General features: G+C 36.7%; 1 long non-coding RNA gene across 2 annotated transcripts; it reads left to right on the top strand.

The window, feature by feature from the left end:
- Nucleotides 1-5,253: 5,253 nt before the first annotated feature.
- On the top strand, nt 5,254-39,207 carry LOC149918325 (uncharacterized). 2 transcript variants are annotated; one of them, XR_016466547.1, is made up of 3 exons: nt 5,254-5,339; nt 35,535-35,638; nt 39,081-39,207. It is a non-coding gene; the product is annotated as an uncharacterized LOC149918325 (long non-coding RNA). The 2 variants fall into 2 exon arrangements; XR_016466546.1 differs by lacking the exon at nt 39,081-39,207 and adding an exon at nt 38,025-38,150.
- The last annotated feature ends 32,882 nt before the right edge of the window (nt 39,208-72,089 follow it).

The following is a 72,089-nucleotide window of genomic DNA, read 5'->3' on the forward strand; positions in this document are numbered from 1 at the left end:
AAAGTTCTCATTTCTATGGTACCCTTTGAACATCTCTCATTCATTCATAGTAACTTTATTTATCACTATGGAAAATATGACATGATAGTTTTAATACGACATGGTTGGATTCATTGTTCCATCCATAGCTAGCCATCACTTAATCTAACTTCATTAAGCAGACTTTCTGTTGAGTTAAACAAGGTAAGATTTGTGTAGTTGCTGCTTTACTTTGCATTAATTTGATTTTCCTCTACCTGATTCTATAAATTGGCATTCCTGTGTGTAAATCACAAATCTATTCACTACTCTACTTTATATTGTTCTTAAATCAGTATTTAAAGGCTTGCCTTCAATCCAGTAGTGTTATTTCATGCTTGGTGAACTGGACCAAGAATGTGAAGAGGTCATTGCTCCCAGAGGAGAGGTGGAAGCATAAGAAAATCTTGGAAAAAAGCATTTGAATATAGCAATATATAAGTCTATTTCTAACAGACTAACTGAGAATACAGGTCTGGAAAACAGAGACCTAGATTAAGGAACTGAAAGTGGATTAAGAGAAAATCAGTGACTGAAGGAAAAAAAAATATTTCTGGCAATGCCTCTTCCAGCTATCCTTATAATAAGGAATTTGATGAGATTCTGTTTGAGATGCCACATTCAAACTGCATTTCACGGAAGATAATGCCAAAAGCAATGAAGATATGAGACTTCTATGATTCCCATTCTGAGAACATCTCTCATTAGGACAAGATAGAATGAGAGAGAATGGTTGCATCAGGGGAGGTTCAGGTTGGATGTTAGGAAAAACTTATTCTCCCGAAGAGTGGCTGTGCGCTGGAACAGTCTGAGCAGAGAGGTAGTGAAGTCACTGTCCCTGGAGGCGTTCAAGAAACGTGTAGCTGTGGGACTTAGGGACATGTTTTTTGGGCAAATTTGGTGGTACGTGGATGGTTGGACTGGATGATCTTACAGGTGTTTTCCAGGCTCAATGATTCTGCGATTCTGGATTCTTTGAAACACAATGGAAGGGCAAATAGTTGAGGACACTGAGTTGAAGATATCAGTTTGATACCCACAGTGGAAGTTCTGTGGAGGGCACAGAATGTATTTCTCACGTGGCCACTAGAAGAATTTACTAAATTACTTTTAAAATTTACAGACACAGCTAACATTAATTTTATTAGGCATAGCTAATATTAGATTATGATGAGTCCTTCTGCATGTTAAGCCACCCTATTGCACATACAACCAAATTTCAGTCTACTGTGCCCTGTCCCCCACCTTCCCTGAAACACTGCAAATTGTAGTGATAAAATCTTAACTGGAAACACGTATACCAACTGCAAAAGCTAGGCGCCACTCAAATTAATTTTCCTTATCATTTGATAAGTGCTTTACTTGAAGAAACAGGTTTCATAGAATTTCTTTTTGAGATGCTGTTTAAAGCATTGTACCACAGAACCGCAAGAGATATATTCCAGAGTATTTTATCTTTGCATGTGATAAGGCATGTTTCAGACTATGGCATCATATCACCATGTGGGGTATATTTGATAACATATATAATTCAACTTATGCACGTCATTATTTAATCAGGTAAAAAGCACAGCTTTTTAGCAGTGGGTGAACTCTTTGGGGGAAATATTTCAGTATAAGTTTGAACACAAGTGAAAGTACAGAAATGTATTAGATCATGAATGAGGAAGGAATCTGCTAAGCCGCCTTCTTCTAAGTAAATGTATTGCAGATATTTGTCTGTGGGAAATATAAAGTACAATAAAAGCCAGAGTTCTTTACAGTGGGTATTCCATTACAAGAACTACAAAGAACAAGTGCCTTGACTACTTTTCCTGCACAGGCAAGCCATACAGGAGTATCTCTATGGGACCATTTTAGTTGCTGGCAAGCCAGGTAACTTTTAGTCATCTCCCCAGCTTCCTTTAAAAAAATAATAAATAATTGTTTTTTGGTCCCCTGGATCAGAGATTTGTTCTGCCACCAAAGCTTTATTTTCTCCTGCAAGTAGCTGTCATAAATTCCAGAAGGACAATTTGTTATGTAAAGCAGCTTCGTAGTTCCATTCCACCCATTTTCCATGTCAGAAATAATAAAGTGGCATCTGAAAACTGATGGAGAAAAAAATCACATTTTCATTTGCTGATTTTCTTGATAATCAGTGCCATTTTTACTTCTGAAATGTACTGTCTTTAGGCAATGTCTAGCAGCAGAACTGCTGAGAACTCAGCCAATAGGAATACTCAGTTTTCCAGAAGTCTGTCCTTGGCTCTCTAAGCTTCATTCCTGCACAGAGCCCAAGCCTGCAATGTAAGCAGATAAACAAATTTAAAAATCATACTGAAAATTCCTCAAGTTTAAATAGTGACCTTTCACCACAGCATTTCAACAGTTTGCTGAAGGGCTAGAACTGCCCAAATGAAAATAGATGTGTCTCTGAAATTCTGTTGAATTGTTCGATTAGCTACTGTATAGTTTAAAACTTCTGTTAATGGAAAGATAAATTAGAGCTAAAGATAGAACTAGAAATAGAAAGTAGTTAGCTTTACATATTTGCACATTTTCACTCAAAAATAAATAGTGATTATGCTGAAATGTGATCAACTGTATTTTTATGAATGCTTCAAATGAAGTGTGTTATACAGACGAGCATAATATATTTTCAAGCATAATAGTGGAGTTCCTTAGAGAAAAAAAAAAAAAAAAGCATAAAAATAACTATGAAATAGCTGATGAAGTACTCAGGAAATATCTTCTTAAGCTTTGATGAAATATTACATAAAGATTAAAGAAAATATTCCAACTCTAAGTTTAATAAAATATAAGATTAAGATCACAAAAATGGTCCCTATGAAAATAGCTTAAAATATGACATGAACTATTTCATTATATTGCATAGAATATTAATGAAATTTTATTCCTTAAACATTGTAATATTCATGAAGTTTCATAGGAATCATTCCCATATGGGCCAGTAGCTTCCCTTTTTAAATCAAACTGCCAGACCTCTCCATATTCATATTTCAGCCATTACCCACCATTCTAGAGTGGCTTTATCTGGCTTGCTTAATCACATAACATTTTGCATTCACAGGTAACTTGTGTAATAGGTCACAGAATCACACAGAATGGCCAGGGGTTGGAAGGGACCTCAAGGATTATGAATCTCCAATCCCCCTGCCACATGCAGGGCCACCAACCTCCCCATTTAATGCTAGACCAGTCTGCCCAGGGCCCCATCCAACCTGGCCTTGAACACTTCCAGGGATGGGGCATCCACAACCTCTCTGGGCAGCCTGTTCCAGTACCTCACCATTCTCTCTGTAAAGAATTTCCCCTTACGTCCAACCTAAAATTCACCCCTTGGTCACGTTCACCCCTTGATCCCAAGCCCATCTGTGTATTGCATCTCTTCCTGGCTGGCCTGAGGAGTCCACTGAGCCAGAAATAATTCACCCTGATGTCAGCCCAGATCTACTTGATCCTAGCTGCCTGATCTACTTGCTGCTTGTTTTGATGTTCTTCAGAGGCACAGTTCGGATACGTGGTCATCTATGTGTTGTACCTTTACAACCACGTTCTCTACCTGGGCAGCAATATCTTTCCTCAGTGAGACAGCCCAAATGGGTTTACCTCTGTGCTATTGGCTGTTTTGGTTCTGTTGCTGTAGACACTCTCCCAAAGGGCATTTGCCACCATCTAGGAGTCAGTATAGAGATAGAGTACCTACTACTTTTCTCATTCAGCATTGTGTAAAGCTATCTGAATGGCCTTAACTTCTTCAGACTGGCTCTATTTACCTGCTGAAGTGACATATAACATCATCCTTGAAGGGATACCTTTCCTTCACGCCTAAGAGTCACCTCCAGTGAATCATAGAATCATAGAATCACAAGGTTGGAAACTACCTATAAGATCATCTAGTCCAACCGTCTTCTCGTTACCATTGCTACCACAAACACTAAACCATATCTCACAGCTCCTCATCCAGACGCCTCTTGAACACTGCCAGGGACGGCGACTCCACCACCTCCCTGTGCAGCCATTCCAGTGCCTGACCACTCTCTGAGAGAAAACGGTTTTCCTCATATCTAACCTAAACCTCCTCTGGTACAACTTGTGACCATTTCCCTGGGTCCTGTTCGTTGCCTGGGAGGAGGCCAAACCCCTCTTCACCACAACTTCCCTTCAGGAAGTAGTAGAGTTCAATGAGCCTCCTGTTCTCCAGACTAAACAATCCCAGCTCCCTCAGCTGCTCCTCATAAGATTTGTTCTCCAGACAGAATCACAGAATCACAGAATTGCCAGGGTTGGAAGGGACCTCAAGGATCATGAATCTCCAACCCCCCTGCCACATGCAGGGCCACCACCATTCCACCTAATGCTAGACCAGACTGCCCAGGGCCCCATCCAATCTGGCCTTGAACACCTCCAGGGACGGGGCATCCACAACCTCCCTGGGCAGCCTGTTCCAGTACCTCACCACTCTCTCCGTAAAGAATTTCCCCCTGACATCCAACCTATATCTCCCTTCCCTCAGCTTAAAACCATTTCCCCTTGTCCTGCTGTCACTCACCCTTTCAAAGAGTTGATTCCCCTCCTCTTTGTAGGCTCCCTTTAGGTACTGAAAGGCTGCAATGAGGTCACCCCGCAGCCTTCTTTTCTCCAGGCTGAACAAGCCCAGCTCTTTCAGCCTGTCCTCATAGGGGAGGTGCTCCAGTCCCCTGATCATCTTCGTGGCCCTCCTCTGGACCCTCTCCAACAGCTCCCTGTCTTTCTTGTACTGGACCCCTCACTAGATCCCGCTGAAGGGGAACCTCAGGCAGATCAACACCACCTCCCAACTTGGTGGGAGGCTTAAGGAGTTGTGCTCCTTTTCCCCTTTCTTTGTCAGTTCTCCCTTTGTAGGGAAGGATCCCAACTGCCTGGCTTCTAAGCCCTCTATTTCCAGGCTGCTGAACTTATTATCCCAGCATCAGAGCATCTAGGTGACAATGCACTCAACTGGAGGATGGCTGAAATCACAGGGATAAAGGTTGTGTGGTTACTGCCTCATTTTTTGTGATAGCTCTATTTTCAAGTCTGTGATATTTTATAATATTTTATATATATACAAAACAAGTGATGGATAATGCAGTTGTTTACTACCCACTACTGATGACCAGCCAGTCCTTCAGCAGGTGCCACCCTAGCCAACATCTCACGTTTTATCACTGTGATGTCATATGGTATGGAATAACACTTTGGGTCAACTGTCCTGATTCTGCCACCTCCCAGCTCCTTGTGCACCCCCCGCTCCTTGTTGGCAGGGCAGTATGAGAAGCTGGAAAGACCATGAAAATGTAAGCACTGCTCAACAATGACTTTAATATTGGTTTATTATCAACACTGTTTTTGTTTTTTTAAAATTATTTTATTTTTCTAAGTCAAAATCATGGCTTCATAACAGGCACTATGACAAAAATTAACCCTATCTCAACCAAAGCCAGATAGAATATTAGCAAATTGTCAAACAGAGCATAAGGAAATAATCACAGCCACCAAAAGATCAGATGTGAAAGTCACATTTGTCTCCTATTAAAAATATCCTTTAAGAATATACTTCTCAAACTCCTGTATAAATAGGATACTTGGAATAGTATACTTGAAAATGCTTCTCTTCAAAGGAAATGAAGTTGTTATGGGATAAAAAGAAAAGTCCTATGGATTAACAAATGGTTAATGAGTAAGAATAAAAGGCAGGAAATAATAACCATTTTCACAATGAATGGAAGTTACTAACAGAATATTTTAAAATCTCTGCTAAAACTTGTGCCTTTACATGTGTTCACAGGTGATTTAGAAAAATTTATAGTGAGATGACAGAAGTTACTGATGATTTTGACTTAACCTTCACCAAAAAGCTACAACAGGAGAGATGTCTGTAAGAGTGAGAGAGAGAGATCATGATACTGGATAATAAAATAGAAAATGAAATTAGAAGTTGAAAATTGAAATGTAGGATTAAAAAAAAAAAAAACAACAGAGTAAATTACACAATTGATACAATTTATTAACACTCAGGCATTTTAAAGTTATTTGAGATAACTGAGAATAAATATTTTACGTTCTGTAGCTCACCTGAAAGAAATAGAAACAGAAAAGCAAGTATCAATATGTTACTGTCTAACTACTGTGTAGCTTCTTAGGAGTGTTCTTATTTTGAATACCACTTCTCTTAATCAAAAACAAACAAACAAACAAACAAACAAAACACCCATAAGGTAGAAATGAGATAGATGTAGAAAAGAAAGAATCAAGTGCAGGCATACAGCAGTTTCTATGTGAGAAGAGATAATTGGACTAGGAGTTTAGAATACAAAACGAAGCAATGTAAAGTGCTGTGGAGAAGGATCTTACAAAGGTAAGATTACAGTGTCTCAACTGTTAGCTAAATGAGGTTTAAACTTAGTTGAAAAAATGAGGAGAAACTCCTTTGCAACCAGATACTTAGGATTTTCCCTCACTTCTTTTATAAAGGAAGTGACCTTATTTTATAAAGTGACCTTCATCACTGATTCTGATGATAATGCTCTTTTTGTACTTGTTAAACTGTTATCACGAGTGGTAGTTTATACTCTACATGATTTGCTGTTGCTTTATTTTCACCTGGAGAAAATCAGATTTTAAGTATTGCAACAAAAGCTATAAATCCAACACCTGGTGTTTATGGAGTGTTTGTAGACCTGCACTGTCTCTCCTGCACAGCAATCCACATTATAATAAATAGAGCACCTTGCAAAAAATCTCTGCACACCACCATTTAGAATTCTTTGAACCTAGAGAAAGCAAAAGAAAGGGTAATTCCTTAGCTAATACAAAACCAGAATAAAGGATACAGTTATTTAAACAGTGATGCCTGCTAGCCATGCCTTCAGCTACTAAACAGAGCTGCTTTCATTCTTTATATCAAGTAATCTTGCAAAGAACTGAATATGTTAGGTATAAAAGAGTGAGGGTGTTTTTGTTTGATTTTGCGGTTTGTTCTTCATTCCAAATAAAAGTTGTAGTTACTTCACTGAAGAAAGACTGTGTTTGTTTGGAAGCAGTGCATACACTGTAGAATCATATAATCACCACATCATTATGGTTGGAAAAGACCATCTGAACACATCTGAAAACAATGAAAAAGTTTTAACAACGAAAGATTTATTGAAACCTGAAAATAATACTGTAATAGTCAAAAGTTCTTCAGACAACCATTCAGATTACTCTTATATGAACGTTTTAGGTAGATTTTCCTGAGTGGTGAGTCTTACCATCATTTCCTCATCTTTGGGACCCTTCACTGGACTCTCTCCAATATATTTATGTATTTCTTATAATGGAGAGCTCAGCATTGAAGACAGTTCTCCTGATGTGTATCTCACTGGTATTCAGTAAAAAGGAAGGACCAACTCTCCTGCTAGCAAATCTCTGCTTAAGGTGATTTTATCACTTTTTGATACGGTTTCGTACTGAATTTATAAATGGTTCTGGATCATTATCTAGAAGAACACTAGCAACTGAAATAACTTTTTTTCTTGAATGAGATTCTTGTTTGATGTCTACACTGAAAAGTTACTATTTAGCTGTCCCAGCAATTTATCATGAAATTTTTTCTTAACTTGTTACTTCTTCCTTCATTTTGTTCTGAGTGTCAGGCAAAGAGTAAAATCAGGATGCTGAATTTTAGGAAAACTAACTTCCAGCTCTTTGGGGAGGTGTCCCTGTTCATTGCAGGGACGTTGGGCTAGATGACCTTTAAGGGTCCCTTTCAACTCAAGTTTCTATGATTCCATGCTATTCTTGAAAATTGTACATTTTCAGAAACTTAAAAGTGCAATTCTCCTTTTCTAGTAATAATGAAGAAAGATAAATAGCACAATACTACACCACATGACAGGAAAGTATGAAACAAGGTTACAGAGTCAGAATCAATATGATAATGTATTTGATTTATATACCTGATTTGGAGTGCTGTCGTACAAAGATGTCAAGGGTTGAAAAATTGATTCTGTCCATATCTTATTATCTGTACTTACTATGAGTTCTGGTACCATTCAGGATTCTCACTGTGCAAGGTGCAGCACAAATGTAAGACAAAAGAGCACTCTTTGTTCACATGTAACATAGACTTGCAGTTTATTTGAAAGCTTAGATATTTTCAAAGGTATTTTGTATTGTTTTGAAGAGTTCTTGCAGTAATTGTGGAATATGTTGAATTTTAGTTGTAAGCAAAGTAACTTTGATGATAAAGCCATACATTCTCTTTACTGTGATGTTTTTTAGAATTATAATGGTCAGTGACTTAACTGCTGTTATGAGACAAAGGGCAGATGCATCTAAATCTTCTCATAAAATTTAGAGCTGAAGGAGTTATATTGACTATGTAGACTGATCTTTTTATGTAAATTGAGTTAAATGCTATCTCCAAATGTGGATTTTTAGGTCCTCATCCTCTGCATAAATTGTAAGGTAACTGATTATCCTTCCACTGACTGGTGGAAGAACCTGGTTCCTAAGACTGACTAGAAAGTTTCTCCCATCCTCCCATCCTCATCCTCATTCCTCTGAAGATCACGAGTAGAAGCTTTGTCAGAGATGGAAAGGAAACCTAGATTTTCCTTCCTTCACTCTCATATACAACTTTAAACTTTGAAAGGTGGCATACCAGCATGCAACTGTAATGGTCTCAATGTATGGCCAGACACAGAGATAGAAAAGTCAAGCTACTGCTTCGCAGTGAGACAAACTTTTGCTAACCTAACAACTACCAGCAACCAGGCAAAATCTTCTTGCTTCCTTTCTATGTGCAGACCAGGATCTGGAGCTATAGCATGAGTTCACAATTAAAACTCTCTCTCCTTCTCACATAATACCAGTCTGAATTTGCTTGAACAGCTGTGAGAGTGGAGAAGCAGGAAATGGACTCCAGCATCTTTGATGTCTGGCACAGAGTGGCTATCAGAAGGAAAAAAACAGCATTTGACAGAGAAATCTCTTGACTTATTCAGCCAAATGCTATGATTCTTTTGTAAAATGTGCTCTGCAATCTGTCAATCTTTTTAAACAAAGAGTCATGGGGTAGGGCAACATCGTACAGATTTTTTAAATTATCCTCAAAGTGTGTCTGGAAGCACTTCCTCCTTTTGTAGAACTTCAGGCTTTAGTCACTAGGATTTTCTATTTTTTTTTTTTTTTCCAAGCATGACATTTAAATAGCAGTAAAAAAAAAAAATGTTAAGGAAGTCTAAAGAGAGCACTGTTTTTGTGTTATAATCATTTCACTGAACACCTGTGAACTGTTGAGTTTAATTGGGTTACAGCTGGTGCTGACTGTGCTTAGAGGTTGGGGGAAGCATGTGTGAGGAGGTGTTTAACGACTGATTTGCCATGTATTTATGGCATGATGCTTTGATTGTTTCTAGCCATGCCCTCTCTTCCTAGCTTCCATTTTCACAGTAGCAGATTAGAGCCTGTACAACAGAGGAACAGTAACTTAACTTGCACATGTGTTTGCAAAATAAGGAGCAAATGAAGAGACTCATTTGTAGTTTGAAATTTAAAGCAGGTTGAGTAAAAAGCCTTTACAAGTGGCTCTAGTAGGGCAAGAACAGGAAATGAACTACTTTTCCCAGTCTGAGAATTGTAACCTGCAATAACAGTAATTAAGGTATAGAGTAACATCTTTCAGTTTCTGCCCTGGGACAGGACAGCAGATACATAGTTCAGGTCAGCATACAACAGAGAATGAACATAACTTCAGTATCTGTCTGGGACTGTCCTCACTCATAGCCCAGTGTTGAGTGCAATCCTGCAAAAGCTGTGAATCAAACTTGCCATCTTATCTTCAAAATCTACCCAGCTTTGTGATTTCCCCATACATCAAAAAGGTTTTTTTTTAAAATGTGTTTCTGTATGCACAACTCTCTAGATGTGTAACAGATGATGGTGGCCATGCAGACATGCAGTCGAAAACCAGGAGGATTTACTATTGTAGTTCCGAAGCAGATATCTTCTATGCTTCTCATAGTTCACTTAAATATGCAAATACTTTTACATGTTCTCTTAATGCTAAAATAATGGCGTGAAAGAACCAGTGCTACACAGAATGTCAGATTAGATAATCATCCTGGGTCTTTTTGGTGTTAAAAATCAATAGAATACTAACAAAATGTCAGCCAGAGGCTTTCAGTGCATTAGTTATATCAAAAAAGTCAAGATAATTGATACAGAAAGTCAGTAATAAAGGAATGTCCTGAGAGAATGCTGAGAGGATATGAACCATACATCATAGCCTTCAAAACCCCAATCATCATGTTTCTTGGCCAGAGATCTGAGTAATGATAGGATGAAATAAGAGGTATTGGATTCCAGCAGAGATATACAAAACACCTTTTACTCCTTATAACAATGAAAGATTTCATAATGAGCTGCTTTGCTAACTGTGCAATGACAGATAAAAGGAGTTTCTGAAATGGGCAGGCCCTGTGAGACCTTTAGGAAGAAAGCTGACACGTTATCTGCTATAGTTTCAGTTTCTAAAATGATTTGAGTTCTGATCCATTGTATGTGGAACATCCTACCTACAGTAGTCTTTCAAGTACAAGAACACTGTCACAATCAAGTTTAAAAATGAAAAATAAAATGGCCCTCCCAACCACTAGATGAACACATAACATAATTGGAACTTCAGTACAGGCAGGAGATAGCACTTATTCCTACTTTTGTACAAAAATAGATTAAATCCTCACTTTGTCTTTTATTTTCCCTCTGATTTGCTTGTATTATTTTCAGTTTTTCTCTCTAAGGTTTTAACTGTCTTCACCACATAATGAGATCAAATAGCCATAGCTCAGGTTTTGACTAAATCCTAGATCTTAATCACCATGAGTTAAATTATCCATGTATGGACTTACAGATAATCTAAATAAGGAATTCAGCACACTCAGCAGACAAATCCTAAGCAAGCCAATACAGAGGTAGTTGTCTACTTCTGAAGTCATGGATAATCCTGAAAATTCACTTATTGAAGTAAAAATCTAACACCTGTAAAGACTGTGTATCTGTGTTAACAGTCTCTTTGGACACGTTAAAAATATTTGGGTTCAGCTGCAGAATAAATTCAGTGTTGGAACACTAACGTCATTTCACTGAAAACAAAATCTGTGTCTTAATCCTGTCATGCCATAATCTCCTACTCCTTGTCCTTCACTACAGGATCATTTGATTTAGGAGGAATCTCAGGTCTGTAGTCCAATCTTCTGCTCCAGCTTCAGCCTTTCTTGTTTCACCTTGTATCTGTAGTATCCCATTGTCCCACCATATGTTCTTCAAATACTATTCACTGCAACTGGAAGGCTGATAATAAATTAGATAACAATCCCTAGACCCTTGTCTTCTCCAGGTTCACTGGGCCAAATTGCCTTGTTTTCATCAGGCTTATTTTTACCAAAGCTTTAAGACTGATATCCACCAAAGCTACCACATCCTCACACAATTATTTGTGACCCAGCCATGACTCATCCCTGGCTGGCACACTGTACTTGAAGTTATCCCTAACTTCTCCCAGAAATCTTCATAACTGCCTGTGTCCTTCGTTGTTATCCTTCCAGCAGAAGTTAGGGACATTAAAATCTCCCAGGAACAAGAATCTGTGATGTAAAACCTTCCTCATGTTGTTTAAAGAAGACTTTGGGTTTTGCTCCACCAATTCTCAGCCAAACTGTCATCTGTCCCAAAGGCAATCTTTTGGGTGCCATATAGGCATCATTCTTTTCTTTCTTGCCTGTTTTTTGTTTTGTTTTACTTTGTTTCTGAAGAGCTCACATTAATCCATCAAACATTTGCACAAGATATCCCACATTTCAGTTATATGAACAATATCAGATCTCAGAAACCACATGTAGAGCTCTGGATCTTCCTTCTTTTTACTGTATAAACACTTGTGGCAAACTCTTTGGGCTCTTTATACCCACTTTTGTCACTCTTGAGGTTTTTGTTGTTTCAACCTGTCTCAATCCTCTACTTCTCACTACATCCAGTGTACCTCACATTTGTGTCTAAACCCCTCTAGGCTGGGCAGCCTGTTGGCAAACATCACCTTGCCCTGCTGTACTGCGTGGATCCTCTCTTGTCAGCCAACCTCAGTCCTCAAAGAGGGTGCTGTGTGACATATCACCTCTGTTCCAACACAGCCACAGTTTTCTAAGAGAGATGATTTCTGCAGCACACTTGTGCTTCAATGGAGAGGAATGGATGAGCCCAAGCTTCGAAGCTCAGCCCTGCAAGGGGAAGGGAAAGGACATAACATTAGTGTCTCTCAGAACTTAAGTAGGTTTTCATAACTTTCTGTATCTAGAGATAGAGTCTAATTACTGTGCATATAAAAGTAAGCTGTGAAAAGCTGATACTTCTCCTTGACTACTTCTTTCCTTTGAGAAAGAAACAGAAAATACAAGAATATTGCATTTATTCTTAAGAGAACATGCATGGAGTTATATATGGTTGCTTCTTCTACTGCAAAAAATCTGGCAGATTTTTCTTCCATGTTACTAAAATGATAAATGAATAAAATAATACAATTAGTAATAATCATAATAATTGCAGGCTATGTATACATATATATTTCTTTGCATGTGCAAATGCATTCTCACAGTATTGGAAATAATTTTCATCCTAAAGAAATCATCCATTTCGTTTGGGTAAATGTTGCACTTAGCTATTTTAACATACTTTCCAAACATCTGTGCTGATCTCCTGGTGTTTATTCAAATGCAACCAGAAGCAGCATCAGCCCAGAGAGAATGCAGTGTTAAGACTGTAGTTGCTGTGAGACAACAAAGAAGCAGAGTGCCCTCACTCCTGCTGAGCAACAAACCTCATGAATTTTCTACACCTCTCTTCCAGGATGGAAGTGTATTTGTGTGTGTGTGTGAATGTACTTAGATAAAGACAAAAGGTTCTATAAGTATAAGTACTTCTGTAATACAAAAGCTATATTGTGGTGATAAAGCTCAGAGACTAATGAATTTTTTAAAGAGGCAACTTTTAAAATGAGAATAATGCTCAAATAAATCACCAAGGCAGAAGCCTCATAAAGTGATGAAACGACACTTAGTTAATATCTTACTGCTCATACTAAAAGTTGAAAATCAAGATTTTATTATAATGATATTACCAGAGAATCACAGATTTCCTTTTTGAAGGATGAAGAAGTCAGGAGGGAAGAAATAATGAGTAGATATGTCTAAGTATTTTTAAACTTTAAAACTGCAAACAGTCTCATTGGGTGCAGTACACCCTGCATATTAATACATGATGACTTAGCTAAGCAATGCATGCCATAAACAACTCAAAATCACATTCAAATCGTGGCACAGATAGACAATGTTTCTTTTATTTTGCCAGGCAAGGGAGAAGAAAAGCAATTTGGTTTGCTGACATATGGAGGTGCCCACTGATAGTAGGTGCAGCTTAGAGAAATAAATTAGACTACCCTTCAGACAAAAAAAAAAAGATAAGGCAGATGAATATGATCCATCAGAGCATCCCATGCCTTTTTAAAAAGGCTGTCAGCTTTGTTTACATGCATGGCTCTAGTTTTAGGCAAAGTGGTAATGGGAATTTCTTGGTGTATTTTTCTTAAAAGATGCAGGACATAAACAGAACATTTCTTAACATTAGGAAGAATTTAGTTCAACTTTCTCCCATGAAAAGGGGTCTAGATATTAATGAAACAGATTATTACAAAGCAGAAATGATTTGGAAAAAACAAACCAACACAAAACACAAAAACAAAACAACAAAACAAAGCAACCCACATCATTTACAAAGAAAATAACAGATAGTGACGTTAATTGCTAGGCTCTGTTCTGCCTATTAAAAGTTGAATGAGGCAGCTTGAAGGATGATTTTATAATGATGCACATGGGATTTTTGATGGTAGGTTTGTTACTAATATACTCAGGATCTTGTTGGCCTCATTTGGTCTGAACCTTTGGAATACATAACATGCTGACCCAGGTCTGGACCTATTATAATGAAATTTTATCAGTTGCAAATGCCAATAGTATATGAAAAACAATGTTAGCATTGATATAATAGATAAGTAGTTCATCCCTCCTTTGAATGGAGGATGAGAAATAGTTTGATGTTTTAACTATAAAGTGAAGATTGTGAGTACACCAACAGTGCACTGATATAACATCTGAATACGCTGATGAACATCCATTGTTTATTTGTGATAAATAAATAATTTCTGATTTGCATTTGTTGTTTGTTTCTCTTGTCCTGTACTTTGAATGCAAGGTCTTAGAGACATAGTTAATTGAATATGATTGGAAGGGATTGAAATTAATAACCCAGGGGGATTTTTGCAGTCCTATGCTTCTCCTTTGATGGTATACAGGGCAATTTTCAGCTTTTGCTTTATAGCCTACTGATTTAAGCCCTCTGAGAAATAGCAAGATTTAGAATTGATGTTTCCGTGATATTTTTTCTCTAAGTTATTTGCAATATGAAAAAAGCTAGAAGCCAAGGGGAAGGGAGGGGACATAAGCAAGATAATGGTCTAGTTTTAGTAGGATTATAATGACTTACTAAAGTCTAAGTGCCCTGGGTTTCTTTTAGGTCTTGACCCATAGCCTGTTGAAGTCAGTTGTAGTCAGCTTAAAACAAAACTGGAAACACTAATTTTCTCTGAAAATAGTGGTTTTCCTCCACTGTAGTAAACAGAATCCACATCTGCCAATCGTGTAGACTGTCTCACTATAAATATTATGGAGGAAAGGTTGCATTTAAAGCATTATAAAGCCTTTGAAGTAAAAAATAAAACGTAGGACAAACACATAGGAGCAGTGTATTTAAAATGGCAAACTTTTTTTTTTTTTTCCTTAATGAGATGTAATTAAATTGCATACTTAGGTAATAATAGTGTTTTGACATTGACAGTATTCCATGTGAAAATATTTTTGTCCTGTAGTATGGCAAGAGAAATGCTGATTATCAGGAAAAGTTTATAAGTAATAATATGAGGCGTTGTTGTCTACACATTTTATTTCCCATCTAAAATGCTTTTCTAGATACGTTTTTTAAATGTAACGAGTTGTGGATGAGTAAAGAAAAACAGTTGCCCTGGAATTCTTTTTTTGTAATATATTTCTTCACTTTTTCCATAGTTTTACATTAGCTCTATTTTGTCTGTCTTGCACAACTGGAACTCTTTATACTGCAGGAACTCGGAACTTAAAATGATCCCTTAGCCAAATTAATGATCCTGAGACTTACTGATTTACCAGCACTCTTCCACCCTGAATGAATATCTTTAACACTGTGTCCTTCATATTGGAATTGTTATATGTCAATAAAAGATCTTTGTATTCAGACTACAGTTCATTTCAAAAGAAGTGAAACAAACTAAAGCAGCACAGGCCTAAGCTTGGAGCAAGAGAAGCTTGTACTAATATCCTTGAAGTTTTTAGCCAAGTATCCAACACCTTATTTTCATAATCTTGGTGGTCACAGACAAAGAAGCCCTTGTTTCTAGGTTTCTTGCAGCTATGTTCTACTAACTGTACTTAAAGAAATAGATCTAAATAATAGATCTGAAAGAAATGTATCTAACACTTGAGCACAGAGGACTCATGTAGAGGAAAGTAAGTTCATCAGAGTTCCTAATATCATGAGGGTTTTCTTGCATGTGCTGTCAGTTCTAAATCAGGTGCAGTGGAATTATTCTTAAGATAAAAAAGGCACCATATCCACAATTTATACTGCTCATGCCTTCTGCCTGCAGTTTTTTATGTCTTAGTGAAATTACTTGGATACAGAATATTGTACCTGAAGGTCATTCCTAAGTGCATGATGCTACATTAAAATGAACTAATGAAAAATGCAAATTTGCCCTCGCCTTATCACACAAAAGAGATTCACTGAGAAAAAAATAATGTGAATTATGTTTTGACAGCTTATCCTCAGCAAGTTCACAAATGCAGTTCCTCAGACAAATATTGCTGTTTGCTCCCCTTAGAGCAATAAATCCCAGCAGGTAGTCCCAATGGTAGTCCCAATGAATGGGACTTCATCAGCTTCATCTCCCAATGCCAGTTCCCTACTTTTCTGCAGATTCCCTAGATGTGTCTGAGGCATACCTTGCTACAATCTCCATGCCAACACTACTGCATATGAATATGGAGGAATAAATCCAGGTATCCTGGTTCTCCCACTGATCCTGTGCTGCATGACCAGCCCCGTGTTGATTTCATGTCCACGGGGAAATCTAGAATGGCACCAGCACCACACTCTGATGTTCCTCCTTTTGCAGTCACTCATGGCAACAGTGGCAAAGAAAAGTACGTGTGTGCAGGATGACTTTAAGGATTACAAGTTTCTGTTGGCTGAATAGATATCTACAGTTAAAAGACGAAAATAATGCATTCAAGAAAATCTGATGATGAAATATTTCAGATATTCAGCAATTTGGGAGTTAACTAAACAATACATTGTTTGAAACATGGACTTTCATTTGAATTGCGGTCAGTACTTTCTAGATTTCCTCACTAACATCACTGAATATAATTAGTTCAATTACCACCTACAGTTGCTGATTTCATTTTGGTAACATCCAAGTACCTATGCACTGATAAGCATCAACTGCAACAACCTGAAGGTTTCCCTGTTGTGCGCCAAGTACAGGTGTATACATGAGTGTATTGTAAGAGATGTACTGATATATATATATAAATAACCAATAGCAGGTATTTATATATTTTAGGAGGAGCTGGCCTCAGTTCTACTCTATGAATGAGTAGAAGATGTGTAGCATGTGGCATATATAATCATAGAATCACAGAATCACTAAGGTTGGAAAAGACCCACAGGATCACCCAGTCCAACCATCCACTGGTCACCAATAGTACTCACTAAACCATGTCCCTCATCACAACGTCCAAACATTCCTTGAACACCTCCACACTTGGACGCAGTATTCCAGATGGGGCCTCACAAGAGCAGAGAAAAGAAGGCTGCGGGGTGACCTCATTGCAGCCTTTCAGTACCTAAAGGGAGCCTACAAAGAGGAGGGGATCAAGTCTTTGAAAGGGTTGATAACTGCAGGACAAGGGGCAATGGTTTTAAGCTGAGGGAAGGGAGATTTAGGTTGGATGTCAGGGGGAAGTTCTTTACAGAGAGAGTGGTGAGGTACTGGAACAGGCTGCCCAGAAAGGTTGTGGATGACCCATCCGTGGAAGTGTTCAAAGCCAGATTGGATGGGGCCCTGGGCAGCCTGGTCTAGCATTAAATGAGAAGGTTGGTGGCCCTGCATATGGCAGGGAGGTTGGAGATTCATAATCCTTGAGGTCCCTTCCAACCTTGGCCATTCTGTGATTCTGTTAATACCTCCAGGGTCGGTGACTCCAGCACCTCCCTGGGCAGCCCATTCCAGTGCCTGACCACTCCTTCAGAGAAGTAGTATTTCCTAATGTCCAGCCTAAATGTCCCCTGACGCAGCTTGAAGCCATTAGTTTCAAGAATCATAATCATAGAGTCATATAATTGTTAAGGTTGGAAAAGATCTCTAAGATCATCTACTCCAGCTGTCAACCCATCCTCAGCATATCCACCAACTGTGCCCCTTAGTGCCACATCTACCCTCTTCTTGAACATCTCCAGGGATGATGACTCCACCACCTCCCTGTGCAGCCTGTGCCAATGCCTGACCACACTTTGGGAGAGAAGAAATGCTTCCTAATATCTATCCTGAACCTCCCCTAATGCAACATAAAGCTGTTACTTCTTGTCCTATCACTAGTTACCTGGGAAAATCCTATATAAGTTTCTGTTATAGTTAATACAAACTGTTACTCAACGTGAACATTTTTTACCAAGTATAGCATACAAAACTGACTTGTTTACACAAATAAGCATTAAAGGCAGCAACAGTACAAGTCAGCTTCTTGTTTTGAACGAAAAGTGAACTGAAGTGTTCAAAAGTAAATGCTTTGAAGTCTCTCTCAACTTCTGTAAAAGATTAATTTGCAAATAAGTTCTAGAGTTTTTGCTTATTATTCCATTAGGCATTACAAAATAACAATAGCAAGATCACAATAAAAAAGGTTCTTGGTATTAATGGAAAAATGAGAGAGATGCTCTGAAATTTAATTTACATTCAGCAGCAGCCAAGATAAAAGTACAAATATGGAACAAAACTCAGAGATGGAAACTCAGAGATTAAAAATAAAGACAGCGTGCTTTTTCACTTGATAGTAAAGCCCTACTGAGTAAGAGCTTTAACTTACAGCTAGACAGCGTGAATAAAAAAAAAAAGAAAAAAATCTAAAATCACAGCTTTAAGCACAATTTCATATCAATATACACGCAATATTTGTTTATATGTGCTTCTTATGTAAATGTTTCCAACTTAAAAAACAAAACTGTAATCTTTCCCCTTTTCAGTAAAAGCTATTTAATCTTACACAATGTTTAAAGTGGTGGATTTCACACAGTACTGAATTTCTGAAAAGGCAAAAACTTCAAATGCATCAGCACTTCAGACAATCACTCTCCAATTCACTTTCATATCTTAAGAATAGAGGTATTTTTCTCATTAAAGTGAAAGAATAGTGAAAGAATCAATTTGCCTGTGGCTAGTGGCAAGCATGAAAAGAAAGAGAGATACTGGCAGACATGATCTGAGAAGCAGAGAGTGGGAAGCGAACCCATCACTCTTGGACGTGCCCATAACTTCCCAGGGAATAGAGACATGGGAGTACTAGGCAGGAATGCAAAGAACTAATCCTCGGTACAAAAAGCACCATAATTGCTTAAATGTTAAGTGAATTGTCACTTTTGATACATGCAGGCTGAGTTCTCACAGATACCTTGAGATTCGAGACTTTTAACTTTTGAATTTTGAGATCCAAGCATCCTTAACCTCCTGCAAAGCCGTACAAGCTTCAGACTAAATTTCTCAAAGCATAACATTGTTTTATGACTCAGTTTAATAGATTTAAATTAGTTACCCATGTTTTATCTGTACCAGCTTCCACCAACTTCCACTGGTGTAAATTCTGTGCCGTGAATTGTAGCTGTCCCATGCACTATCCAAACCTCCCTGGAAGCAATGATGAGTAACTATTTAACATCTCATTTCATCAGAATTTTTCCTTGTTTCTTCTTTTCAGCAAAGCTGAACACACTCTTGCCTTGACACTATTGAAATAGCTTAACACTGGAAATACTAGGTTCTGATATTTTTATGTTTTCTGAATTGAAGGGGAGATCTTTCTCTGGGTTTGTTTATTTCATTGTTTACTGAATACAGCACTCTGTACTCAGAAGAATTTGTCGTGAAATTCCAGAAGGATAAAACAATGCGTCTCTGCTTTAAAAGTTGACCCCATAATCTCCATTGAATTACAGGAAATTTCCAGACTTAGTACATTGAATTACAAACCTCTGGAATCATAGAATCATAGAATCGCTCAAATGGGAAAAGACCTTAAAGATCATCAAGTCCAACTGCAACCTAACCATACTTGAAGCTGGAAGCCCGCTTCAGCTTCATACAGGTGTTCGCAATCGTTAGGGACTCATCGGTCTGTCCATCTACCTCGGTGCACACCAATGTGGTGGGTGGTAAAATGGCGTTTATTAACTCGTGGCAACAGCTTATATAGCCTTGTACAACTTCGTCTACACCCCACTTATCGTGCGTAAGCACTTACGTCACTACTTTCTTATCTGGTTACTACTAACAACTACTCGAAGGTTCTAGGCTCGCTGTCTACATCTCCCCCTCCCTATGCACAAGCGTAATTATCCCATTCTGAGAGGACCCTAACCGCGTACAACCGAAGCCCCGCTTTGCGCCTATACATGCCATTGTCCTCTCAGTTAAGCCTTGCCCCGTTACATCCCGAATCGCAAAATAGTCCCGCGCTACCCTTATACCGCCGCGTTTCCTGACTGCCTACAAGCCTTTTTGCATTTTACTATATTCTACGCGATAGTTAACTGTGCGGTCAATCATCCTTTGAATACAACCTAGCATAACTTGTAAAAAGCACGGCACACATACTACCAAAAGTAGGATAACTACAAGCCCTAAAAGCAGTCCCTTCAATAAGTGCACACCCCATTCTCCGATGCCTCCGAACACACTTCTCAGCCAGTCCCCGATGGGGTCCGTCTCCACGCCGATCTTGTTGACATGTTCCTTCAGATACTGGAGCTTCTTGTGCATGGATTCACTGTGATCGCTGAGATTGAAGCAACACATTCCTTCTAGGTCTTCACATCCATGCCCCTGTTAGAAACGCGTTTTCTCGTTGGCAGCAACAGTTGAGTTTCCTCCACGCTTCTCCCGGCCTTCTTTCGGGGTTCCTGGGCTGTCTCCTTCTTCGGCGTTCATAGGAGCCATACCTGCAAAACTCAAGAGTCCCTCGTTACTGTTCTCTTTCATCAGATCTGGTTTGCACTGGCAAGCCAAGGACCGCAATAGCTACAGCCCAGTGGGCCTGGGCCGAGGTAGAATTAGCTTTTCCGTGTTGGGTAGCCACGATCATCGTGGAGGCTGTGTCAACAGTAACTGCCAACCACGACCGAGGTGACATTCGCGGCTCCCACGTAAAGTCCGTCTGCCATATTTGCAGCAGCCCTAAGCCGCGGGGGTTGACCCCCGCCCCAGTAGCAGGAGCTGAATTACAGTGAGGGCAGGCCTGCACCACATCCCTTGCAGCTGTAATGGAAATACCACAGGCTCGAGCGAGTGCCCGGGCGCCTATGTGAAGCGTGGAGTGGAGGTCTCTGGCCTTTCGGATCGTCAGGACACGGGACCCTGCAGCCGCATCTGCGGCTGCGTTGCCCTCTGAAAAGAATCCTGGTACATCCGAATGACTTCTTACATGTAAAATTGCTATAGGCTCTACTCGGGTGCACAAAGCATCTTCTAAGATAAGCGCTGCTTCCGTACTAGGGATGCCTTCTTGGCCTATTTTCAAAGCAAGCTTAGCTGCAAAAGCAGAATCTGTGACTATGTTACAGGGAAGGAAGGGCCAATAAACAATCGCCATCGCAACAGCCCTGACCTCGAGCATCTGAACGCTGGCGCCCAACGTGGGGCTCGAACCCATGACCCTGGGATTAAGAGTCTCATGCTCTACCGACTGAGCTAGCCGGGCCTTGGTTATTACGGACAGGAACCGTGAAGGCAAAAACCTCCCTGTCTTGCTCAGCCAGGGGTATGGAGAAAAAGCAATCCTTCAAATCGATAACAACAACCCCCCCCCAGCCTGCAGGCACGGCGGATAGTACGGGCGCACCCTGCTGAACTACACCAAAAGGCACTAACTGAGCGTTAACTGCGCACAAGTCGTGCAGCAAGCGATAGGATCCTGACCGCTTCTTTATCACAAATACAGGAGTGTTCCATTGACTAAGAGAGGGTTCTATATGACCTAAGCGAAGCTCTTGCTGTACTAATGCGTGAAGCGCTACAAGCTTTTCCGTCGGTAAGGACCACTGATCCACCCAGACAGGCCGCACTTCCTGTCTCCAGCGCAGTGGGATCGCATACTGCGCTGACAATTGACAGATCGTGGCCCCCACTATAAATTGTTATGCCTGCTGCCCCTGTTCTGCTGTAGCAGAACAGGCCTTTCCAGGGAACCATCCCCGTTGATTACGATAATCTCAACCATCTGGGCGGACCTCCGGGTGGGCGTTGTTCCTCCCACTCCCGCTATCATCTGTGCCGCCCCTGTAGGCCATGTAGAGGGCCAATCGGATTCCGCAATAACCCGATGTGATAGAGAAAGCGCCTGTGTTTGTAGGGTTAACTATAAACGCGGCTGGATTCGCTAGGCCCTTTTCTTTCGCTTTCTCTTTAACTTTAGCCCAGTCAGTAACCAGGCCCCCCCTCCCGGCGCGGGCTCCCCCGCGGCCGCGGGCTTCCCCGCCCCGCTCCGCCCCCCGCCCTATCGCGTTCTTCAAGGGGCGGTTCTGGCTGAGACGTTTTGTCCAAAGAAGGGCATAAAGACGGAGCAGGGTAAGGCGGGGGCGGAGCTGTCGGCTCACATGACTGACTCGGCGACTCCTTCTTCTCCGTCTCTCCGCCTCCGCTCTCTGCCGTCGCCGCCATCTTTGCCTCGCCGGATCTATGAGAAAGCAAAGACCCGCTCCCGGCAACCCCGTCACGCTCCGCTCCTCCCCGAACCCTCCTTCCGCCTTTGCCGCTTTGAGAGCCTCAAGTATCAAGCCCCAGGTTTTAAGCTCTCCTGTCTTCCCGAGTACCATCGCCCGCTGGGCAAGCGCCGCGGTGATGGGATCCCAGGATCCCGGGGTATACAAATCCGAGGGCGATGTAAGCAATCCCTCTTTTAGTAACAGTGATAACACTGTACCTATTTCCTTCTTAGAAGGAGAATTTTTCCCGCAATGGGTCTTACACGCGGACGAAATCACCTTTATGACGGCTTCCATCGCCGGGCGTAATCTCCCCGACGGAACAAGCGACCACTGGGCACCTCTTCCGATGGTCTCCTGGGTCCTCGGACAGGCCTTATAGGCTATCGGCCGTACCTTCCGACGCTACCCAGCTTCCACTCTCCTAAGCCGCAGCCCCCTCTTCTAGGGTCATCACCTCCTTCCCCAAGGGAGGTGGAACGAGAGCAGGAACCCGCCACGCCGCCTGTGGCCGACCACTATTCCCTAACGTCACGTCGGGGTCACCATATGAAGCCGGAAGCCCGCTTCAGCTTCATACAGGTGTTCGCAATCGTTAGGGACTCATCGGTCTGTCCATCTACCTCGGTGCACACCAATGTGGTGGGTGGTAAAATGGCGTTTATTAACTCGTGGCAACAGCTTATATAGCCTTGTACAACTTCGTCTACACCCCACTTATCGTGCGTAAGCACTTACGTCACTACTTTCTTATCTGGTTACTACTAACAACTACTCGAAGGTTCTAGGCTCGCTGTCTACACCATACTACCCTAACTCTAACAACCCTCAACTAAATCATGTCCCTGAGCACCACATCCAAACAGTTTTTAAACACATCCAGGGATGGTGACTCAACCACCTCCCTGGGGAGCCTATTGCAGTGCTTAACAACTCTTTCTGTAAAGCTTTTCCTGATACCAAACCTAACCTTATCCTGGTGCAACTTGAGGCTATTTCCCCTCATCCTATCACCTGAATACACCAAAATATTTAACTTAAGGGCTCTTTTCCTGACCTTTCAGATCCTTTCAGTACATGAAAGATGACTTGATCTCACGAAGCCTAGATGCCAAAATGAGTTTAATCAAATTAATGTGTATGTTCTAGAAGACATCACTGGATGTTCACAAGCAGTTCAGTAGATGGCTTTCAACAGGAATCAGTGTGGATTCTCAGCCTAACACAATATTATATGGAGGGGCACAGTCTTGTTTGAAGGAATCTGTTCCTCACAGATTTCAATTATTTACTCCTAATTGACATGAGAGTAAGTGATATATGAATATTCACCTCAAAAAGATCACCAAATACTGAAGAGTGCATCTTTTCCTCCTGGAACTTTCATTTTCTGGTTGGTTAAAATTTTGATTTTTTTTATTTTTATTTTTATTTTTTTTTTTGCATTTGTTTCCTGAATTCAGTCCAAGAAGAGATCACTTCGATCAGATTCAGAAGGCAAGGCTTTGTTGGGATGCACTGTTATGCTTCTTATTGCTTACATATTTGCCAGTATATTTTATTTCTATATTTATACTTTCCTAAGTTCTAATTTCAGAATACCTCAGAATTATTGTAAATTAACCCTTTTCTGTTGCTGAGAGACATGCAAATCTCATAAATCTTAGACCAGCTGTCCAGCAACTCATGAGTTTTGGGTATATAAGTTCAAAATCTGATAAATTTCTAAATAAATTTAAAAAAAAGACAAACATTCTGAAAAAAATAAGTTTCTATGTTAAAGCTCTCTGAAGACACTCATTGCAAAAGTTGTGACCTGCAAACATATTTACTTTTGAGAATTGTGTTACTACCTAGTACTCACTCCTGTCTTTACAGATTTCTGTAGGAATCTCACTAAAAGCAGAATTAAAGCTCTTAGTGGGTCTGTTGCACAGATCCATTGCAAACTGTATACTTTGTGCCAAACAGACCTGCTAAGAGCTAGTGCAATTGTGTGACACTCCAGCCAACCTGAGTGCTGCATTAACTGAGGAATACAGTGACAGGGATACTGCAGTCTGCCAGGGGAAATCATGGTGAGGCATGGAATAAAATGTGTAAGCTTAAAAAGATATTTTTGAAAGTGATCAGGAATGCACTTAGGAAGAAGGAAAAGAAAAAAATAATTAATCTTTTTCTTTCCTGACATTTTTTTTTTCCTAATCCTATAGCATTGTGGCTCCATGGGACATGCTTAAGGGACATGCTTTAGTGATGGGATGATGGTTGAACTAGATAATCTTAGAGATTTTTTCCAACCTTAATGATTGTATAATTTTATGATTCAGAGAAACACATATTTTTTTTTTCTGCAGTAACACTGTTAATGTTGTATACAAATTCTTACTTCCTAGATTTTTTTTCCTTCCCTTCCCTTCCCTTCCCTTCCCTTCCCTTCCCTTCCCTTCCCTTCCCTTCCCTTCCCTTCCCTTCCCTTCCCTTCCCTTCCCTTCCCTTCCCTTCCCTTCCCTTCCCTTCCCTTCCCTTCCCTTCCCTTCCCTTCCCTTCCCTTCCCTTCCCTTCCCTTCCCTTCCCTTCCCTTCCCTTCCCTTCCCTTCCCTTCCCTTCCCTTCCCTTCCCTTCCCTTCCCTTCCCTTCCCTTTTTTTTTTTTTTTTCCTTTCCAGTAAAGAAAGACTGAGTAATCATATACACCAAGACACAAAAAAACTGGTCAAACATCACATATTCACTTTTTTTGTAGCATTAATTTCTTCTTCCAATTCTGGAGTTATCTGACCACTAAAAACAAGGTAGTTTCATTTTAAATATGGTAATTTAACTTAAAAGTATGAAATAAAAGTGTGAAAATTAATTTTTCTGCAGGACTGGAGGATTATTGTTATTATGGCACTAAATCTCAGTGGTCAAGTGGTAACTCTGGTAAATGGTATCTTTGGTTATAAAGAGAACTCTGTTTTACAGTATACATTATTCATATGTACCCCCTTTAAAATCATATGGCACGTAACCAGGAAGTCTTAGGTCACTAAAGAGCCATGCTTTAAGATGATATGTCATCACAGCCATTGCTATTTTTGCAATGAATGATTTCATTAAAGGGTAACATCAGACAATTCAATATCTGGTTCTGATTTAATTGTAATTCCTAATTTTTACAGCTCTCTATCTTCAGCTCTGGAACTGCTGAGGCACCCTCAGTTAAATATCTATTGCTGTTCAGTATTCTGCAAATGCTTTATAAATAGAATTTAAATTTTTAAAATGCGGAGCTCTATAAGAAACACTACTTTCTTCATACCATACAGCTAAAAGAATGCCCTTTAAAATGGAAAAAAAACCCACAGATTTGTTAAAATAAAACCTGAAACAACAAAATAGAGCAGCACATGATAATGATCCATCAATGACATTAATAGCCATTAATAGCAATTTAAATTATTGGTTTAAAGTTTTGCTCTTTTACACAAGCTTTCTGCAGTTAATCTCAGGGAATCTATGGAAACTTCAAGCCTCCTTCTGAGTGGGTTTTGGTGATTTTTTTTTTAAACTAGGTATAGATTAAAAAAAACAACTACAAACTTTGACACCTGTAAATCCAATTTGTTAATTGATACAAAGTGCAGGCAATGGTAGGCACTGATACGTGGCATAAAATGGTTTCTTTGAGAATAAAGCAGTGAGAATTTCTCTATGAAATTTGTCAGGACTAAAACATCTTTTGATATTTTAAAGGTAAAGGCAATGGCAGAGTGATTGATGGAAATTAGTTATATTCTTATTTTTTGCATATTTTCCTATTGCATGTAGCTTTTATTCTCTTTTTTTCAGTGAGTATTATGGTTATCTAAAAGAATTTAAATAGTTTCTTTGCTAATATTTCTTTGACATCGACTTTGTTGATAACAAATGCATGTTCTTTTTTCCCATCGTGCTCCTCCTGCAGTGCATTTTAAATGCTTGCACTCTCCCCTATTGTAAATGGAGCATTTTCATATGCTCTGAGTATAAAGCAAGCTGCCTTTCACAAGCAGACTCTAATATTTATTGATTTTCATGGTTACTTCAATGCTTATTATTGTATCAACTGACATGCTTGATAAGGTTCTCTGTGCTGTTCTAGTAAGTCCAAGTTAGGAAGAATCTTTGGCACTATTAGGACCCCAGACTGGAGCTGCTAAAAAGCAGAATTTATTGCAACTAGAAAAACAAAACCAAACTACCACCAGAACAATAAAGACCAACAAACAACACAAAATTCAACCAACCAATCAGCCAACCAGATGAACATCAGGCCCTTCTCTCCTTGCTTCTTGGGCTTGCTTTATGTAGTTCAAAACTCTTCGAAGACTTTAAGAGTGGGAGAGATAAAAGGAAAAATAAGCCCCGGTATTTTGGTTGAAAAAATTGTTGAAATTCGTCCTTGACTTATATAGAAATGGTAAAGAAATATATTTTACTGAAAGGTCTGAAATGAGGTTTACCAGGCAAATGCAAGAGCATAATGTATTACATCCAGTAGGCTCGTATGTGAAACCCTTAAACAAGCAAGAACAGGTTTAAATTTATGTCCTGTAGAACCACATTGAAAAGCTCATCTTGAAAGACTCTAAGGGTCTAGTTGAGACTATAACAACTTTGCTATGAGTTTAAGTTGGCATCATACAAGGAATAATAATGAGAAGACAAGATGTAGTAATTATATAATCTTGGACTTTTACCGTAATATATGCATTTTCAGTGGATCTTAATGATTACATGAGGAAGGCTTGGAAACATCCTGTGTGTTCTTGTTGTATTCCATTTTATGATGTTAGGTGGCAGATTCTTCTTATTGAGCTTATACGTGATGAAGTTGTTATTAATTTCTGATGGATATTTATCCGAGAAGTAGCTGTATTTTATAATATCATTAAAAAACTCTCTGGAAAACATTTCAGGAGCCATTGGGACAGAAGAGGAGATTCAAATGGAGTATCCTATTAATATTTCATTAAGTTAATAATGTCTGTCTAACTGAATTACAGTTATATTTCCTAGCAGCTTTTAAATACAGTTTGTTTTATTTTGATGTTTAAATTCCCATTGTGTAGAGCTGTGCTAATTTCTGTGCACTACTTTTCACTGTTTATTTTGTGTTCTTCTAAATGTGTGATGGATAAATTATTGAGCTGGAGGCAGAGGTATAAGAAATCTAAGCATCTAAGGCAAAATAATGATTCTGACATTGCATCCAAAGCATAGCCACATCTCTCTATTTGATTACACATTCACACTCTGCTGGAATGCTGCTTATCCGCTTTGACATTGGGTCCTGAGGAGTGTTAGATGAGCCTTAATTGTGTTAATTTATCTAGACTGGGGGGCTTTTCTGAGATCACATTTCTCACTAGGTTCCAGCCAGACCTATTCGTGCTAGTCACTTCACATCTGTATAGAGTATGTGCTGCTTCAACAGATACTCTGCCAGGTTTGAAGAGGTGAATAATTATTATAACTAATAGGAAGAGAATCCACTTGTTTCTGCCTGTACATGAAATAAAAATGTTATCCGGCTTTCTTAATTTCCTAAAAAATATTATTGTCATTATTAAATGCAGGTATTTTCCCTGTAGAGAATAGATGGGAACTATTCTCTTTTTTTGCAAATGTGTAAGAAAAAATCTAAGCTAATGTTCCAGGATTTCTTTTGGACCTATGTGTTACATGATTCGGAGCCTATTCTCATGTAAATCTTCTAAAAGTGAAAACTGAAACAGGATTACTATTGGTACCTTCATTTTGAATCACCTTTATTACTCTTCTCATCGTTATCTCAGTGTTACATAGGAATTTTCCTGATATGAATAACATTGTACTGAAATAAGATCAAAATTAAAGCTAGATAGATCAACAATAGAAAGGTTAGAAAAGAAACAACAGAAATTATTATAAAAGTGAGGTGAACATAAATGAGGTGAGGCTAACAGTCATGCTGTAAGTCGATCAGATAAAGTAACGCAGTAGAAGATACATAAAATGCAAAGCCAGAAGCCTTACAGGAAGGGGGAAAGTAGTTAACAACTGCTTCAGAAAGAGATGGAGATTCCAACTCAAACAATTCTATGATTCTGTGATTCAGCAGTACAGTTGGAAGGTAGAGAAGCTGGGAATGATGGCAGAACAGAAATGTCTGAGCAATATAATGACTGCTTTTGCTCTCCAGGTAGCTCATCAGTCCCTTTGCAGTGGTTGCTCTTATAAATCAGAATGTATATATCAGCCATGTATTCTATCTTTTTTCTTATTTCTTTTTTTTTTTTTTTTTTCAGTTAGTGATCTCCAGCTGGAAACCTTACTGTTAAAAATATAGAGCAATGCGTAGATATGAGTCATCAAAAGCAGGGAAGCAGATGGAGCTTCCAAATGAAACCTAGTACTAGCCTACAGATGGCAAGTACTGTGCAGACAGCAGGATTTCAGCCCCTGCGCAGTACTTCATAGTGGAAGCACTTTGCTCTGGTGTCTCTGCTAAGTTTCCAGGGAAACTAATGGCTAAACAGAGTATGTACAGACTGTTCTCTGAGGTGGAGACATTATTTTCATAGATTCGTGGCTCCAGCTAAAATATCCCAGAGGACAAGTCAGCCAGAACAGAAAAGTTTAGATGCTTACAGTGGTATTTCACTGTCACATGTTAGTGTAATTTCCAGCTCTGCCAGCTCACCTGTCTTATGGTAGAATCTAAAGAATTTGATGCTTCAATATGTGGGATTTCGTATTTTAAATTAAGTAATTTTTTTTTGAAAAAAAATATATATTGTATGTGCAAGTTTAGAAATCAAACAATTTGGAGGGCAGAGGAAAATGCTGAATGGCAGAACTACTGTCACATATGTTCTAATGCTGCTGTCTATCAGCAAAACTGAATAGAAATCACTCTGTTCTTGACATTTTAAGTCCTATTTTCATAACTGATATTTTTTAAAACCATGGAGATTTTGTTCATGATCACTGACTGGCACTTAAGAGTACACAGATAATACAAGAGATATCTTTCCAGTAAAAATATTAGTTGTTAAGTGTTGTCTAAATCATGCAGAGAGAAACTCTTACAACATACTTCAGATAAAGTAATTCAGTATGCACTGAAATGTGGTGCATCCTTCATCTTCCTTTCCAAGCTAGATACCCCAACCATTAGACTACACAGTCCTACTAGTACTATTCACTTGATAACTTAAAGCAATTTCAATTATTATGTACAAAGTTAAAGGATTTCATAAAGGGAAATTCAAACTTATCTACCTCCCAGCACACAGGAATAGCTTACTGATGATAAAAAGAAACCTGAAGGTGGTGTGTGTTAGGACATTGAAAACCTTCGGCAGTAAAAAATCAGTAAATTCACATCATGAGTGAAATTTCATTCCCATCACTCCTGGAACTAATGACAGAGGGATAAAAAAAAAATCTCAGTTTATGATTCTGACAGGGATTGGGCATATGTCAGATGCAAAATATTAGTTTTATAAAGAATAATAACTTGTAGGCACTTCGAAGTACATCCTAGTCTCCTGGAGAACCTCTGCATCACAGGTTATATTGCCTACGGATAATCAGTTTAGGAAACTGGGGAATGTCATAAGGAGGACTGGATATTTCATTTTTGGTATTATGCCTTGAATGCTAGAGTCAGACTTGACACTTTAATTTCCTTTATAGATTCAACCCTAAATAACTCCCTTTTATGATTAAGCTGTTCTGCTCACAGAAGTCATGTTGCAAAACAGTGAATTTGACAAAGCATACAGACAGTAATCTACTGACTGGACTATCACTCCTTGTCAAAGGTGGTGAATATATTAAAAAAGAAAAAAAAAAAGTTCACTTAGAATGAAATAGCCAATTTAGCTTCCTGCCAGAAAAGCTATAACATATGACATGAAATTAATGCTAAGAGTGAAGTAACTTAGGGCTAGTTTGTTACTGATTTAGAATTAACAACATCCTTAAGAATAAAAAACAAACAAAAAAAAAACTAAATTAGAAAAAGAGAAGAAAAATGAGAAAAAATGAGAAAAAAAAAGAAAAAAAGAGAAATCAGGAAAGGAAAAGGAAGGAAAAGGAAAACTAAAATACTATATGAATAACTACCTAAGCAAAATGTTCTGTGGTTCTCTCATTTTTATTAAACTGATGTTTTGTCACACTCTTTTCTGTGGCTGTAATTTACTCTAATGATATTCTAATATCACTGGCTCAAGGTCAGTAATACTGAAGAACAGAGTGTAGATCGGATCAGCAACTCTGTGTTCAGAATAACAGAATTATTATTAACACACTTTTATACCACAGAAACCACACTAGAATTAGAATGTAAATTATCACTGGAAGGCTTGTACTTGGTGACTTGCTTAGGAAAAATGAATTAACCTGCTTAAGCACAAAAATATCATTGGCAATTGTCACTGCTAAAAAGCATTATTCTGGAAATGGAAATTTAAGCCAAAGTGACTGAAGACTGATTCAAAAGCATGAAAGATAGAAAGGTGATTTATATAATTTAATCATGCCATAAAGTCAATATATATCTACAGGCAAATTTGTTGTTTATTGTAATTTCCACAGGCTTCTTACTGATTTTCCATTTATAAATGAAGATTTGCATGGGTTCTCTTATGCATAAAGTTTATGAAATGAAAGCTATAAAACAGTATAGAAACTAAATACAAGATTATATATTTAGAGACGTATGACACTGCCATTCTTAAAATCATGCAGGGCAGCTACAAACCTTACCATAAGAAAAAGCAATAAAACAGGAAGATAATTTTTTGTCTTCTTCCTTTCCAAATTTATGTTTTATGAAATGGATTAAAGAGTTCAGCTTTATCTTCAGCTGACTGAAATTGTTTTAGGAAAAAAAAGAATCTGTCATGATTTCGACCATTTCAGAATCTGCATCACACAGAGACGCCAAGTTTCCCTCTTCACGTTGTTATCATAGGTCATATAAAGGGAAAGAAGCTGACTTTCCCTCAGAAATCAGATTATACAAGGAAACTGATTTGATTTGACATGATTTGATTTGGGCTGGAAGATTAATCTAGCCTTTAGCTGCCAGAGGCTTTTAGATAAATAGCACTTAGCCCACTTATAGTGAATGGATTTTGTTTTCTTTTTTTTTGGGGGGGGGACAAGGGGAGGCGTAGAAGAAAGGATTATTAATTAGAACACCAACAACTAAAAGTGTAAGAAATCTGCAAAGACTTCAAAGACTTAGGATGCATGTGACAAAGTCTATGAAATACTCCTGTCTTCAGAGATTATTAATGTTTGAAACAGGATATATGTTTCTCTAATCTGGTTAGTGGCTGTACATCTGATTCAGCTGATGAGGAAAATAAAAGGACAAAGTTTTTGCAACTATTTCAAATGCCAGTCCTGACCTGAGGCTGAGAAAAAGTGAATGCAAGAGAAGACAAGCACTGTGACAACTTTTTAGTGCACTGGGTGGGTGACATAACTTGTGTGTTGCCAGCAGTCAGATGTGCTCCTTCTACATGCATTTCCTTCTGATATATAATCACTCTGAAATATTTTTCTTTTCATCGTGCCATTATTCAAGCCTGCTGTTAGAGATGGTTGCTCCCTAAGATCTTCTCACATGCTCCCTTTAAGTGCAAAACAATCAGAGTGAACTATAGACAGATTGAAAGAGGAAATTTATGGAGATTTGTAGAAGTTGGCTGTTTAATATTCTGGGATTGAATTGGGATTTAATTCTGAGAAAAGTGACAAAGTAAAACTACTTTGGATATCTCCAAGTTGGTCTCAAAAGACCAACTCAAAAGTGACAACTTGTGACACAACACTAGAGTGAACTTGAACATGCAGTTCATTGGTAGCACCATGATGATGCTTTAAGGATGTGGGGATTTGTAATCCATGGTGTTAAATCTTGAACAAACACAATTCCATTCATCTATTTTAAAAAGATATAACTCAACCAAGAGTAATATACAGGTTTTATTCCTCTCAGTGTCAGAAATTAATTGTATTTTCAGTTGTCACACAATGAATCTCTGGCAGAATGGGAATTGTGGCTTTCTAAACCTCAACGGCCCATCCATAAAACTGTGAACAACTAATTTTCTTTGGAATTCTGAAACACTGTACAAAAACACAGAATTACCAATTAAATCTGTAAAAATAAGCACACTGAAGCCTAGCCTCATTTTCCCAAAAACTTAGTCTGAGGTAATATTCAGAGCTCCCTATGGAAGATCACTGGAGAGAAGAGATCGCAGAACATGCAGCCATGTGCTGTGTCTATAATAGATAGGCACATGTGGATATAGGAAAAAAATTCAATAAAACTGTTAATCTTCTTTCTAGATATTTTTAAATTCTACCTAATATCAGGAAAACTGAACATGGACTCTGAAAATGCATCACCCACAATGAAGTAGTGCTACTTCAGTAAGCTGTGTGTGTATATATATATACACACTGATATGATGGTTGAGCAATATTAATTTGTGTGCTGGTTTGAGTAGGTGGAAGTTACATGGACTTAAGGGTCTTTGCATAATCCATTAGTCAGGATTAATTAGATATATTCTCTCAGGCCTTCTCCATCCCGTGAAGAAAGCCTCCAAAAGTTTGCAGTTGCAAACCTCAGTCTTAGGAAATTTCAATTTTAAATTTGACAAAATGTTTTATTGATTCACTATATGTCAGCCAAGAAAGCTAGACATTTGTAAAGGAGAAAATCATTCTTGAATAAAAACCAACTTCGAAGCCATATCCAGGCAGATGAAAGATATCTTCCAAAAGACATTATTTTGTGAGTCTCAGAGTCGAGTCTCATGCCTTACTATCCAGGCTATCTATTAATTTTACATTAAAAAATGAGCTCCATCTTTTTCATTTTAGAAACTAGGTAGGTCCTATCCCACTTGTTTATACTGTCTCATTTTCTGTATGGAAAGAAATTTCAATGAACATTTACTGAAGAAAGAATTTCCTTCAATAATTCAAGTTTTGCAACTACATATACTCTTTCCATCTTATACTTAGTCAATATTTAATTACTCCTACTGTTCCCTAAGCTTTAAACTGGAAGAGAAGATTTAGACTTAGATTCTCTTTCAATTACCAAGTGGCATAAATCTAGCATTTCCTAAAATGCAGGCTTATTTGTCTTAATATTTATTTACAGCATTAAGGTAGCAATTATTCTATCAATTCATTGTTCTCTTCAAGACTAAAAACTCATTAGCTACTGTAAAGGCAGAAATATGTAGCTTATACAATTTTAATTTATATTAAATAAATTCTACTATCTGCAGAACATGTGAGATTTCTGAAGAAAAAAAAAAAAAACACCTATTTGCAAAAAATAACAGCAAAATTAAGAATATATGGATCTGATACCTCTTGAATCCATTTCAAAAATGTCTCATGTAAGACTCAGTCTTGGTAATTTTAAAAGAAAAATCACACAGAGAAGAGTTAGAAAATAACTGTAGTGAAGAAAATTTGGAATTTTGAGGTTATACAGTTTCTCAACAAAAAGTTTTCTGAAGTCTCAATGCCCAGTGAATGAATATCTTCAAGGGAAAACAAATCCTTGTGTAAACTATGTGAATCTGAAAGGTGCTTTACTTGCATTATTACAGCATAATATGGATTTTCCAAAACTGTTATAAAAGAATTATCTTTGTACTTGTCAGAATAAAGGCTAGTTTTGTGAAACAGCTGTATCTAAATACATACACATACATGTATTCATATATGTACATTTGTACATATATATCTTGTGATTGAATATATATATATACACATATATCTATTATATAGATGATTTTTTTATTCTCTATTGATAATATGATTTTAGACAAGAAACTTAATATATATTTCTTATCCACAATCTCTTTTTGAGTAAATAATCCCAATCTACTCAAGTAAATTGCAGTTAGGTACATTTTCATTACATAAAAAGAAAGATTATTACAGAAAAGATATACTGTGCTTTCTTTTTCCCCTGGATAGCAGAGATACGTAGCTAATATTTAAGTTTTAGAGTGCAAATGTCTTTAAGGCCAACAAAATTAAGTTTTTGGAAATGACTTCTGGAACAACTGCTGAATTATGATGAACACTCTCCTAAAGCTCTGTCAGTCTGTCTCACAAATTGTTGGGTTTAGATGGTTTTTGAATAGAGCTTTATGTGTAAGTCAAGGGAAAAAGGCAACAATTTTCATGGGCTAGAGATAGTCTATGTAATCAAGCTTCTCTATGGTTTGCCAAGAAAAATACCTAGGCAAGAGAATGACTAAACTGCACATTATTAACTATTGTCGCTATTAACAGAGATTTGACATTTTCAAGTGATAGCAGATTGATGAAAATAGAAATCTATCAAGTTTTTCACCATAAATCAGGAAACAATAATAAAAAATTTTCAGATCTCCTCTCTGGTGTGTTTATAATAATATTCAGCTACTCCCCAGTGTGCCTTTCATCAGTAAACTTCCAAGTATTTATCAAAGCAGGTAATCTTTGAAAAGGTTTGGAAAAAATCCAGCTAAAACATGTTTTCATCTGCTTTTGCATAGGAAGGAGAAATGAAGCAATTTGATTTCCATCAAGTTTCTGAGAGATCAGATAGATTTTTCATAAAATGTGAAAACTACATCTGGGTTTTTTTATTTTTCAGTGCTTTGTGTTGGCTCAGACATTGCAACTGCTGGAAATATGGTTCATGAAGGAATTTGTCGTTTTCTTACTACTTCTTTTAGAATTACTATTCTTCCAATCATTTTTATGGAAAGAGTTTGGTTTTAAAGTCATCAGTAATCAATTCTAATTAAAATAATCCATTTAAATTAGTGTAATTCATTGTATGATTTCACATAGGGGCTTTATATCTAGAAGTATTGGACTGCTGATCACAGTGATTAATATAAGAGAAGATCTGGCATGCCTACATGAGCAGCTCTAGAGGCAAGGTTATCCTGCAAATTGTGAAATACTGTTGCCTTACATAAACATGGAATATTTTAATATTGCATGTGAAAGGGCTGAAAAGCCCAAAACAAAGTCATTCACTAAGCTTTGGCAGAAGCTATTTCATTAGTCAGTCTGGTAGCTGAAGAGGATTGCTGTCATGCCAAAACACCTCTTCAAGAGAGAGGTTTTCAGTGCATGAAAGAGATTTTGGTGTGTGTGTGTGTGATATGGATGCAGTATGCAGTTTGATGACCCCAGAAATGACCTCTTATCCTAAGATACATGAGAGTGTCCCTTATCCTTGTTCTAATGAAGTAAAAGTCTATTTCCACAGAGCTCTTGTACTGCAGAGAAGAGAGGTATTAATGGTGGTGGTTTCAGTGCTGACTGATCTGCAAATAGGAAGTGAACTGAAATTTCCATATTCATTTCACAAAGGTCAGTGAACAGATATCATTATAATACATGTCTTTTAAGCCTGAGGGACTTGATTCAATGTTGTATCATTTTAAGTTTATGTCAGTTTAAATTCTCTAAAAACAGGCCGATGCTGAAATCAGTAGAGTTAGAAATGGCATAAAGCTGGAAGAAAGTTAGGGGTGAGTCATGCTTTTTTATTCTCACAAGTTGAGTGTTTTCTGTGATTTCAGCTTGAAGCCAGAATAAACAGGGAGGTCTGGAGTGGGTTTTGATTATTTGTTTGCACCTGTAGCTCAGGAGGCTTCAATGTATACAAGCCAAACCCAAACCCAAAACACAGCTCATGCAGACATCCCATTGAACAATACCTGCTGACTTTCACACAACTTCAGCCACAAAGTCACATTCATTTGACATTTTTTCCTTGATGAATTGTTCACAAAAAATCTGCAAGTAGTCAGACAGAAAGCATTCGTAGGGAAGAATAACTTCACAGGCAGAATGCAATCAGGACAGATTTGCTGGCTGTTAAGACAAGTAGAAGGAAAACAAATAAACAAATATCCTCAAATAATCCTATATGATTTTACAAACAGATCAGGGAGCTGCCCTGAACATTCAAGCCTGAACTCTTTCTGTAGATTGTTGTCGTTCAGAATTAGTGATAAAATCTCCAGACTCAGTGCATTGAGTTCATACATTCAGTGATGTGCAGTCAAGCATTCCATTTCTTTGCAATACAGCCCACAGGTATTGTTCCCTTATCAGTCATACAAGTAGTGATTGAAGGGCTGAATACCAGTAAGTACCAAGTCAATATTCCCCCTATGAGTATTGCTGTACTACCATATTAGTTGGAGAGTGATCAAAGTACACGTCTTTTTTATGCCTCTGACATATAGATAGGTCCTGCCCTTAAAGAGATGCAGTAAAAGAGTGTATGATATGATGATATACCATACACTCAAACATACCTACACTCAGCCAATTTGTGAACAGAGTGTTTTGTAAAGTTTCTGCACTATTTCTAACCATTGCAGTAAACCTGGATCAATAAAGGTAGAAACCCTCAATTTTTCTCTTTGGAGAAAATATATTTTTTTAACATTTTGGATGGAAGCTTACATTTCTCCTCCATTCATACACCCAGTGAACAGAGTGAATTTCAATAAAAAACAACTTACATGAAATTATCTCCATCTTCCTGCTTACCTAACAGCAAGTTAGAGTACTGGGCATCAGCATATGTTGTTGCATAAATGTAGAAACCAAAAATCAAATCCTTCCTGAAGCCACTGAAAATTGTCTTTACATGAGCAGACAGTGACAGGACAAGAGGAAATGGCTTTAGACTAAAAAAGGGAGATTTATGTTAGATGTTAGGAAGAAATTACTTACTCAGAGAGTGCCCTGGCACTGCTGCCCAGAGTAACTGTTGGTGCCCCTTCCCTGAAGGTATTCAAGGCCAGGTTGGATGGGGACCTGGGCAGCCTGATCTGGTGAGGCACAACCAGCTCATTACAGGGTGTTGGAAGTGGGCAATATTTAAGGTCCATTGCAACCCAAGCTATTCTATGATGTAAAAGAATGAGGTAGAAATGGTTTGAGAATCTAGAACTACCAATTCATTGCTCCAGTCTTTTTCCCTTTGAAAACATGCAATGCAGAAATAGTGCAGCAGTCCAGCAATTCTGCCAAGAGAGCAATTTGAAAGCTGTGAAGGCTGACGATATGGCTGAATATCATCTCAGACACAGAACATGCTCACATGAGGAGAGATTTCAGGGACATATGGATGTTGAGTTGGCAAATGTAGAACTACACTAACAGCAGTCATTTTTAAGTACTTGCTTTCATAGTGGTGCATTAACCAATAGCTAAAACTTGTCTATATATATTCATATATATATTTATACATATATATATATAATTATTTCAGCTACTTCTCTAACATAAACCTACCCAAATTAGTGATCACACCATATACTACAGATCACAGGTTTTAATACCCTGGAAAATACCTAAATTGAGCTCCTATATCCCACTTTTTTTAAATCATGAGAGAGAAGCCACTACATGAATACTGTAAGACAGAATAAATAAGAATTGCTTATAAGAATAAGTGTAATAACCAAGATGCAAAAACTACCTTAAAAAGAGATATCCTCACAAAAGTGAAGATATAGTGCTAAAAGAAAATGATTATTAAATAAAAGCATGATACAGGGACTATATAACTGAACAGAAAGTAAAGGAAAAAAAAAAAGACATACCTCTAATTTAAGAAAAGTAGAATTGTCTGAAAATCGTGGTGGTGGGAGATGATTGCTAGAAGCCTCTTAGTTGTATGGATTGTCTGTTTTCCTTAAAGGAAGTGCTTAAAAGTTATGAAAATCTCCTTCAGTGTCCTCCTCAATTGGCACCATGGCAGGGAGGCTCTTCAAGGAGATGGACTGGTGAAGAAGTCCTGGACTGTGAGAGAGTTTGGCTCGCTGGAGAGGATAAATACAAGACACAGGGAAGGAAAGGGATTGCCAATAAATTATATTGATTTTCTGTCCTTTTTTGAAAAAAAAATTTCCTTCCTTTTTCTCTTTTTCTTTCTCAGGTGTTTCCATATTTTGTCCCAGATCACCCAGAAAAACACTACTATATGGCTGGTTGACCAAAAATCACAGTTTTCCTGCCTGATTTTAAGCAGGATCTGTTATTCATGTCGTTTCCAAAAGGTGTTTGTATAAGCTGTTCCTAATGATCTTCCACATTGGCAACTCCAAAGCCTACCTAGTCAATATATCTCTGTGTGTTTCAGTATTGACAATCTTTTGGCTCTTAATATTTAACCTGAATCTTCCTTCCTATAATTTAAACACACTACTCTTGTCCTATCATTTAAGAAGACAGATAAAATTATTTTCTCTCTTTACTGAGTTAGTCTCAGGGATTGTCATGATGCCTGTAGTCTGTGAGCAACACTGGACTATGAATAAATACTGTAAATCCCTAATGTGTATATCCAGACAGACCAAAGATTAGGGAAATGCTTTTTATTTTCTGCATATTTGAGGAACACCACTTCATGTCTTCTTTGGCATAGCTATGACAAAACTGCCATCATAACATAAGCCTCTTAGTCACCATGAAAAATACATTGTGTGATTCTCAACTATCTGCTCACTTGGGTTTTAAATTACCACAATTCTCACTTCATTTCTCCATCTGAGTTTATTTTATTTTTTATTTCTCCTCATCATTAAGTCTCTTCTTCCCTTCTACTGCTGTGGCTAATTTCCAAAGTGCATGATTGTGCTCTTCCATGTGACTCCAGTCAAATGAGCTCTGTAATGCAGGATGTAACATGTAGGGGAGTAGGAATGGATTAGAAATAGAGTTGCTTGCCTTACCCTGAATCTTGCTGGTGTATAATAAAAATTGCTTTACTTCTTCCTTTTGTTATCAGGTTGATGAAATCAAATGCAGAAATAGATCAGAAAGAAAATGTAATCATTGCACTTGGTGGTCATGACCCTACATGTCGTCATCTCTGAGAGACATGAAGGTTCAGCAAGAGGAAATTGCCAGAAATACAGGGTCATAATGAAGACACAAGTTTTATCACTTGACTTTTGAGGTTTAAGATTATATGGTTATGACACTTCACACTTAAACATGCATCAATCATTCCTCCACAGCAGAGAAAGAGCTGCAAGTTACCCAGGGCAGGAAACATGCAGTCATGTATCTCAGCACAGAAACGACATTTCACCCCATCTTTAGGAATGATTTCACTAAGAAGGAACTCTATACCAATGAGCAGCAACCTGTGAGGGCGCTTGGCAGCTGACATTTCACCATAGAATTTTGAACAAATTCTAGTTTTTCTCCATCAGGAAAAATAATAATAATACAAAATCCTGTATATTTTTAGCTATCCAAGTGGTACCAGTACAGCAGAAAGCTCTGCTGTACCAAAACACACGATGTCACCAAAAAATGTTTATGACTTTACTATAAACTTACTGCTCTCTGGCTTTGAGAAAAGCAAGAACACTCTAATGTACATTCAATTTCTCGTAGGGTAGGATTGATAGCTATCTCTCATTTACCTGTAGTTTTAATGAGTTAGTAATAACTCACTAAACGAAATCCATATAGTGAAATTATATTTCTTAGATATCTGCTTAGACAGCTAGTGTTTTTGTGAGGGAGACATTATGATACTGACCACAAAGAAGACAACATTTGTCAACAAAAATTACAGAAATATTGTATCAGAAATATTATTTGATATATTAGTTGAAATGTCTGGGTGCTGTTATACTCATCTATGCTGCTGCCTGTAGCATTCAGACATTCACTCAGACTGTAAAAGGATAGCTACTAAACACAACTGAGATTATGGCTTAAAGTGAATATAGGCTTCTGGTTTCAGATCCAGTCATAGTTTTCATTGTGAAGTCAAGCTGTGCTTCCATCTAGATTTTGTTCTGAGCTCCTCTTTACCTGTATCACCAGTATCAGATATGAAGCAGTTCCATGATGAGAAGAAAATTAGAAAGAACAATGTCAATTCAAAGAAAGCAGTGGCCCTCCTGTTCTTATGGCTGTGCAAGTCAGGAACCACAGGACTGACCTGTGACTCCAACAGTGCAAAGAATATTGACTGTGCAAATTAATATTTGTCAGACAAATAATCATATTATTTTGATTCTATCATGATTTAGCTGAAAGAAGTGCGGAATCCTTACTACCAGGAAAAGCAAAGAACTGTACCAAACAAATGATCACAGAATCACAGAACCCTTGGATTAGGAAGAGACCTCTGGAGATCCTTTAGTCCAACTGCCTTCCAAAGCAGGTTTCCTACAGGTTGCACAGGAAAGCTCTGAATCTCTCTGGGGGAGAAGACTCCACCACCAGCACAGTAAAGAAGTTCTTCCCCATGTTTGTATGGAACTTCCTCTATTGCGCTTTGTGCCCGTTGGCCCTCGTCCTGATGCTGGATACCACCAAAATGAGCCTGGCCCTATCTATTTGACCCCCACCCTTTAGATATTTATATACAGTGATAAGATCCCGTCTCAGCCTTCTCTCCTCTAGAACTGAAGAGTCCCAGGGCTCTCAGCCTTTCCTCATAAGGGAAACTCATCATCTTTGTGGCCTGACATTCCTGACATTTCTAAGATCTGTCTCTCTGTTGCTGGATCTGAAGTTTAAAAACACACTTTATTGTTTCGTTCAGCAGTTGTCAAAGGTGACAAAGAAACAATGAGAAAGACAAAGAAAGTTAACTAGACTTCCTGAAATCAAAGAACAAAGAAAATGGCAAAACAAAAGACTGTAAGCTACCTCATTAATGCTCAATTTATGTAGACAAAATCAGAAATATTAAATTGATTAAAAAATATTAGCTCCTTGCATAATGAAAATAGTTTAGAAACCAGGCAGCTATATAATTCCCCTGCATTAGTTCAGGAAACAATGATAACTTGAAATACTGGGATACCTGGAATGACCTTTGAAAACTCATTGTCAGTAATTTAACGACATGGAGAAAATTTCCTTTTTTGGAAAAACAAACAAACAAGCAAAAAACAAACAAACAAAAAAACAGTGATTTAAATCTTCATTAAAATATTGTATTTATAGTAAATCCTCATTATCTACTTTTTTTTTTTTTTTTTTTTTTTAAAGAATATACACGGCTTTATATTTTAGATAAGCTTTATGGTCCTAACTGAAACTGTTCTCTCCTTTGTTTTCAAATTCCAAAATAAGATTCAGAAAAAAGAGAACTATATATTATAAAGTCTGATGAAAGCTATGTATTGTATGTCTACTAAGTGAACAAATACCTGTATTTAGATAATAAACATGTCTTCTTGAATATTAAGATGATATTTGATATCATAACAGAAGTCTGCTCTAAAAAGAATGGAGATAGCATTTGTAATGTGGGCATTTTTACATTTATACACAGTACATAAAGCCAAAGTCACATGCATTACATTGTTCATAAGAACCATTAACAAATATGTCATTTGCCCAATTTGGAACTAAAGGTCTGTAACAAAAACCTCTGTGTAGAATCAAATTTTCCAGTGAATTGCTTCATCTCCAAGGCTATGCTTTGATTCTCTCCCTTCTCAACTGTTCTCTGATAGCTGTTGTGTAAAAGGCCTTATTAATCAACCACAACGTGCAGGAAAGGAAACTGCCTAAACACCTAAATAACTTGTTTATACAAATGATATGGACTTACCACTGTAAGAGATGAGGTCAGGAGTCCCATTTGTTGTCATGTGCCATTTTATTGATGCAACAGGATGCACCCAATCATAATTTTGTCACCTCTGCTTTCCATTCCTCCGAAGAACAATCACTCTGGGGCTGTCATATGCATCAAGCATCCCAGTGCATGTTGCATGTTTGATAGAGCCCTCCCTGAGTCATTAATCATGCATGGAGTTAAATTTCCTCTGTCAGTACAGCAATTCTGCAAGGGCAAGAACGTGTTAGCAAGTTTTTGTTAAAGAAATGACAACAAAAAGAAGTAGGTCAGTCTGAGGTTGCATAAAAGCACTACCTTAAAATTAAAATTATCCCGACTGTCTAAATGCTAAATGTCACTGCTTATATATAATGTGATTTAAGTTTAAGTTCCATATCCTGTTAAATACAGAGTCTCAGAGATTGGCTTTTTTTGCTTTTTTTTTTTTTTTTTTTTTTTGCCTTTTTTTTGGAAGCGCATCCCTTACTCAGAGTGTAATACCACTTCAGGCTGAAAAAGGATAATTTTATACATTATTCCATGACAAGATCATTGGCAATGGCAACAGAAAAATATAACCTCCCGGGTCTCCCAGATCTTGAAAAATATATTAGAATAGTAACTATCCTGACAAGGACACTCACAACCCCCCAAACTTTTCAGTAGTCCTTCAGGTTGCCAAAGAAATGCAAAGAATAAAATAAAGCAATATGAAATACATCAGGTATTTCAATTTTATGCTAATTTAGCTTGAGAGTCAAGAAAGTTTTGAAAAAGTCCAATCAACTTCACTAACATCCAAATTCAACTTATAGAATTATGGATGATCGGTATTAACACAAAAAGATTTCTGAGAGGAGAAACCACTTTGATCTAGCAGACAAAACTGTAATGAGGTGCCGTGGCTGGAAGCTGAAGGTAGACATGTTCAGAACAGAAATAAGGGAAACGTGTTTAATGGCAAATATAATTAATCACATTAGATTTATGCATACTGTGATTTTTTTCTTACTTAACACTTTGGATTCAGTCCTTTTCTAAAGGAAACACATTACTACTCTTATGAATTGTTAAGAGCATGTTGCAGGAATCAACCTTCTGGGAATGAAAAAAGAATAGACAGATGTGGAGTGTCTGTTACAAGTCTGTTGTATATCCTGTAACTTATCACCTGCATTCATTTTGCCCTGTATATTCTGCTTATTATTTTCTGCTTATCTGCATTTTGTGTTGCCCTTATTCTCCATAGTTAACAGTGCAATGGAAGAAGGGCTAAACAATACCATTCAGTGTAGGTATACTATGCAAGGACAATATAAATAGCAACTCAGAGCTACTTTTTGTTTCCAGAAGAGAGTAACTAGCTTTTAGAACAATTTTTGGAAGTAGGGACATTAGTAAATACGATCAATGTCATCTGCAGTAATTAAAGTTAAGGAGAGTAGACATCACTGCAGCCAAAACACTTTGCAAAATTGGAATTTTTTTCTCAAAGAAGAGTTGATTGGTGAAATTGTCTTGCTCAGAAGACCCTCTGTTCATCTTCCTGTGGCACATTTGAATAATTTCAGTATGCAGCATTGTCATTTGCAGTCTGTGAAGGTATGCGCAGAAGGAAATTAATAGGAAACAAATAAAATATTTATTTCCATGTTTATTCTTTCTCTTGTTCTCTCTACTGCTGCACTGAGATACTAGCAAACACAAAAAGAAAAGGACCATTTAACCCTACCTGTAATAGACTTTACTGTGGACAAAGCTGTATGCAGGGTAAGATAACATCAGAAACTGCTGTGTCCTGTTTGAGTGTCACAACAGACAAACAATACATTCTATTTCCTTTTGTTACATATCTGGTAAGATTTCCATGCATTACAGAGAAGTCTAAGTTTTCAGTATTCTCTAAGTATGGCAAAAACAGATTAGATTCAAATGTAGAACAGCTTGATTTGGGAAGGATTTTTTGTTATGCTTTGCATTGTTTCTCAGCTGTCATGCTGAAATGTTACTGAACCAGAAGAAGCAGTTCAGAGTACTACAATCTTGAACTGTTTTCTCTTTAAATATTTCAGTTAAGTTTTCTTCGAGTGGGATAAAACTGAGTCTACTGATCTCAGGTTTGAGCAGGATTAGACTGATGTCTTTATTCTTTCCAATAGGATGTGACCTTATTTTACATATTCTATTTATTTGAATAAAATGTTTTATTTACTACACCCACTCAGTATAGATTTTTTTTTTTTTCAGTAATTATGAAAGAAGTCTTTAAATATATACTGGTTTTTATCCTTGGACTGTTGCCATAAGAGTAAGCAGAGTGTGGCTTGAACAAAGAGTTCAGAGTATGCAGTACTTACTGCTTTTCTATTTTATCTCTTTCATACAATAGACAGAAGCTCTCATCTGTTATAAAGTACAATGCTTTTTTTTGACATGATAGGATTACTGCTTTACTAGATTTTTTTCCTAAGCCACCCTGTTTGTCTTTGAATCTTCCTTTATGCATCTACACCTCTTTCTTGTGTTAATAGAGCACAAATATTTTACTATTTTCTTGACGTCCCATGCTCTACTAACATTTTAAGAATGTCACACTCCATTTAAGTGTCAGAATAAAGACATCTAGTGTAATATCTTCTTCCTGTAAGTGCTTCTGACTTCTTTGTTGTCTGCATAATTCTGTCTTGCAAGGAGCCTTTTGCAAAATAATGTTCTTAAGAATGCTGGAGATGAAAACAGCTCACCTATGGCATTATATAGAAATGAAACTGGCAGTGGGTGAATAGCTGGGAAAGCAAGATATTAGAAAGGAAAAGAACTAATCTAAATACAATGAAGCCATCTAAAAGCTCAAAGCTGGAATGTAGGGTAATGAATTAAATGTGAGTATATGTGTCTCTTCCAAGTAAGCTGAATTCTGGTCAAAACTACTAGATTGACAGTTATGAAGAAGGTGGCTGTGGAGAGGATGCAAAGACTAAAGAAGCACAAGCTTTACTCCACCACTGGCCATTAGATCTGATCTAGTGAGGTCTTAGAGCAAAGTATGCAGCCAGTTTTGTACTTGCATTCAGTATTTTTCTTGCTGATTTTGATCTATCGAACATTAGTCTGAAAGGATCACTGTATGTTTTCTAATGTCACTTTCAGATTGTAAGAGGTGATGGTTATTTGCATCTTGCTGTAAAGACTCTTAGTTCCTTGAAAATGCTGATCTTTTGTGCAGGTACACAGAAATAAGAAAAGACAATGATAATGAACAATTCTACTGGTATTAATAAGAACCACATATAACTTTAAGAGTATCTCTGATGAACAGCTTCTCAGTGATAAATGTCAGAAAAACACAGCCCTGACATTATTTTGGTTTGTGCAAAATATTTCAAAGGATGATAATGCCTCAGATTTATTTAACCACAATAACATAAAAAAAATGCCTTAATCAAGAAGACCAAAAAAAAATCCTACCACTAAAATAACTTTCTGTCTGTAAAAATACAAAAGTGAAGTAAAATAATGAAGATGCCTGTATTTTTACAGTTTGAAACTCTGGGTAATTTTGACTAAATTTACAAAATTGTTGGTGTTATTATGTTACACGACGCCATGGAAACTGATTGCAAAAAAGCTACAAATAAATATACTTTATAAAATTTCCTGAAAAAGAACATTTAGTCTTTTTAGAATGTGTTTCTATTTTGAAATTTCACTGACTGAAATATTGTGTTGGGAAATAGAATAATAGAATTGTGAAGGTTGGAAAAGACAACTAAGATCTGCAAGCTCAACGCCAGTCTATCCCCATCATGCCCACTGACCATGTCCCTCAGTGTCACATCTCTATGGTTCTGAAACACCTCCAGGGACAGTGACTCCATGGGCAGCCTGTGCCAATGCCTTACCACTCTTTTGGAGAATACATTTTTCCTTATATCCAAAATGAAACTCCCCTGATTGTCCCGCACACTTGACTTCAGGCATTAATAACCAACAAATTCATCCCTTAATAAACATAATTTTGAAATTTATGAAATAATAAAACAAATGTTTCTAATAGTAAATTGATTTTCACAAGTACCTTGGGTTTTATTTTGATTTTGAATGTCAAATTAAGCTGCTATCATGTACAGGGTGAGATAGCTTCCTCTGTCTTTCTGGCACAGTTGTCTCTTTCAGTGTAATTTAAACTAGTTTAGTGTTAACTGTGTTCATCTGAACAAACCTTTCAATCACTGATTGACAAGACAATTCTGTGCATAAGACCTAAAAAGCATTCCTTTCCTTAGACCTCCTGGACCACAGCTCTGTGCAACTGATTACTCTACTGACAAAATCATAAAACAGAGAAGCTGAAGAAATACATATAACACCAAAATCTTGTCCCTAGCTCCAAGAAACAAGTTTGTTTCCAACAACATATTTGCTACAGTTTTTTTTAGAACACTGACTGACTGACACTGATTTTCAACCTATGCAGTAAATGTTTTCCTCTTTTTCCTATCTACAGCTTTCTGCTTTCACTCTGTTCACCCTGGGAGCAGAGAAACTGACGTACAGAATAAACTGAGATTAAAATATATTTTCTTTAAATTTCTAACTATTATAAACAAAAAAAGTAACAAATTCCTTAATAGTCTTGGCTACGCTCAAGAAAAGTGATTCCATAATGTTGAAGTAAATATGTGCAATAAATTGTGCAACAAAAGACCAGAACCAAATTTCATATAAACATTACTTATTTTACAAAGCTTACAGCAAATGACTTCTTTAATTTTATTTGAATTACGAAAAGAACAGTCTTTCAGTGAGATGTGGCATAATGCTGTAGTCTGTAAATATCCGTTAATGTAATTATAAGGTACTGTTCATATTTGTTTGTTCTGTTTTATTCCTTTCAGTTTTTGTAGGAAAAGGAAATGCAAATTAATTCTACATTTACATAATCACCAGCATTATTTTTAATCCTAGAATTAAACTTATCTTGTAGAAGGAACTGCAGAAAATACATTTCTGATGTAAACAGGTATTGTATTAATTATTAACTATTGCTTGCGTCAAAATAATCAGAAGGAAGAAATTGACACCAGAAGAGAATTACAATATTTCTTATCTTTGTCACCTGGAAATGCATGCAGTCACTCATGATAACTGCTCTCCGTTCTGCAGGTGGAAGCATTAATTGAAGCTAGAACTAAGACATGTTAGACTGCAGTGTAGATTTGCCCAATAAGAAGAGAAAATTGGAAATGAAGAATGCATTTTAAGATACTGACAAACTTATGTAACATTTGCAAGTCCAAAAGTATGTTTATTCACCTTCCTTCACCTATATTGGAGTAAATGCCAAACCTATCACTTTATCTTCAGGGAGGACAGAAGGAAATGTCCTTCTCCCATTAACATGCAACCAAAATATCTCATTGAAACTAGAATGTCTAATGCAGATAAAACTTCACATTCCTCTAACTTTGAACAGCTTACCTAAGAACTTGTTTTCCGAATAGTATTAGTTACACTGAGAAAGTAAAACCTCAGCTGTTTGTACCCAAAATGTAATAACACAGATAGTTTATTGACCAGAGGGATAAAATTAATAAGTTTTGAGCTCTGTGGTTGTTCTGAGAGTTGAAGGTGAGGGAAAAAAAAAAAAAAAAAAGAATATAATCTGGGAGCCTGGACTGAATGGAAAAACTGGGAGCTCTGAAATATAGTGCTGCAGTTAAGGCAGTATCTACTTCATACAACTTTATGCTCATCTGCAAAAGAAAAATGGCTACATTCCAGTAGTTGAGCTCTTTTCTATTTTTCTCTTTATGATTCATGAGAAATTACATCAACTTTGCAGGAAAGTTTATGAAGTCAGAGATTTTAAAGCAAAATTTTCTTTATAGGAGACCATTATTATGCCAGTTACCATAGTGAACAGCAGTAGTGTAGAAGCCTCTACGCAAAAAAAGTTGGCCTAAAGGTAAGAACCAACCCATACCTGTCATATTCAAGGTTATCATCTACAGATAAATACCTTGCAGGGTTGCACTGAATGACCTCAGTCTGTTTTATGGATATACACCAACAGGATGAAAGTTAAGTATCTGCATTAACAATAGAAACCACTGAACAAACAAACAAAAAAAATGACAAATATTCATGAGGCCCAAAGATAGACATGTTTACCTAAAAAATTAGTTGCACATCTTAAGAAGATTAATTAACCATTTCAGGAGTTTACAAAAAATCACAAAAAGTTACTTCAGATTGGAAGAATGTTTAAGTGATAATAACTAGTTGAATAATAGGCTTTAAAGTAAATAATACAAGAATCACTGGATAAAATCTTATAAACAGAACACTCTCACTTAGGGTGTACAAGTGAAAGCAAAACGGCATAACTATAGTGGATGATTTCTCAAACAAGACTCCTACTGATATAGAAGATGACCTCAAAAGCTAATGTAAAGCATAAAATATTATGGAGCTCTTGCCAAATATTTGCCTAAATGGTGTCTTTTTCTTGGACTGCATTAATATCTCCTCACTATATTATCTTTTGGAATTCATAAACAAGTAATTGCAAGCTATAAAAATCAAGATAAATTAACAAAAAATTTATCTGGATGCAAATCTGAATACACTCAGACAGAATGAGTAGGCTGTAAAATTACATGCTTGCCTATCCCTAAATATGATTAATGTTATAAATGAGTCTGACAAGATTCAGTGTTTACAGTTATAAGCTTATAAAAACATTGGAGCCGAATTGAACTTATCCATACCTACTTTATCCATAGGTTGAGTTGGAAGCATTGTAAACAAGTGATCTAATGGAATTCAAGATTTCAGTTTCCTAGTATATTTTGCCCTTCCCTATTTAATATTTCATGCTTAATATTTGAAATGTTTTTCATGTATTTTATTTTTTTAGTGCCTTCAGAAAGTATTTTTTTCTGATATATACCATCCTGCTTCTGGCTGATTTAGAATTAGAGAACTATTAAATTGTCTTTATCTCAACCCTTCTTTTCCCTGATTCTTTCCTCCATCTCACTGGGGAAAGGAGAGAGTGAATAAATGACTGTGTGGTGCTAAGTTACCTTCCAGGTTAAACCATGGCATGTACTAACAGACTGATAAACTCGTACATAAAAACTTTCTGATTTTATTACATATGCACGATGCAAAGCTAAATAAATATCACCTCAGTCTCACAAGACCATCTATTCTGGTTTCTTGAGCATATCTTAGCTCTTGAAAGAAAAATTAAAGCTGGTAGAATTGATACATTCAAAATAAGAGAAGAAATATATAAGGTCTGTCATCCTAGCCATAAGATGTTTATGAATACTCAACAATACTTTCTAATGTATATTTATTTTGACTTTGGGATCATAAAGACCAAAGGCCCCATTGCCCTGACCTGGGCTGGGACCCCTATTAGACCAAGTTGCCCATAGCATCACCCAACATGTCCTTCGGGACTTGCAGGAATGGAGCATCCACAGTTTCTTGGGAGTCTGTGTCAGTACCTCACTACCTTTTTTGTAACAAATGTCTTCCTAATATCTAATCTAAATCTTCTCTTTTTTGCTTTGAAGCCATTCCTCCTCATTCTATCATTACTCTCCCCAGAGTTCCTCCCCAGCTTCCCTACATTCTTGTTTCAGCTTGCCTCAAGACTTTACTACAAGATTTTACTACCAGTATTCTCTGCTGCTTAACCTGGCCTCTTCCATATTTCTCAGTAAAATATGCCACATTTTTCAGACTTCATGGTTTTTCCACTTTGTAATATCCAGAAAAGCCAAACTAAACATTTTCTGTAGCTTTAAAAGTTTTGAGTTATTAGATCACCCAATCAGATTCCTATATTCCACGGACCACCTAATGTCACTGAATTATCCTTTGACTGACTGCAGTCACTTTTAATCCAAAAACTTGTCCAATTTTGAGGATATCACGAGAAGTTATCACTACTTTTCTTGTATGTGGCCATTATTTTCCAAGTTAATGATTTGTTACACATTTTAATCTATTTCTAAATTCCAGCCATTATCCCTGATTAAAGTTCCTTTAATACATGGCATTTCCTTCAGCAAGAGTATATATGTGCTTCAATGAAGTCATGTCTCAGTCTCCTTGCAAAAAAGGAAACAGATTAAACTTAATATATTTATCATTCTATGACATTTATCTAGTCTTTGAATGTCTTTATTTATGGCTCTTGTCTATGCATTTTTCTGTTTTTTAATATCCAACTGAAATCACTGAGTGCACAGTATTCCATTACTGGGCTCACAGATGCCACATGCAAAGCTGCTATTAACTTCTATCCTCAACTAACTACTTCCTTCTTTACTCTTACATTACAGTCACGTCATTGCACAAAAAGCTTCATTTTCTTGACTACTATAACTTTAAAATCCTTATAAATCATATATTTTCAGTATGCAGTCTCACATTCTGCATGACTGCCTTTCATCGATCCATGATTTCTAGTGCTTTATTACAAAGAAGTAAAACGAAATTCTACCTGCAACTGGTGCAACACATTTTCTCAGGTAATCTCTAAATTCTTTCAGGAGGACTTTCAGTTCTGTCTCCAGATGACTAATCAGCACATTATAAGGGCAGCTCTGAAAGTAATGCCTCCTATTTTATTCTGTTGGCCCATGAAATCAGAGGCAGATGGTGGTGGTATGGCAGTAGATGCTGAACCTGTCATTAGAATGTTCCATTACATGTTGTTGCTGTGTGACAGATGGCAGCAGAGGGACAGACTGACAGAACGGTACCTGACATGGAAGTGCATATGAAGCAAAAGTGTGTCACTGAAATCCTCCAGGAGGAAAAAAATGGCACCCACTGACATTCATCAACATTTGATGAACGTTTCTGGAGACCAAACAGTGGATGTGAGCACAGCGAGGCAGTGGGTGGTGCTTTTCAGCAATGGTGACAGCAACAGCTGCAAATTTTGATGAGCATGGCATGCATGCACTTGTTCATAACTTGCATAAATACGTAGCTAATGGTGGTAACTACTGTGTTGTAGCTGAGAATTTGCTCCATCAAATAGTGCTATTGTGGTCTTTGCATCTTTTGTATTTTCCATGGAAATAAATAGGAGGCATTACTTTCAGAGCAACCTACATACTTGTAATCTAGGTGGTTTGATGTGAACATCTCTACCTCAGTGCTTCCTTTCATCTTAGATTTTGTGAGTGAATTTAAACAGGCAGAGCTTCAAGAGCTCCTCTTTATGCTGACAGAAGAGTAGCACAAGAAGCTTAGCATTTGTGTAGGTCTCTAGATGACACCACAATCATTGCTAACTTAAAATTTGCATGTTTATGAACACAGAAGAATTTGGTCCTTTCCACGTACCATTCTTCTAACAAAGCAAATCAAGATCCTTGGATGAATAAATCTGAAGTTCTCCTTGAGATTCATAGTTACATATAAGTCCGTTTGCTTTAAAATTGCAACCTTTGAAAGCCTAGGACAGAAAACTGCATTATAAGCAAGAGACAACAGGTGGAATCATGACACAAGCCTACTTCTTCTGAATTAAATTTAGTTGCATGAAATGTTTTTCTAACATTGCATTATTGCAATCCAGTCACAAGGCAAATTTCAGGCCTGATACAGATGGATTTTTGTTCCAGAGTTTTGTTGTTTACACCTCCAGCCATCAGAATGCACAAATGACCTACAAATATGCAAGTCACAGAGAGCATCTGTCAGCTTTGTGCTCAACCACTTCACTGCATGCATCAATTGCAAAATAATACAGGCATACCTTAGGGCACTGCTGTTTGCACCAGCAGCTACATCAATGTTTCTAAAAGGACTACATATTTTCATGGATTTAAGTTGGCCATAAAATTTGTTTTCAGACAAATTCCAACTGAATAGGTGCCATGAAGGAGTTCTTTTAATTTATTTTCAAGAGAAAATTAAATTGACAGATTTTAAAGAACAGGAGCACTAGCTGCACATAAGTATTGATATCAAACAACTTTTAAATGCAGTACACATTACAAAGCCTGGGTTACTGGGTATTTTATTGGTTTGTTTTCAAGACAGAGTGATTTATTCATGTTTGTTATCAGCTACTTTACAATCACAGAACAATTCTAAATGTGCTACAGTGAATTTGGTTCTCCAGGCTGCCAAGACACTAGTTTGTCCAGTAAAAGGATGACCTACACTCACACTGGGAGACATTAATTTACCTCTGTACATGCAAGTGATTACTGTTCTGATTAGATCTGCCCTAGATGTGAACTTAACACAGCCTTAAGAGCTATTTGGTGAGGATGTCTGCTGAACAGTTTTTTATCAGTGTGAGCATCAATGGCTAACGTGGGAGCTTGGGGTTCTATTCATTTTCCAAAAGCATCTAAGTTCATTTGAGACAGCCTAGGACATCCCAGGTGGATTTGAAGTGCCAGTTCAGTGCATTTGTGTACTTCACAGACCATGCAACTTCCAAACTTCTGGAAATGCTTCAGATCTACTACAGTGTCTCAATTGACTTCAGATGGATGGCTTTCAGCAAGTGACTCATGTCAGCTCTCTCACATATAGACATTTACGTTTAGATGTATCTGAATCTGCAAGCTGACTCCCACCCTAAATTTTCATGTTTTTCCTACACCAAAGAATATTTGGTACAGGGACCAAATAGAGACTGTGATATGTTTCTTAATAAAGAAGCTCCATCTCTCTGTGGCTGTATACCTTCACATTTTGTTCTGGCTGAAGTAACTTAAATGGACCTCTGTATATAGAAAACACAAAAATTTGGGTTCTTTGGGTGAACAAGCTTCCTGGAAAATTTCTGAATATTCAAGTAGCTACAGCCTGTTACTGTGACTAGAAAGAAGAGAGAAGAGAGCTTTAATTTAGAAATCACCAGAGTTGTGATTAACAGTTTGCTTCACAAGTCTTTTTTCTGGACTACTGCACAGCTAAGATCTTCCTCAGAAACTCTTGGTACAAATGACCTGCAATGTCACATGTGAATAGAAATGAGGGACAAGGTTATTTTGGAGATTTGCAAGAAGAGTACTGCTCTTCCCTATATAAAATCACAGTTCAGCAAATCAAGGTATTGCGGTCTGCAGGAAAAGTCTTTCTTTCCTTACTCCCCATTCTCTTCCCACTTGCCTTTCTATAAAAAGCCTCCAAAACTTCACTGAAGTTAATGAAATGTCTCCAAAGTAAAAAGAATCAATTTCAGGCCGTTTATGTTGTCTCACATTTGATCTTCTTCTTGATGTTTTACTTGTCTGTGTCTTCCTTTCTTATTTCCCAAGAGAGGAAAACAAGCAGGATCAGAGTCCAGAGGCTCATCACTGGATATTTACACCAGTAAAGCCATTGATTCCAGCACTCTATGCAGGTATGACATTTGTTTAATAATCTTTGGATGTGCACACCCAGGAAGTAAAGTTACATGGAAAATATGATAAAGTAAAGTAAAGCTGAGATTCAAAATTTCATTTTACAATTTTTTAAAATATTTTTTTTTAACATACAAAAGGGGAAATATTGAATCTAAAGAAGTATCAATAAATTCTGTTTAAAAAAATAATTTGAAACTGAATTTCTTTCATTCCATGACAAAGTCAATAACAAAGTGAAATGAAATATGCAAATAATGCATGTTCCACATTCCCTAGAATAAAAGTGATTATTTGATGACTTACTTGGTAATTGGTACATTTTATGTAAATGAATATTAAAGTAATCAATGGAATCAGAGAAAACTAGAACTTAAAAGTGCAATGTTAATACATTTCACTGTCTCTCTCCATTCCTTATGTTATAGTCATTACCTGATCATACCTACAAAGATCCATTTTCCATTGGTTTTGCATCTGCTGTTTTTCATGTATAGAGAATCATAGAATCTTAGAATGGTTTGGGTTGGACAGACCTTAAAGGTCTTTATCTTCAAAGTTCTTGGAGTTGTGTAATAAAAGGTTGGTCTATTTCTTCAGATAGAATTTTTGTACAAGAAGTGCTTTACAAGGAGTAAGAGAAAAAGGTTTATAATTTTCATCTTTTCACAAAAGTGTGTTTGAGTAATAGAGAACAGTCATTTTCAAAACTAACAAACAAAAAAAAACAATAACAAAAATGCTGAAAAGCAACAAACAAACAAGAAACAACAACAAAGAATTCTGAGAAATTATCTGATCACATCCAGTACTTTTCCATTTAGAAGGATGAGCCGTTTAACATTCTGTCAGTGCAAACTTTGTACAAAACTTTATTTGAAAAGCTGTTAAGCTGAAGTGTATGTTTTGTAAAACATCTAAAATGTATTAAGCAAATTTAGCTTCCCTTCAGCCCAGAGGGCAAGTTACAATCTCCTTAACTGAATTTATTCTGGCTCCAAAGCAACTTGGCATTTAAAGATGTGCATAACTTTGAACACATGCTTAGTCTCCTTAAAGACAATGAGATTTCTCATATGCTTGAGTAGGGACTACACTGGGACTATGGACCCCATCTAATTTCAGACTGTCTTTTCATTTACTTTAATGAGTATTAGATTGGATGCTGTATGAATTTATTTCACCATTGTCTTCTACCAGTATTTTACCCTGGGGACTTGAGTGTGAGTATTTGAGATTCGACATGTGTTGCTCATCACTATAAATTAGAAAATATGCCATGTTTCCTATCTTCCTGTACTTTGAATGGATGAACACAGAAAGTCATCCCACCAGATGTCTTCCTGTGCTGATGTAAATCTCACCTTCTGCAGATGCTTGTATGAGACTTTAAGTTTCATTTGCAGCGAACATTTGTGCCAATAAAACTTTATTGTCTGAATATGTGCAGAAAGTGAGTATGAAAAAAGCACTGAGTATATGAACCCCCTTACTGCTAAATGTTTTTTACACCTTTCGCTGTGGCTGATGAAGAGATGACAGTTGGCTGCAGGAACAGAAGCATGAGAAGTTGGTTTTAAGTTGTCAGTCTCATTTTCTAATGGATTATTTGAAATTTCCCTAAATACTGGAGTGCTAAAAACTACACGAAGGTCAGTGTAAAACAAAACCAAGAAGATACTAGAGCTTGAAAAAAGAGATAGCAGTCAGCACCTCAGGCAAATTAGATGAATTGATAAATTAAATGAATTGATAAAACTAAGTAATAACTGATGGAAAATGTTTGAATATGCATTAAAGTTTAGAAAGTAGTAAGGCCATTTGCAGATTAAATTCTCACAATGAACAGAAAAGCATGGTTAAATAGATGCAACAGTCAGCTCCAGTGGTTCATTTTCATTGGTGAGTTGTGTGTGAAATATTATAAGAATATACAAGTTCTGTGCATAAAGACCACAATAGATGGTAAAACTTGTGAGCAAATACTTCAAATATTTGCAGCAGAAAAATCTTTTCTCTAAGACGTGATTATATCTGATAGAGGTTATATCTTTTCCAGCATGCATATTATTATATATTATAAAGTTCTGTGGAGATACTTTTTAGCCAAAAAAATGCATTTACTTTACAGATGACCTCATAAATTGTGTGGTGAATAAGTTTGTGCCTACAAATGAAGGAAATTTCATTCACACTTGATTAATTGGAATCTTGAGAGCAAGGGCACAGATGAGGAGAAAAGATGAAGATCAGATTCCTGAGGAAATAAAATCCTAAAAGCTGGGCTATCAATCCAACTGGACAGATTCCTTATACAATAGGTGCCTTTTAAATTAGGTGCTGTAAATTAACCAGCTCAACTAAACATAAGCAGGATCTTATCAATGTAATGCACAATAACGTTTACATTATTAAAATTCCACTAAAGAAAACTTAGTGTGAGATAATGCAGACATGAATGATCATTTAACATTAATCCTAATGACAGCCATTTCCACACTGCTATTGAAATTTCCTCCTTCCTACATTTTCATTTCCAAATACAATACAAAAACAGCATGCTCTAATCAATCAAATGTACATTCACCATAATTTTTATACAAGACCTTGTGTCTCAGATATATAAGCTGCTGACAATCATTCATCTCTCCTCTTGCTTTGCAGTCTCACTAAATGAAAGAACAGTTAGAGTAAGTTGTAGTTTCAGCAGTGATTTTTACATTTAGAATTTATTTAATGACAAATAACTGATGTTAATAACAGCCAGAACAAAAGATTGCCAAGTTTATACAGCACAGCATCACCTGACTGTGACTATATTGCTTTGAGATTTGGTCTAAATCAGAATAAACTGCTTTGATCAGCTCTGCAAATTGATTCCATGCTCCGGGACTGTGTCATATGAAGCCAGCATGAGTTTTAATTAGGTACAAGAAAAGACAATTTTTACAGTCAGCATTGGAACAGATTGCCCAGGGAGGTGGTAGATGTCCCATCCCTGTAGACACTCCTGGTCAGGCTGGATGGGGCACTGAGTACCTGATGGAGCTGTAGGTGTCCCTTCTCATTGCAGTGGAGTTAGACTAGATGGCCTTTAAGTTTCTCTTCAACACAAATGATTCTATGATTCTATGACCACATGATCCTGAACTCTCCTCCATCCCTAAGTGTATAGACTGTGTCAGAACGTTAGTCATGCCAGGCTATTTGTAGATGTTGGGTGCTGGAGAAGTGCCATCCAGCATAATTCAGATCACTTATGATGTGACTGGTTTGCTGACAGCATTTGAGTTCTGTGATTGTAGAGACAGTTTAGAATAGTGAGGCTCCTTGTTTATCACTTATGTTCAGGTGGAGTAAACTGGATAGAAACCTGTTTATAAATCCCCAGTAGTTACAGTGAGGGGGCACAAAAATCTATAATTATATTTAGGTTAAGCACTTACATACATGTCTTACTTTTCAGAGGTGGAATTATTGGTAAGAGCAGGCAGTTGTTAACATCTCCAACAGTAAAAATACACCAGATCACATTGGCAAGTTGCCTAGAGATGTCTTACTTCAGAGATCTTAGCTTGGGATGAAATTTTGTTCTTTTGGTGTAAAACATGTATGTCTATAAAGTGTGTATGTGGGTGAACGGACCTTAAAACACTTAGTAACTCCCATTTCAACAAGTTAATACAGTGAAATGTATAATATGTAAAGAACATGAGAGATGATAAGTATTTTATCAAAATGTGAGTTATTTCTAAATAGTATCTATCAAAATAATTTCACTGGTCTCCAAAGAGGTCAGTATAAGGGAGGGCAGAAATGTTTTTTACTAAAAATAAGAACAGTTTTTTTCTGAAATCTCCTACACAGATTAGTGTAATGGTATCGCTGCAAATTTTGCTTAGAAGAAGATTTGATATAAATGTGTGTTTCTTCGCTTTTTATTTTTAATTTTTCCCTGAAATGGCAGTTTAACATAGATACTGCATGGAATACTCTTCTAAATGCAGACAGTATTTAATTAGGTCTCTGCCAGAAGATGTATGTAGAGATTTTAAAAGAGATTTTAAATGAAGAAGAAAAAGATAAAATTAATATTTTTATCACAATTAACAGTGACAATAGAAAAAAGAAACTAGGAGAAACACCTGAAATGGTTTTAAAATAAAGCACCAGAGACTATGAATGAAACACAAATAAGGAGCTACAATGACAAAAAAAGTAGTGAAAAAAGCAGCTATTTTGAATGGAAACAAGGAGTGTTCAATCAACTGATCCAAATGCAAATCAAGACAATTATCATTCTTGAAGAGTAAAACAATGTAGCAAGAAGAATCTATGGACAAGAACAAGTTTAAGGGACGTAATGAATTCTGGCTGGAAAAGCAAACCACTTAGACTAACCTCAGAAGAAATATTTGGAATGAGTCATGGTTCCATGTGACTTCTCCACATACATTCCACGAGACTAGATGTATTTCAGGTATTTGAATAAATAACTGTTTTTTACTCTTCTATGCCCTTTATACAGTTGTCTTTCAGTCTCTAAAGGGTGGCTATAAGAAAGAAGGAGACATAGACTCTTGTGATAGAACAAGGGGAAATGGTATGAAACTAAAAGACAGGAGATTTAGATTGGATATAAGGCAGAAGTCTTTTACAATAAGGGTGGTGAGGCACTGGCACAGGTTGCCCAGAGAGGTGGTGAAGGCCTCATCCTTGGAGGCACTCAAGGTCAGGCTGGACAGGGCTCTGAGCACCTGATGGAGCTGTAGGTGTCCCTGTTGGTTGCAGGAGAGTGGGACGAGATGGCCCTTCTGGTCCCCTCAAACTCAAATTATTCTATGATTCCAGGACAGATAACCAGGAGAGGGATGAATTAACCTGTAATAAATTAATATTTTTAATAAATTAATCTATACATGCTTTTTTATTTCCTTAGTTAGATCACTATTATTTTTTCTTTTTCTCAATGCTTAAAGTTTTTTTTTTCATTTTTAAGATAGCGCCTATCCTCATGGGAAAGAAAAAGATCTTTCCCAATTCTGTTATTGAGTAATATGTTGACATATAGTGCTCTGTTACTGAACAACATAGAAAACATTGATCCTTTCCTCCTTCATATATTCTTCTCACCATTCTACTTTACATTATTATGTCTCTGCTTCAGCCAATGGTGAGGAGTGTTGTTTTGCAAACATTTTTTTTTTTTACAATATATTTACTTCAGCATTTTCCTCTGGGAAACAAAAGGGAAATAGGCTATGAAAAAAAAAAATCACACAAAAACAACATGAGGAAAACAAGGAGCATTTAACTAGTAGTAAAAATCAATTATTTTCTAAATGAAAAAAGGGAAAGGAAACAATAAATCTATATTTTTGAGTCAATTTAATATTCAGTGAAACAGAGGTTCGGATAGAACTGGAAAATACACAGTAACACTCCAGTACTTTTTTCCACATGAAGAATTCCTGCAGTGTCAGAGAGTGGGCTGTTGCTACCAAGGTGCATGTTCAGTTTTAAAGGAAGCATGGTAGCGTGCAAAAATCTCAAGGTACTTCAAAGGGAGTAAACTAAACAAATCACTGCAAACTAAATCTTCCTATGCTTTGATTTTTTATTAGGATCCATTAAATGTCAGTTAAGGTAAACATTGAGAGAGGTCTCCAAATGAGTAATCGTGGCATCTTGTGAAAATACTCAGCAGAGCAGGGAACATGGCAGTGCATACAAATCATGCTCTTAGGGGGGACCTTACCCCAGCAGGGCTTCTTGGCATTATTACAACATATTATAAACATTGAAAAATAAACCATCATCTGGGGCAATGCAATTCCAGATGGGAAAAAGCGTGAAGAGGGTCAAAACTGCAAACATACTGCAGAATTATTTGATCAGCTCACACACACAAGCGATTTAAAGAAAGATTGATTCAGAAATATTTGCTTTACTGGTCCCATAATAACAGAGAATAGTGAGGCTTAAAGTTCTGACAATCTGAAATCTTTATTTGAATAACATTATATACATGCAACTAAGTGCTATATTTAAGTATTATAGAAATAATTTGAGCTTCCAGTGTCTCCTTGGGCTAGTAAAATTCATATCATGCAAAATGATTAAGAACATTAAATCATTTAATGCAATCTCCATCAATAGCAGTTTCTCTCCTTACTTTTCAATTTTAGAAATGAAGGAGTTCCCAATGGAAACTCATCAGCTTCTTGATAAATAGGTCTTTTCTCTATATCTTTTATGTTATTTATTTCTCCCCTCAAACAGATATTGCCAATAAAGGTTTTTAAATTGTTTTGAAATCGGCATGCAGATGCAGAATTAAATCAAATGAACAAACACTGTGTCCATCTTACTGTTCATCTTTGATCACCTCTCCATGGGTATATTTCCAGGGTCAAGCAAAAGTTTTAATTTGGTGGGAAAAAAAAAAAAAAAAGCTTAAAAGGATGCTATTCCAAATAAGAGTACAGGAAGGAACTGAGAGACCTATCCTCACTTTTCTCGTTATTAAAAGTTGGCCACATTCCTATAGGTAAATCCCTTAAATGAGACATTCTAAAAGTGCTTTATTACCAACAACTAGGGACAGACATTCAAAAGTGCTTCGTAAATGGAAGGCTATAAATTCTTGAAAAAAATCCAGCCCAGGGATCTTTTTTAACTTTGACCCTTCAAGCTCAAGACTGCAGCCATTATTACTCTCTACAGCTCCCTGAAAGGATGTTAGAGTGAGGTGAGAATCAGTCTTTCTCCCAGGTAACAGCGATAGGATGAGAAGGAGTGGACTCAATACCAGGGAAGATTCAGGTTGGATATTAGAAAAAAAATATTATCAAAAGAGTGATAATGCCTTGGAGGTATTCAAGAACTGTGGAGATGTGGCACTGAGAAACATGATTAGTGAGCACAGGGGGAGTGGGTTGATGGTTGAACTAGATAATCTTAGGGATTTTTTACAACCTTAATGATTCTATGATTCTATGATAGATCATAATAGCCATTATCTTACACATCCCTTAACCAATACAACTGAAATCACCTCAGGAAGGACAACAAAGAACATCTGTGAAAAAGCAATCTATGCCTTAGTGTTGAGAGCACTTGGCAACTAAATAGATACTGGTTCTTGCCAGAGTTTTATATTGCATTTTCTAGTTAAATAATTTAATTTTCAGATACTTTAGGACAGTGTTCTTTAAGCTTTGATTTTATAAGTGCTCTATCTGGCAAGTGATTTTGAGAATATCTATTAAATTAAGTCCTATAGCTGAGACAGAAACGATCCCGTTCTTTGTTAGCTCTGGAAAGAATCTCCTACAAAGACTAATGCTCTTACAAAGAGATTGACATTCAGATCTATAGTCTCACAGGCACATTTAATTTAGGAAACACAGGTGTCTACTGACTTCCAAGTATAAGAAGTAGCTTCTGCATATTTAAATTTTGGGCCTAGAGATATAAAATGGCATAAACTGGTGGCATCAAAAAGCTATTCTGTGTCCTTAGTGGTTGATAGAGAAATAAAACACGAAATACAGGCTGTTGTGGTCTCTCTTATTTTCCAACAATTAATACTTTTTTTTTTTAGGCAGAATTCAGGAGAAAGGAATACATACACTGAAAACCACTCACAACAAGTATTCTCCTACTCTCTTAAAAAATGACTGCTTCCTTGGAAATGATCTGGTTCAAGAGGCTGATGAGCAACAGCTGACTTTGCGTTTGTCATTTTTCCATTACATTTTTTCTTTGCAGAAAAGCCATGAATCCTTTTTGGAGGGCAGAGAGTTTGCTATCCCAAATCCTTGACAATCCCGTACATCCTAACAATGAAATTTTCACTTGATTTTGGAGTCTTCTAAACAAATTATTTAATATTTTCTTGAAGAAAGCCTTGTCTCTTTCTCTGGGAAGTTAGTTCTAGATTTTATGACCTTACTTTTAGCTTGAGAAAAAAATGTTATTTCAAGACGGGAGATTTAACTTGTTTCAAACATCACATTGTTTACATAGGGAGTATAAATAGTGCCAGGAAAAAAATAAAGACGACTGTAGTCATATTGTTTATATTATTGTTTAAAAACCATCGTTAGAAACATTTAAAAAAAAGAAAAAAAGAACTTTCCCTTTTGAAAGATGCACCTACAATTCAGCGTTTAGATCTACTGAAATTTTGTGATACAGAAGTATAGACTTCAACATTCATTTGTCATCCTTTTCTCTGTTTTTATGCTCTCACTTGGGCTGTGAATGAACAAAAACCATAGCAAATTCCTGGTTATGAAAGCCTTCAGTTCTATCATTTTGCTTCACATTTCAGTTGTTTGATAATCTGCTCTGGTAAGCAAGGATAAGATCTCAGGTGAATCTATGGCAAAAACATAGTTGATAGAGATGTGAAATGAGTTTTACAGCACAAAGGATTATTATTCATTTCTTGTCCATAAAAGATCAGAGGATGATATGTGAAACAAATTTAAAAAGAGTCAACAGCCATGAGCAGATGTTGACAGAGGATCATATGCGTTTGTCTTTTCATGGTTCTAAGCATATTTGAGATCCTCTAAAAATGTCCTGCAATCCCTTATGTGCATCCCAGCTGATATCTGAGGTGGTTCACTAGGCCTTTCCTAAGCACTAAGTCATCCTTTGATTAAAGACAGACTGATAAATGTCAGTATTAGGTTTGCACTGCTCAGTCAGAGAATTCTGATGCTCTTTATTAAAACAAGACAAAGTAATTCAGAAGGAAGCAACCCTGCAAGCTGTCATAAATTTCTGCAAATCCCATAGGTCATTTTCAGTCACTGAACAGGGAACACATTCCCTACCAAAAAAAAAAAAAAAAATTATAAATTTATGTATCTAATAAACTGCTGGGCAAAGTTTAGACGTTTCAGTATTTATCTGACCATTTTAAGCCACTCAGGATTTTTGTTGTGGTGGAACAGTTGATTCCTTGTGGTGAAAAAGATTCTTAAAGCCTTTTGTGGTAGAGCTGAAATGCCCTATATCAGCAGCACAAATGGTTATATTCTGTCATAAATATAAATGCAAAGAAGGGAAGGCATTCTGTTAAGCAAACTTCCTGATGTATATGCGAATGAATGAAAGACTTACCCTTTCTGCTTGATGATTTATGAAGATAATTCATTAGGAGTTTTGTGTTGTCTATCACATGACACTTAGAACAAAGTTTTATTGTTCTCAGATCAACACTACATCTGTCAAAAGACTAAAAAAAGATATGTTTTCCAAAATAATACAGGACAGCAATACTTGACTTAAAACATTGGAAAATTATTTTAATTAAATTCACCCATACTGCTCACCCTTTAAACCCAATCTGGGCAAGTTGCGTGTCTTGACATAACTGAACTTATCTTTCTGTTTGGTGTATTGCAGAGCATGCTCTCTCTGCTGCACATGGGACTAAGGAAAGATCTGTGGTTTCCATTTCGGCACTTTCACCCAGCAGTTTCAAGAGAAATAGAGGAACTGTAAGGATAAAGACATTCCCAGAAATCTGTAGGCTATCACTCTTATCTTGTTGAATTATTTGGGATCATTTTCCTTCTCTTTCTTATGTCTAATGACCTGTAAAATAAGGGCCATGCAGAAACGTTTCATAAGCTTCTTGTAAACAGCATTTGGGTATCATTGTGTTTACTGCACTTATAGCACAACAGGCTTTTGTGATCATGGCATTATCTTATTGCCTGAAAAATTGATTGAATTTTTCTGTGCTTATGAAATAACACTGTAATGAACCAGTTAGCATATTAAAAGGAAGAGAACATTGTTACGTTGGGTACCAAAAGGAGGCAATCACTTTACTTGCAATAATTAATAAAAAACACAAAACAATCAACATATAAACAAAGAAACCCACAGATTTAGTAGACTCCATTGGTTTAAGCTATGCGGGATCAGAATCAATATGTATGATGGCAATATCCATTATTAATGCATCCATAATTTATCCATTCAACCAACAAGAAAAATACAACAGAGCTTTTTCTGCCACCATCCCTACATACCACAGTGGGTTTGTTAATTAAAACCACGAAAGTGATTTTTGTAATTTTCATTCTTGAAAACAACAACAAAACCACCTTTCTCAGAGAGGCTGCAACTGTGACCCTATCACAAAATGCTTTGTACTGTGTAGCAGTAGAAGCCTCAATGTGCTATTTACTTTCTTCTGAGAGAATTTATTAAGATGCGATGTATTTTTGTTTGCTGGACATTGATTCACAGGAACGCAGTGAGCAGCAATAAACCACATAATGTAAAACTCTGAGCAGATTACAATGCAGCAAACTAAGGCCATTCCATCAACTTTGTAACAAGATTTGTACGCTCCTTAAGAGACTTACAAAAAGAGCAATTCCAATACGGGAAGACTTTGGTTTGTTTGTTTCTCTGATTTAAAAAATAAATTGTGAAAGTTTCAGACGGAGTGCAGTGATAAAAATATCAGCGTTGTTTTGGGTGCTTTCTGATATTGCCCCTATTTTCCCATTCTACATCTAGAATGTTGCTGTTTTTTACAATTGAATCATGGTTCAAGAATTTTGCTCTGCTTCAAGGAAGACACAGTTCCATACACCATTAATACGGAAGATAAACTGGCTGGCCTTACACTTCATTATACATGAAATTTTCAGTTCCTTTCATCCAGCTGCAAAGAATTATCCACTAAGAAGCATGAAATTAAATGAAAATGCACTTGTTAAAAAATATCGATGGAGTGAAGCTATAAAAACATTGACTTGGGGAATTACTTCTAGAACTGTTCTAAAGTGTGTCTAATTTAGAACTAGATGTTCATCTGTCTGTCAAGGTGGGACAGACCCTTCTCTGTTCTTTCACACTTAGCCAATGATAATTGCTACTGATTGAAAATCTAACCTCTATAAATAAAAGCAAAACAGTACCTAAGCTGATTATATTTCCTCATTTTACTGAGATTTTGACACAAATGAAGTCAAGATATATTTTATTCATTTTGTGTTTTCTGTTTATATTTTGCTTTATGGTCCTTAGGGATATAGGGCGTTGGGTGTAAAGAAGTGTATAAAGTAAAATAAAATAAAATAAAATAAAATAAAATAAAATAAAATAAAATAAAATAAAATAAAATAAAATAAACATGCTTTATATTAAGTAAAGCTATATCTTTATAATGCTTTAACTTAATGTGAGCAAACCACAGCTTTTGTAGTAGATTATCTGCATTTACTGAACATCCTAGGTGTTTTGTTGTATCAATACCTAGGTCATAGAAAGTATTTCCTTTCATCTTACACCATTCAGATACAGGTGGTGAGATGTCTTTATTTAAAACATGCTGACGTAGACCATTGGGGAAACTCATAGTGACCCATTATGACTAACAACACAATGTGCAGATATACTTCACCTAAATGCACATGTGCTTATAACTCTTCCAGCCATATCATAAAAAAATGTTAGCTTCAAAGCATAAGTAAAGTCACTTTTGCCCAAGGTACCCATAGACTAGGACTAGCACTTCACAGTCTGTTAAATCTAGGTTTTCATTCTGCATCTTCTTTTGCTCTCCATAGAGTCTTGCTAAAATAGATACCTGCAGATGACCAAGACCTTGTACACTCAAAGATGCCAGAGATATTCCTGCATCCTTAAAACTGTGTGAGGACATCCAAGTGTCTATGAGTAGTGCTGTAAGCTAAGTTGTTCGTTTAAGCTGTCACTGGCTTCAAAGACAGAAGGATATCATCCTCTACTTTCTGTTGCTAGAACTTTCAGTTATCTAATAGAATATCTAAAAATGTAATGTATGTAGTTACAAAGAGCTTCTGCTCTACAGGCAGATCTGTGCTTGGTAAGGCATATTTCATTCCACCTAAGAACATGCATATTATAGATAGTCTTCATAACACAAGATTATTTAATCCATATATCATTGTATAATTTCTGTAACATTCAGTAACATTTAAACAGCAATTGTAGTCTTATTTTTATTGTTGTGCAAAAGTCCAGATTACATCATGATATTGTCTTTTATAGAAGTCTGCCATTATTCTTTCTCATATGCTTTTCTTCTCCTTTCCAGAAAAGAAGTATGAGTGTGTCTGTCTACACATACATTTAAATCACAGGATCATTAAGGTTGGAAAAGACCATTAAGACCACCTATCAAGAGACCACAAGTCCAAGTATCAGCTCATTACCACAATGCCCACTAACTGTGTCCTTCAGTGCACATACGTATACATGTATACAGAAAGAAAGATATATAGAGAGAGATATATAGATATATAGTATATCTAGAACTAGGAAAACTGGAAAGAAAACTTAAAAGAATGACTAAAACTTTCCCATATCTTTCTGATGTGCATTTTCTTCCCTGAAATAGTCTCAAATACATACATACATTCTTGTGCCAAAAAATGTTATCAAGCTTCATTCCTGCTACTGAGATGATGGGAAGAAAAGCAAATGCTTCATCATATTATGCAGAAATTAATTGAGTGGAAGAAAGTTCTATTGATTCTAGCTAAAAATACTCTGCTTTCAGTTGTCATCCTTAAGTCATATGCTTTTTAGGTTCTCATGCAAGTGCATGAGATTAGTATACACACCATTGAATCTGATCATGAGTACTTGCTATTTTAATTAAACTTTATTGGCATACCTATATTGCCAGATAAATATACTTTGAGAAGCCCCATTAATAACATTATTTTTTGTTAGTTTTTTCTTTAGTTTCATCTGTCAAGTTTTTTAGATGTAATAAATCTGTGCAGCTTTAGCTTATTGGTAGGCTATTCGTTATTTTTTTAATAATACATTTAAAGGTTAATTTTCTGGCAAAAGGATGCTTAATAAAAATCATTTCATCCCAACCTTACTGAAAGAAAATCTGAGGCAGAGACTGCATGGTTTGTCCCACCCTGTACAGCTGGCATAGGTGTCACTGGAGCCCAGACTCTATTATGCAGGAGTGGAAGGGCACAATGCCAATGTTTAATACCAATATTTGATGATAATACAATTACTCCTTACCATATGCTGCTCTTTCCTTGCTTCCTTGTAATATATCTCCACCTGATCACAGGTGCACCAGCCTCAGGGCAGGAAGATGATCCACATTATTGTTTCAGTTTCAACTCAGTCCAATACTCTGGCAATAAAGCCTGCATCCCAATAAGCCTTTTTAAGCAAATCTCTGGAACTGTCCCCTAAAGCTGGAGGCCACCTGCCCAAGAAAACATCTTTTAAAGCTTCTGAGTCACTGCCTCCTCAATATAATGGAGTAAAACAAGGCATGTTATTTCCCTTTCACCCAGAAGCATGATAAAACTTGACAAAGACACCCACATACTATAGGGGCAATGGAACATTTATTTCCTTGAATGGCATCTCTACAGCTAATCACCAACAACTTGAAGACTTGTCACCAGGAAAAAAATAAGGCTGAACTGAACCTCAGGTAATCAGTTCATCTTATCCATCCCCAGGCAAAATTCTGTGCTGGCTTCTGTTTTTTAACCCACAAAATGAGTTCCTGAAGGTTATATTTCAGTAGATTTTCTAAGATCTTGGAGACATCAGAATTTTTCTTCTTTGGCAGTATACTCCAACTCCATATGTTGCTTTCTTCTACTATAAAGTTATTAAAGAAAACTCAGCACAGCCTCCATCACTCTTAATTGGATCTCTTCCATTTTCACTGAGAAGATGGAGTACTTTAGACAACATGCAGATGACAAGTTCCTCTCAGTGGAGTTTGAATGAGCCATCTTTACTACTATGTCATGCTGTGTAAGCAGAGTCTCACCAAGAGTGACTTCCACTGCTCTGCATCCATGTAAGATTGTACAGTTTAAAGAGTCAGAGCAGGCTCAGTTTCTTTCTCTCTTTTTTCTTTCTTTTTTTTTTTGTACACATAGTGAAATGCACTTGGCGAAGTTGGATTTTCCACTAGCTGCCATTTGAATTGCAAACACAACCCTGCATATGAGTACAAATCACAGCTCCAGCCTTACTGTCTACTCCTGAAACAGACTCTTGAATGACAAACCACACTGCATCATACATTCCACTAAATAGTGAAATACATGCTGAGACAACAAGGAAAGAATGGGCTCTCTTTGTTCTCAGGTGTGCCATTTTGAACATGATCTGAAGGTAGAATAAAAAAAGGAAAATGGAGAGAAAAAAACCACCACTACCTACAGATTTCCATTAGGTTTTTTTGTTTGATTGGTTGGTTGGTTTTTGTTTTTGTTTTTTTTTACATAAGACATGAGACTTGATAGTAAAAAAAATCAAACGAGAAAGAGAACAATTTTTCTTCTGACTGCAAATGAAGAGAGAAATGCAGGTGACAGAGTAGGAACTGAAGAAAAGAAAGCATGCAGTAAGAGTTAACTTTAGGAGTTTAGTACTCTATATTTACTTTGCTGGAGTTATTTCTCAGTTTCATTGTTAGTGCTTTAAGAGAAATCCCTTAAATATTAATGGAAAAGTATCACTTGGTTCAAAAGAAATTTGAATACCAAATCAGCATAAGTCCACTGACAATGCACTGAATAACCTGTCATGTTTTTCCCATGTGAATCAGGTGCCATGTGTCATATGATAAGAGGGAAAGCAACTTTCTCCTAATGTTAAACAGTAAGTTTATGAGAATAAACCAAGAAATACCATTTACAAAAAGTAGATTTTTCTTTCCTCTGTTCACCATAATGCTTTATGATAGATAAATTCATTTTCTTCTGCCTGCAAAACAGGTACAGCTTTAAGGAAGCTGTGCATGTTTTATTTCATGTACTTATCTTTGCTACAAGTAGATATATAGGAAAGAAGACCATTCATTTTAAAATATTATATTTCAAAGGGAATCTCAGTGTATGTTCTACCCTTTCATTCTATGGTTGTTTTTTGTTTTTTTGTTTGCTTGTTTCTGTTTTTTTTCTACTTAGGAGAAATGTAGGAAAATGTGATATAATGATGTGGCACACTCAATAACCCAGTAGCAATGACCCCTTCAGTTTTCTAACCCAGACTAAGAACTCTTGTGTTCATGATCATAAATTATTACAAGATACCACCTGATGGCTCAAACATATGTAGGTATTTCATAAACTCAGTACCAAATGAAAGCAACTGTGTGCTTTAAGCATTTTTTTTGTGGAGTTTGTTGCATCATATTTCTTATTCTACGGACAGAGAAAATGAGATGCAGACTTGCATTTGGTGTTTCTATGAGGGATGCTCCGAAAATAATGCCTTTTATTTTATTCTATTGACCCATGACAACAGAGGTAGATGTTGGTTCTTATGGCAGTAGAGGTTGAAAGCCTTCAGTGCATTTTGCTGCCACGTAACGGATGGCAGTAGAGAGGCAGACTGACAAAATGGCATCTCACATGGAAGTGCATTTGAAGCAAAGTTGTGCCATGGAAATCCTCCAAGCAGAAAATAAAATAAAATAAAATAAAATAAAATAAAATAAAATAAAATAAAATAAAATAAAATAAAATAAAATAAAATAAAATAAAATAAAATAAAATAAAATAAAATAAAATAAAAATACACCTACTGACATTATCAGCACTTATTGAACTTTTCTGGAGACCAAACGCTGGATGGTAGTACAGCGAATTTTAGCATTAGAAACAACAATGTGAAAGACAAGGCGCATTCTGAACAGCTATGCACTGCTCTCACACCACAAAATGAAGAGCATCACAATCAGCTCATCTGTGCAAAGGTGGTGACTATGTTGAAAAATAATATTCTGTAGCTGAGAATGTGCTTTTTGTATCTTGTACTTTCCATGGAAATAGATAGAAGGTACTACTTTCAGAGTAACCCACACAAGCTTAGTGGAAGAACTCAAAGTCTCTCACATTTTTTTAGTTATCCAATTCTCTGTTTTTTTCTTTTAAAATGCACCTCTGCGGACTTCCAGAGGTAGAAGACTACCACTATGTGCAGTACACCAGATCCAAACATCTTGGGAAAGGCACTTTCTGCAATGGTGTTAATTAACCATACGAAAGTGCCAAGAAAATAGCTTGTTATTGAACTTCTTCCTAGAAGCTTACTTCCAGCAGATAAAATGTTTTTCATTGGACAAGGCCAGCAGAACCATTTGTTAATAGCAAATCCTGTTAAAGAGGTTCCTGGATAGACAATTACTCAAAGTGTCATCGTTCACTTACTCAATTCTCTTTCCTTTCTACTTCCATTACTTCTTTAATATCTGCCAAATACAGATTGTCATTTATGTGACTGTTCCATGATAGGACTATAACTTGCAGAGAAAAACAGCTTCTGAAAATTTGCATACAACGCAGTGTGCTCTACCGTGTGCGTAATTATTGGTCCCACAGCCATAAGCTCACATACAGAAGCTTCCAGAATTCATTTTTAGTCCAGGTTAGCAGTAGTTATAATAAACAGTTATTGAAGTAATGTTTTATTTCTGTGCATGCATGTCTCTAGTTTATTAATTATGTATATAAAAAGAGAAAAGTTCTGAACAAACCTTTGTTTCGATAATTTTAAATGGAAGAAAAAGGTACTTATGGTCTATAGGGGATAATTTCCTTCATACAAAAAACAACAACAACAACAAAAAACAAACAACAAAAACAACAAACGCAAACCAAAAACAAACCAACAAATATCTAGTACACAAAAATCCCTTACTTCATCAACATTCATTACCATATTTTCAAGACTGGGAATAAGAGTAATCAGAAATTCAAATCCTTTTTCTACTTGTTCCTCATACCTTCAATTTTGACCTATTATACAGCTATCCATAAAATTAAAGGGAAGACAACTTCTTCTTAAGACATTTTTAAAAGCAGTTAAATCCAGAAGTGTTGTACACAATGAAATAGTTACTTAAGGGAAGAACAGATTGAAAAATGTGCAGTGAAATTCTTATCCAAGGTCTTTTCTCAGAAATGAATTCAAACAAAATAATAATAATAAAAAAATCCAAACAAATCGAACAACAACAAATCACTATGAAACAAAAAATTAGTGAGTCAAGTAGAGATGAGATGAGATCTCAAAAGCTAAGCAAGGCTAGCTCACACAAATAGATGAAGTACAGAACAAAAGTTGAATAACCTTGGGCAAGGCAAGAATGCAGCTTTCATCGAATTGACCTCTGGAAGCACATAGTCGTGTTGATATTTTCACAGCAGAAACTGGAAGAAACATGAAGATGAGAAAAAAAATATTCCATAGCTCTGCATTTTTGTATTTTTTCTAAGAAGATATCATCATATTGAATCCAGTATTTTGTTCATATCTGGGCAGTTAAATCTTCCATATTTATACAGACTCTTAAGTAAATCTGGGTAAAATTCCTGACACAATCATTGTGTTTCAAAACTTCTAATTTCAGAAATGATAGCATAAAACATTTTGATTTCTTCATCTCCATCCCCTCTCCTTCTCCCAAGATGGAAATATTAGATTAATTCACTAGGAATTTGTGATAAGCTTTGCTTACTCTGAAATTGAATTTCTTTTTCTTTTTTGACAAATATTCTTTTCTGCAATTCAGTACATTCTAATGCAGAGATGTGGAATAGTAAATTTGACTACACAGGTGCACAATCTAAAATACTGGATTAGAGGGATAAGAAACAACATAATTGACCAACATACTGGGTTGGGTGTACAGGATTCTTAAAGATGTAAACAGGTCATTGGATTACTGCAAATATCTAAATACTTTTCTGAAGTCACAGTCAACTTCTAATTTGTCTTACCCTGCATATTTAGAGCATCAAGTTAAATCTGTTAAATGTTTCTACAAAATACTGATTTCCCCATAGATTTGTGTTGTCTTTGTATCTAAACAATAGGGCATCTTTCATTGTGAGCAACATAGCAATAATCTTGACATGCCATAGAGGTCTTTAGCTCTTTGGCTAGTCTCAAGTTAATGCCCATTTCTAAAAAAACTTCATTTATACCAAAGACACCTTGGTTAGCACATCAGGGTAGTCTTCAACTTCTACGAAATTCATGAAAAGATTTATTTTCATAGGTCCACTATTATTCTGTATACAGAATACTTAAGCCTCTTCTTTATTCTTTCATGCCTGTGTAGCTGCTCTGGACAGGAGCAAGAGGAAGCCATCTTTGTACTTTGGAGGATCTGAGCAACCCAACCAAGTGTTATCTGTGGGATAACAAAATTTACAATGACAGAGAAATTATGAAAAGTGATAGAGTCACATCCTGGTACCACACGATGCAGAATTTTTTACTTTTAGAGCTATCCCAATCTGTAGCAGAGCATTCCTAGAAAGATTTAGGAGATATGGAGATTGATCTCCATATGATCAATACGATCAATATCAGATCATGGAGATACAGTAAATTGGTAAGTAGTAAGATCTCTTCATCTGCTATGGATTCTTCCAATCCCCAGGTAGTATGAAAGTTCAGGAGAGACTGTGGGAAAGCGATAATTTACAATGATTATTTTGGGATCACTGAATCCAAGAGGATTCAGTCTAAGGCCATAGAGAATTGCCTGAAAGCAGCCCTCCAGCCTGTCAGTGCAGACCCTTCATTGTGCTTGAAGCTGAGGAAGTTTGGCTCCATTTCACCTGGCTGTGAGTCAATTCAGCACTTAATTCTAGTTGCTTTCTAGTAGTGCTCATTCTTAATGTGGCTGAGTGCCAAGGTGTAAGGACAGGATAAAGAAACAAATGATAACGCAGAGGGACTCTGGACATAAAAA

The sequence above is a fragment of the Phasianus colchicus genome, chromosome 4 (assembly GCF_987193195.1).
Source record: "Phasianus colchicus chromosome 4, bPhaCol1.hap1.1, whole genome shotgun sequence".
NCBI lineage: Eukaryota > Metazoa > Chordata > Aves > Galliformes > Phasianidae > Phasianus > Phasianus colchicus.